Source organism: Argopecten irradians, chromosome 15 (genome assembly GCF_041381155.1).
Source record: "Argopecten irradians isolate NY chromosome 15, Ai_NY, whole genome shotgun sequence".
In the NCBI taxonomy this organism is placed as follows: domain Eukaryota; kingdom Metazoa; phylum Mollusca; class Bivalvia; order Pectinida; family Pectinidae; genus Argopecten; species Argopecten irradians.
The window spans coordinates 2,191,141-2,259,311 of NC_091148.1; the positions used below are offsets into that span (position 1 = coordinate 2,191,141).

General features: G+C 35.9%; 3 protein-coding genes across 3 annotated transcripts; 1 reads left to right on the forward strand and 2 right to left on the reverse strand.

Moving 5' to 3' along the window:
* Positions 1-13,237: 13,237 nt before the first annotated feature.
* LOC138308408 (tubulin epsilon chain-like) lies at positions 13,238-40,518 on the reverse strand. Its single transcript, XM_069249388.1, has 12 exons — positions 40,373-40,518; positions 38,926-38,999; positions 36,860-36,979; positions 30,872-30,987; positions 30,612-30,733; positions 24,652-24,718; positions 22,127-22,247; positions 21,557-21,759; positions 19,766-19,906; positions 17,331-17,471; positions 15,841-16,015; positions 13,238-13,805 (listed from the first exon to the last, which is right to left on the reverse strand). The coding sequence occupies exons 1-12, from the start codon at positions 40,395-40,397 to the stop codon at positions 13,647-13,649; spliced, it is 1,464 nt and encodes a 487-aa protein (XP_069105489.1). The 5' UTR covers positions 40,398-40,518; the 3' UTR covers positions 13,238-13,646.
* Positions 24,980-30,279, forward strand: LOC138308409 (tripartite motif-containing protein 2-like). The gene has a single exon (XM_069249389.1). The coding sequence runs from the start codon at positions 25,197-25,199 to the stop codon at positions 26,580-26,582; it is 1,386 nt and encodes a 461-aa protein (XP_069105490.1). The 5' UTR covers positions 24,980-25,196; the 3' UTR covers positions 26,583-30,279.
* A 502-nt stretch (positions 40,519-41,020) lies between the features above and the next one.
* On the reverse strand, positions 41,021-45,667 carry LOC138309335 (uncharacterized). Its single transcript, XM_069250511.1, has 3 exons — positions 45,165-45,667; positions 43,775-43,936; positions 41,021-41,648 (listed from the first exon to the last, which is right to left on the reverse strand). Exons 1-3 carry the CDS (start codon positions 45,304-45,306, stop codon positions 41,428-41,430), a joined length of 525 nt encoding a protein of 174 aa, XP_069106612.1. The 5' UTR covers positions 45,307-45,667; the 3' UTR covers positions 41,021-41,427.
* Positions 45,668-68,171: the final 22,504 nt, after the last annotated feature.

A 68,171-nucleotide genomic window follows, 5' to 3' on the forward strand; every position in this document is an offset into this window, starting at 1 on the left:
CGTGTAGACAAGTAACTATGTACAAGTTTACGTAGTCACGTGTAGACAAGTAACTATGTACAAGTTTACGTGTAGACAAGTAACTATGTACAAGTTTACGTGTAGACAAGTAACTATGTACTAGAGGTTTACGTGTAGACAAGTTACTATGTACAAGTTTACGTGTAGACAAGTAACTATGTACAAGACATTTACGTGTAGACAAGTACTATGTACAAGTTTACGTGTAGACAAGTAACTATGTTACAAGTTTACGTGTAGACAAAACTTGTACTATGTACAAGTTTACGTGTAGACAATTTACTATGTACAAGTTTACGTGTAGACAAGTAACTATGTACAAGTTTACGTGTAGACAATTAACTATGTACAAGTTTACGTGTAGACAAGTAACTATGTACAAGTTTACGTGTAGACAAGTCACTATGTACAAGTTTACGTGTAGACAAGTAACTATGTAGAGGTTTACGTGTAGACAAGTAACTATGTACAAGTTTACGTGTAGACAAGTAACTATGTACAAGTTTACGTGTAGACAAGTAACTATGTACAAGTTTACGTGTAGACAATTAACTATGTAGAAGTTTACGTGTAGACAAGTAACTATGTACAAGTTTACGTGTAGACAATTTACTATGTACAAGTTTACGTGTAGACAAGTAACTATGTACAAGTTTACGTGTAGACAAGTAACTATGTACAAGTTTACGTGTAGACAGTATAATTTACTATGTACAAGTTTACGTGTAGACAAGTAACTATGTACAAGTTTACGTGTAGACAAGTAACTATGTACAAGTTTACGTGTAGACAAGTAACTATGTACAAGTTTACGTGTAGACAAGTAACTATGTACAAGTTTACGTGTAGACAATTTACTATTACAAGTTTGTGTGTACAAGTTTACGTGTAGACAAGTAACTATGTACAAGTTTACGTGTAGACAAGTCACTATGTACAAGTTTACGTGTAGACAAGTAACTATGTACAAGTTTACGTGTAGACAAGTAACTATGTACAAGTTTACGTGTAGACAATTTACTATGTACAAGTTTACGTGTAGACAAGTAACTATGTACAAGTTTACGTGTAGACAAGTAACTATGTACAAGTTTACGTGTAGACAAGTAACTATGTACAAGTTTACGTGTAGACAAGTAACTATGTACAAGTTTACGTGTAGACAAGTAACTATGTACAAGTTTACGTGTAGACAAGTAACTATGTACAAGTTTACGTGTACTCTTAGCAAACTAATCGCTGTAAAATGAAATTTATATTTTGAATGAATACAACATGAAGAGTATCTGACGGCGATCACGTTACTAGTGACGACAGTGAGAGTCCAACACCACGGGGTCAGAGTTCACCATTACCCCGGGGACACAACAGGTATATATTGTATTTGTATACGTGATGGGGGAAACTTCGGAGTCTATTGTAGTTCTGAAGAAATGACGCAAAAAGAAATAAACAATTATTCTACTTGTATGGTTTCTATATCTGGATGTTTTGCTTCTGTTGACCGATCAGAAAACCGGACAAACAATTTCACATTGTTTGAGATTTATAAAGTGTCCTCCACACCTTGCTATGAACTAACCGTAGATTAGCAGATATTCTCCGCTTAAAATATTTTTTAAGCCGTGATTTTTGAAGGCAATGGAGATCACGAATACATTATTTTCATGCAAACAAGCAAAGGATGCTAAAACTATCAGAATTTAGTATTTGAGGTATTTCAAATGGTCCAAATGAGTATTCGAATTAAGTACAAATGACTGACTTTTGTTCAATTCATTTTTAATAATACCGCTTTTAGTAACAAGAGATCCCAGAGGGATCTTGGCGCCCACCTAAGAATGATCTTTGTTTGACAAAGGAAAGAGGGATCTTTTCTCTGCTTTTCAAGCTTTTACTACATATTTCTACACATGAAATTTGAGAAAGATCCCTTGACTACTTTCTGAGATATATAACAGTAACAAACTTCAATTATCAAAATCCAAGATGGCTACCTGTCTGCCATCTTGTTCACCGATCGGTCCTAAAATGCAATATGCACAACTAGGTCCCTAATTATAAAGGAATCTGTACAATAAATTTCAGAAGAATTCTTTTGGTACTTTTTGAGAAATAGCGGTAACAAACTTTAAACTATCAAAATCCTAGATGGCGGTGTGTCGGCCATCTTGTTCACCGATCGGTCCTAAAATGCAATATGCACAACTAGGGCCCTAAAGGAACCTGTACAATAAATTTTAGAAGAATTCTTTTGGTACTTTTTGAGAAATAGCGGTAACAAACTTTAAACTATCAAAATCCAAGATGGCGGTGTGTCGGCCATCTTGTTAACCGATTGGTCCCAATATGAAATATGCACAACTAGGCCCCTAGGGGAACTTACTTGTGAAATTTGAGAAAGATCCCTTCAGTACATTCTGAGAAATAGCGGAAAAAACTTCAATTGTCAAAATCCAAGATGGCGTCCTGTTGGCTACCTGTCGGCCATCTTGTTCACCGATCGGTCCTAAAATGCAATATGCACAACTAGACCCCTAGAAGAACCTGCACATACAATTTGAGACAGATCCCTTCAGTACATTCTTAGACATAGCGGAAAAAAACTTCAATTGTCAAAATCCAAGATGGCGTCCTGTTGGTAATCTTGTTCACCGATCAGTACCAAAATGCAATTTGCATAACCAGGGACATAGGGGAACCTGCACATGAAATTTGAGACAGATCCCTTCAGTACTTTCTAAGAAATAGTGGTAACAAGCTTCAACTATCAAAATCCAAGATGGCGTCCTGTCGGCCATCTTGTTCACCGATCTGTCCGAAAATGCAATATGCACAACTAGACCCCTAGGGGAACCTGCACATGCAATTTGATACAGATCCCTGGAGTACTTTCTGAGAAATAGTGGTAACAAGCTTTAACTATCAAAATCCAAGATGGCGGCCTGTCGGCCATCTTGTTCATCAATTGGTCCAAATTGCAATATGAACAACGAAAATGCAATATGCACAACTAGACCCCTAGGGGAACCTGCACATGCAATTTGGGACAGATCCCTTCAGTACTTTCTGAGAAATAGCTGTAACAAACTTCAATTGTCAAAATCCAAGATGTCGGCCTGTCGGCCATCTTGTTCATCGATCGGTCCCAAAATGCAATATGCACAACTAGGGCCCTAAGGGAAACTATACAATAAATTTGAGAAGAATTCTTTTGGTACTTTTTGAGAAATAGCGGTAACAAACTTTAAACTATCAAAATCCAAGATGGCGGCCTGTCGGCCATCTTGTTAACCGATTGGTCCCAAAATGTAATATGCACAACTAGGCCCCTAGGGAAACTTACATGTGAAATTTGAGAAAGATCCCTTCTGTACATTCTGAGAAATAGCGGTAACAAACTTTAACTATCAAAATCCAAGATGGCTGCCCGGCGGCCATTTTGTTGACCGATTGGTCCCAAAATACAATATGCACAATAAGGGCCCTAGGGGAACCTACATATGAAATTTGAGAAAGATCCCTTCAGTACTTTCTGAGAAATAGCGGTAACAAGAATTGTTAACGGACGGAAGGACGGACGGAAGGACGGAAGGACGGACCACGGACCACGGACAAAAAGCGATTTGAATAGCCCACTATCTGTTGATGGTGGGCTAAAAATATGGAATTTCCAAAATACAATGTACAGGCAAAACTAAAAAGTACCATTTGAAATTTAGTATCAAGCAAATATTAAAGTGAACAGTCGGGCAAGGATGGCTAAAGTCGGTAAAAATGGTGTGAATGTATCCAGTATAATTTCTTATGAAATGGAAAAATAAAATCTCTTGTAAAATCTGTCTGCGTACGAAGAAATTAATTTAAAGTATGGAAATTCTAAAACGTCCTCCCGGCTCACTATGTCCGTGGTTACATTTCCACGCAGCCTCGCTTTCAATGCTTTCAACTTTTCTTTACTTTAATGGTCAGAACTGGGAAACTAAGCAGAACTTGACCGTCGTATTAATATGTGAGAACTTTTGGAAGGCCAATGAACGCATTTAGACTGGTTTTCTTTGCCCGACTATTCACTTTAATGGACCTATTTACTTTTGAAATGAAATAACGCTATAGATACGTAACTTGTCCTGTGTTGAAACCTTTTCAATCTAGCACAGTACATGGCAAATGACGTAATGTGTTTAGTAGGTAAGCACGGAGTATTGAAAACGTGTTGTAGTGTATACCGTTATCGTGTTGATATGTAACACACGGACTGTGTGTACGTGTCTAAAAAGAAAGAAATTTAATTGAAAACCAGATAAGTTGTTTGGCATGAAAGGCGCCAGACAGTTGTTCCGAAGAGTTCCGAATGCCATCCAGCTTATGATAAGCAATAAGTAATGAAGATACTTTTAGATATAATTTTTTGATAAATAAAAACTTAATACTTAATATCTATTGTCTTTGATAGATTAGCCGTGCGTTCCATTTGCAGATTCGTACCAGTTGTATCGATACGAATCTGCTGTATCTCAAATGGAACGCGCCGTACCAGCAGAACTGTACCGGTAACACTTGGATCCAAGAAGGCGGACACGAGATTTTTCATTTGTGATCGAAATGTTTTCATTGTTGAAAACAAGACAGGGGATATTTACATTCGATAAAATTACATGAATTGTTTATTTCAATGTTTGCCGAAATTATTTAGGTATTACTTTTATATCAATTTCATTGTTAACAACGAAAATACTTGGCTTTTATATTCGAAGCGTATCTTTCATATGGGTGCCGCCATCATGGAAAAATACAAACGCGTTCCATTTGGCTGTGCTGTATCAAGTTAGTACAACTGGTACGAATCCGCAAATGGAACGCACGGTAGGTTATAGATTTACATATCTACACCAACAGGATTGAAACTTCTCATTTCTTTCCGGTATATTTAAGTATCATTGATATTCGCAAATATAGATGTTTGTTTAAACCATGCGGAATACCCCCAGGCCGTTCTTTATTCGAGTGTAATCGTCAAGGTAATACGGAAGGCATCAGATTATGCGACCATATTGTCTACACTTCATACACAATCGATAAAACATTATTTTATAACTATAGAGATAGATAGACAAATCACAGGGATGACAATAGTCTGACAGACATAATCCGTTAAACAGAACTGTATACGGTGTATATGATCCCAAAATGCACAACTAGACCCCTATAGGGGAACCAGCACATGAAATTGGAGACAGATCCCTTCAGTACTTTCAGAGAAGCGGTAACAAAGTCTATCAAAATCCAAGATAGCTGCCTGGCGGCAAGCTTGTTGACCGATTGCCTTGCCCCCCCCCCCTCAAAAAAAAAAAATAAAAAAAATGTCAACGAGATTAACACCCGGCCAGTCTGATGTAAATTAATTGAAATTAAGAAATCGTTATAATGCATACAAAAATGGTTATACCCGGTTCCTATGATATTTGAAAGAGAGGGTATCGTACTGAATACTGTACCTTGCATAGCGAAGTTGAGTACGGCTGTACCAACTAATTAAGAAAAAAGTTTTCTTACGATTCGCGTATTTAAAGTGAATAGTTGGGCAAAGGAATGCTTAAGTCGGTGAAATAGTGTTAATATATCCAGTATATTTTTTATGAAAGAGAAAAGTGAAATTTGCCGTCAAAATCGCTCTGCATGCGAAAAATTTAATTTACATTTTTTAAGAATCCTAAAACGTCCTCTCGACTGGCTATGTCCGTGTTGATACGTAACCTTGCTTTCAAATTCAAAGACTTTGGCGAATTCATTTTTAGAAATATGTTAAATAACATGGGGCTTTTCCATACTTTTCAATGGTCAAAACTGGACAACGTTAGAGAACTTGATTATCTTTTTGTTATGTACGGCCTTTTGGAAAGACAATGAATGCATTTAGACTGGTTTTCTTTGTCCGACTATTCACTGAATCATTTATATATTCTTAATTTGTTAGGGCAAAGGATGTTGATTATTTTGTGTGTGTGTTTTTTTTCTCACAATAGTTTCATTCATATTCGCTATCTCAGTGACATAATCTTACTATAAAATCAACGGATAAAAAGGTGTGTCCGTCTGCACTTAGTAAATATTCATGTCATTTAATGATTGTGCGGTATTTACAAGACAGTTTATTATTCCATTGCATTTCAGTTACCCACATCTGGTGAATCAGTTACCCACTGACGTGATCATGAAATGTACATGTATTCAGTTACCTTCCAAATGGTCATATTTGCATGGCTATTTTCTTCTTTTACAGAGATTTACAGTTGAGCGCCACGCTTCAAAATTTAGTTATTTTATCTTATGCCCCTCTTACATTTAATTGACATGTAAACTGAGGCATGCGAAACCTGACCTTAATCACCGTCACCATTTTTGTAGAGCGTAACTACAGTTACCCACATCCGGTTGGGTACAGTGATAAGTACTCGAGTTGTTGTTTTAGTACTCTTGTATAAATATACCAAATTTTCGTGGCGTAAATAAGTGTTACGAGCTGCTGAGTTTGCTTGTATAAACAATAAATACGTTTAAATCAAGTTCGTGACGGTATCGCCCACTCCGACCCCCGGGACATGTGGGTAGACAATACACCGAACTCTAATTACGTATACGTAATCTCTCCACGTGACATTTCTCGGTCAAGGGTCGCGCTCCATTCACTACTTAATCTACACAATTTTATTGTTGAAACATCTTTTTCACTTTTCTTTTCAAATGTTCTCTCCACAACTGATCAAAAAATGATGTGAGTACGTGTTAATCATGTTAGATGATATATGACAGTGGCGTAGGAAGATGAAACGTAATGGGGGGGGGGAGGCAAAGGTCCTCAATATTTTGTAACCTCCCTCCCCCCCCCGTCCGCCGCACCTACAGGAGGAGATTAATTCAACACACAACCATATATACTTTATATACTTTTTTTCATTTATCATTAATATAATCCTTGTACACATTTATTGACAGTGGGGTCGCTAAAAGGAATTAACGAATACGCAAATGGGCCAAATTAGCGTGTTCGCGCCGAAGGCGCGAGATTTTAGGGTCTGGGGGGTCGACCCCTGGAAAAAATATTACGATTTAGAATGGCTGAGATGAGTTTTACAATGTATTTTGATGATTTTGCGAGCGCCCGAAAGCGCGAGATTTTGGTGTTTGGGGGGTTCGGGGGTCTCCCCCGGGAAAAAATATTACGGTTTAGAATGGCCTAGATGAGTTTTACGATGCATTTTGATGAATTTGCGAGCGCCCGAAGGCGTGAGATTTTGGTGGTTGGGGGGGGGGGGGGGTCCGGGGGTCTCCCCGGGAAAAGAATTACGATTTCAGAATGGCTGAGATGAGTTTTACGATGTATTATTAGGATTTTAAAGCGTTCTTACCATGGTAATATTTCGATTTAAAGTAACCTGCATTTAGAAATGATAATTGTGATAATTGGGTCGTCATATCATTGTGCATCCCTGCTCGATCTGAACATACCGGCTTCACACCATCGGCACATTGTTTTGTAACTCAAAATAATAATGAACAAGGACATAGTCATTCAGATCCCCCGCCAATGGAGATATCAAAGCTGAAGTAAGTTTGATTGTGGAGACTTATGTGTATGAAAAAAAAACAGGAAAAACCTAAAAATAGCAAAAGGCACTACTAGACCATAAAACAATGTGTCTATGAAGTTTCATGGAAATATCTCTGCTAGTTTTAGAGTTGTGCTCCGGAAACGATTCTTACACAAAAATCTACCATTTTCAGCAATGTTTCCATGGTTACAGAAAAAAGTACAAAAAGTGAAAACCTTAAAATAGCAAAAGGCACTACTAGACCATAAGACTAATGTGCCTATGGAGTTCCGTGCATATATCTCAACCGGTTTTCCAGTTATGCTGCGGAAATGAACCTGGTACAAAAATATGAAATTTTCAGCAATGTTTCCATGGTTACGGAAAAAGTGCAAAAAATGAAAACCTAAAAATAGCAAAAGGCACTACTAGACCATAAGAACAATGTGTCTATGAAGTTTCATGGAAATATCTCTGCTGGTTTTAGAGTTGTGCTCCGGAAACGATTCTTACACAAAAATCTGCCATTTTCAGCAATGTTTCCATGGTTACAGAAAAAAGTACAAAAAGTGAAAACCTTAAAATAGCAAAAGGCACTACTAGACCATAAGACCAATGTGTCTATGAAGTTTCGTGGAAATATCTCTTCTGGTTTTAGAGTTATGCTCCGGAAACGAACCTGGTACAAAAATATGATATTTTCAGCAATGTTTCCATGGTTACGGAAAAAATGCAAAAACTGAAAACCTAAAATTAGCAAAAGGCACTACTAGACCATAATACCAATATGTGTATGAAGTTTCGTGGAAATATCTCTACTGGTTTTAGAGTTATGCTCCGGAAACCATTCGTACGGACGGACGGACAGACGGACGGACGGACGGACGGACGGACGGAACCCATTTGTATATCCCCCGCCAACTTCGTTGGGCGGGGGATAATTAATTGTCTTGCTAAGACATTTAAACAAAGTAATCTTTTAAGAGACATTTTTTGAAATACAAATGCAGTACGTAGAATCCCTTCATAGACAGTTTTAGTGCAGTTCATGTGTATTGAAATTCTACTATTAAAGGTTTGAACATTATGTGCTTGAACGTTTTAGGAAATGCGCCGCGCAGCGGAAAATTTTTTAGAATGCAGTACGAAAATTTTGCAGGACCCTTTTTTCATTCAAATATGCATTTTTAGAACATTTCCGTCGGTGAAAATGGGGGAGGGGCAAAAAGACATGTTTACCCCCCCCCGTCCAGGGGAACGGGGGGGGGGCAGTAACTGCCCCCCTTTCCCCTGCTTCCTACGCCCCTGTATGATGTATAGGTATGTATTTATGTATTTATGAACTTTGTATTTAAAGGAGAGAGCCATCTATATGGATCACATTATAAACATTTAAGTATAGAGGTCACCGTATGGAGGTCACAGTATAGGGTCAAAGTATAGAGAGAGGTCAAAGTATAGGGTCAAAGTATAGAGAGAGGTCACAGTATAGGGGTCAAAGTATGGAGGCCATAGTATAGAGGGTTAAGCAAGATCTCGAGAACAGAGAGAGAGAGAGGGGGGAGAGAGAGAGAAGGAGAGGTCACAGTATAGAGGGATAAAAATATCCCAGAGAGAGAGAGAGAGAGAGAGAGAGATAGAGACCACCAGATATAGAGGTCACAGTAGAGAGTGGTAAACAAGATCTTTGAGAGAGAGAGAAAGAGAGAGACAGCACCATGTATAGAGGTCAGAGTATTTAGGTCAAATTATAGAGGTCTCAGTATTGATGTCAAAAGTATAGAGATCACAGTATATAGGTCACAGTATTGTAGGTCAAAGTATAGAGATCACAGTATATAGGTCACAGTATTGTAGGTCAAAGTATAGAGTTCACAGTATTTAGGTCACAGTATTGTAGGTCAAAGTATAGAGATCACAGTATATAGGTCACAGTATTGTAGGTCAAAGTATAGAGTTCACAGTATATAGGTCACAGTATTGTAGGTGCAAGTATAGAGTTCACAGTATTGTAGGTCAAAGTATAGAGGTCACAGTATATATGTCACAGTATTGTAGGTCAAAGTATAGAGTTCACAGTATATAGGTCACAGTATTGTAGGTCAAAGTATAGAGTTCACAGTATATAGGTCACAGTATTGTAGGTCAAAGTATAGAGGTCACAGTATGTAGGTCACAGTATTGTAGGTCAAAGTATAGAGGTCACAGTATATAGGTCACAGTATTGTAGGTCAAAGTATAGAGGTCACAGTATATAGGTCACAGTATTGTAGGTCAAAGTATAGAGTTCACAGTATATAGGTCACAGTATTGTAGGTCAAAGTATAGAGATCACAGTATATAGGTCACAGTATTGTAGGTCAAAGTATAGAGTTCACAGTATATAGGTCACAGTATTGTAGGTCAAAGTATAGAGGTCACAGTATATAGGTCACAGTATTGTAGGTCAAAGTATAGAGGTCACAGTATATAGGTCACAGTATTGTAGGTCAAAGTATAGAGGTCACAGTATATAGGTCACAGTATTGTAGGTCAAAGTATAGAGGTCACAGTATATAGGTCACAGTATTGTAGGTCAAAGTATAGAGGTCACAGTATATAGGTCACAGTATTGTAGGTCAAAGTATAGAGGTCACAGTATTGTAGGTCACAGTATATTGTAGGTCACAGTATAGAGGTCAATGTATAGAGGTCATAAGTCACAGTATAGAGGGGTAAACACAGAGAGAGAGAGCCCACCAACGGAATGCTTCAAATAAACTTTTAAAATTACGATTCTGGGTGACAGTGGTCTGGTAGCTAGTTAGGGCGTCTCAAAATTCTACCACTAACCATTCACCTCTGGGTGACAGTGGTCTGGTAGCTAGTTAGGGCGTCTCCATATTCTACCACTAACCATTCACCTCTGGGTGACAGTGGTCTGGTAGCTAGTTAGGGCGTCTCCATATTCTACCACTAACCATTCACCTCTGGGTGACAGTGGTCTGGTAGCTAGTTAGGGCGTCTCCATATTCTACCACTAACCATTCACCTCTGGGTGACAGTGGTCTGGTAGCTAGTTAGGGCGTCTCCATATTCTACCACTAACTATTCACCTCTGGGTGACAGTGGTCTGGTAGCTAGTTAGGGCGTCTCCATATTCTACCACTAACCATTCACCTCTGGGTGACAGTGGTCCGGTAGTTAGGGTGTCTCCATATTCTACCACTAACCATTCACCTCTGGGTGACAGTGGTCTGGTAGCTAGTTAGGGCGTCTCCATATTCTACCACTAACCATTCACCTCTGGGTGACAGTGGTCTGGTAGCTAGTTAGGGCGTCTCCATATTCTACCACTAACCATTCACCTCTGGGTGACAGTGGTCTGGTAGCTAGTTAGGGCGTCTCCATATTCTACCACTAACCATTCACCTCTGGGTGACAGTGGTCTGGTAGCTAGTTAGGGCGTCTCCATATTCTACCACTAACCATTCACCTCTGGGTGACAGTGGTCTGGTAGCTAGTTAGGGCGTCTCCATATTCTACCACTAACCATTCACCTCTGGGTGACAGTGGTCTGGTAGCTAGTTAGGGCGTCTCCATATTCTACCACTGACCATTCACCTCTGGGTGACAGTGGTCTGGTAGCTAGTTAGGGCGTCTCCATATTCTACCACTAACCATTCACCTCTGGGTGACAGTGGTCTGGTAGCTAGTTAGGGCGTCTCCATATTCTACCACTAACCATTCACCTCTGGGTGACAGTGGTCTGGTAGCTAGTTAGGGCGTCTCCATATTCTACCACTAACTATTCACCTCTGGGTGACAGTGGTCCGGTAGTTAGGGTGTCTCCATATTCTACCACTAACCATTCACCTCTTGGTGACAGTGGTCTGGTAGCTAGTTAGGGCGTCTCCATATTCTACATTTAACCATTCACCTCTGGGTGACAGTGGTCTGGTAGCTAGTTAGGGCGTCTCCATATTCTACCACTAACTATTCACCTCTGGGTGACAGTGGTCTGGTAGCTAGTTAGGGCGTCTCCATATTCTACCACTAACCATTCACCTCTGGGTGACAGTGGTCCGGTAGTTAGGGTGTCTCTATATTCTACCACTAACCATTCACCTCTGGGTGAGTGGTCTGGTAGCTAGTTAGGGCGTCTCCATATTCTACCACTAACCATTCACCTCTGGGTGACAGTGGTCTGGTAGCTAGTTAGGGCGTCTCCATATTCTACCACTGACCATTCACCTCTGGGTGACAGTGGTCTGGTAGCTAGTTAGGGCGTCTCCATATTCTACCACTAACCATTCACCTCTGGGTGACAGTGGTCTGGTAGCTAGTTAGGGCGTCTCCATATTCTACCACTAACCATTCACCTCTGGGTGACAGTGGTCTGGTAGCTAGTTAGGGCGTCTCCATATTCTACCACTAACCATTCACCTCTGGGTGACAGTGGTCTGGTAGCTAGTTAGGGCGTCTCCATATTCTACCACTAACCATTCACCTCTGGGTGACAGTGGTCTGGTAGCTAGTTAGGGCGTCTCCATATTCTACCACTAACTATTCACCTCTGGGTGACAGTGGTCTGGTAGCTAGTTAGGGTGTCTCCATATTCTACCACTAACCATTCACCTCTGGGTGACAGTGGTCCGGTAGTTAGGGTGTCTCCATATTCTACCACTAACCATTCACCTCTTGGTGACAGTGGTCTGGTAGCTAGTTAGGGCGTCTCCATATTCTACCACTAACCATTCACCTCTGGGTGACAGTGGTCTGGTAGCTAGTTAGGGCGTCTCCATATTCTACCACTAACCATTCACCTCTGGGTGACAGTGGTCTGGTAGCTAGTTAGGGCGTCTCCATATTCTACCACTAACCATTCACCTCTGGGTGACAGTGGTCCGGTAGTTAGGGTGTCTCCATATTCTACCACTAACCATTCACCTCTGGGTGACAGTGGTCTGGTAGTTAGGGTGTCTCCATATTCTACCACTAACCATTCACCTCTGGGTGACAGTGGTCCGGTAGTTAGGGTGTCTCCACATTCTACCACTAACCATTCACCTCTGGGTGACAGTGGTCTGGTAGTTAGGGTGTCTCCATATTCTACCACTAACCATTCACCTCTGGATGATAGTGGCTCGGTAGTTAGGGTGTCTCCATATTCTACCACTGACCATTCACCTCTGGGTGACAGTGGTCCGGTAGTTAGGGTGTCTCCATATTCTACCACTAACCATTCACCTCTGGGTGACAGTGGTCCGGTAGTTAGGGTGTCTCCACATTCTATCACTAACCATTTATCCTCTGGGCCCGGTTGTTCAAAGCATTGTTAGCTTAATCACATGATTATTGAACTTTTCATTTCTTATTTCTGCAAAATTTGTAAGCCGGTAAAGAATGAAAATCTTAAGAACCTGAAGTTTTGTCAAATTTGCATTACAAGAAATGATTGTTATCTTGATTTGAAAGTTGTCGTTAAACTGTGACTAACCTAAACTCTTTTTGAACAACTAGGCCCTGGGTGACAATGGTTCTCCTCATAGATCTTATATGTCAATGTGTATATTTAATTGAAATTTGAAAAATGAAAGAAATGATAAATGGACAAAGCAGCTTATTTCAATAAATTGTGTTTAATACATACATTATAAAATCCTTTAGAAACATATAAAAAATATAAAACAAATGTATAACAAATATGAACACTACATAATGAATTGTGTTGAAATTGTCAATAGTATATCATAATGTAAAATCTTTCCCCTTGATATTTGTGTATATTAAAATGTAAAGTCATTTCTGTTTCTGTGTTAAAATCTGTCTGCTAGGGGGGGTGGGGTGGACACAGAAACAGATGATGTTCTGTCTGCTAGGGGGGGTAAAAAAAAACAGACGATGGGGGACACAGAAACAGACGATGTTCTGTCTGCAATGGGGGACACAGAAACACATGTTTAAAGCCCTATAGTCACAATCTTAAGATGATTATTATACTACAAGTTAAAGGTAAGCTAGCTATATAGGTGACCTTTAGCCTTCTGAGCGTCACGTCATGACCTGTAACCTTGGTTCTGTGGGTGGTGGATTTCCCAGTTGTCTTTCTAAGTCTGCGTATTCTGTGATGATAGAGTTGAGACAATCCAGGCTGTCAGTGAAGTCAGATATCTCCATACCGTCCACATGTGTGTAATGGTGTATGTGTGCCTGAAATACATAGAAATATCATACTTTACATGTATGCAATGGTGTATGTGTGTCTGAAATACATAGAAATATCATACTTCACATGTGCGTAATGGTGTACATGTGTCTAAAATACTCCACATGTGTGTAATGGTGTACATGTGTCTAAAATACTCCACATGTGTGTAATGGTGTACATGTGTCTGAAATATTCCACATGTGTGTAATGGTGTATGTGTGTCTGAAATACTCCACATGTGTGTAATGGTATACATGTGTCTGAAATACTCCACATGTGTGTAATTGTGCATGTGTGTCTGTTATACACAGAAACACCATCATACTAATCTTCCACCTAATGCCCTGATGTCAAAATCTGCTGCTGTTTACTACATTTCCCAAATTTTCAAACATAATTTGGGAGAATTTGTAACATGAATTCTCACCAAGTTGTACATTTTTGAAAGACAAAAAAAACAAAAACTTAGACAATGCGTCTTTCTGTATTTCAGCTTAATTACATGTACTTTCTGTTTATAAAGACCACTCAAGGGACAGTGAAACCTGTCTATAAAGACCACCCTAAGACAGTCAAACCTGTCTATAAAGACCACCCAGGGGAGAGCCAAACCTGTCTATAAAGACCACCAAGGGGACAATCAAACCTGTCTATAAAGACCACCCAATGGGACAGTCAAACCTGTCTATAAAGACCGCCCAAGGGGACAGTCAAACCTGTCTATAAAGACCACCCAAGGGGACAGTCAAACCTGTCTATAAAGACCACCCAAGGGGACAGTCAAACCTGTCTATAAAGACCACCCAAGGGACAGTCAAACCTGTCTATAAAGACCACCAAGGGACAGTCAAACCTGTCTATAAAGAACACCCAGGGGAAAGTCAAACCTGTCTATAAAGAACACTCAGGGGACAGTCAAACCTGTCTATAAAGAACACTCAGGGGACAGTCAAACCTGTCTATAAAGACCACCAAGGGACAGTCAAACCTGTCTATAAAGACCACCCAAGGGGACAGTCAAACCTGTCTATAAACACCGCCCAAGGGGACAGTCAAACCTGTCTATAAAGAACACCCAGGAGACAGTCAAACCTATCTATAAACACCACCCAAGGGGACAGTCAAACCTGTCTATAAAGACCACCCAGGAGACAGTCAAACCTATCTATAAACACCACCCTAGGGACAGTCAAACCTATCTATAAAGACCACCCAGGGGACAGTCAAACCTGTCTATAAAGACCACCCAGGGGACAGTCAAACCTATCTATGAAGGCCACCAAGGGGACAGTCAAACCTGTCTATATAGACCACACAAGGGACAGTCAAACCAGCCTATAAAGACCACCAAAGGGGACAGTTAAACCTGTCTATAAAGGCTTCACAAGGGACAGTCCAACCTGTCTCTACAGACCACCCAGGGGACAGTCAAACCTGTCTTTAAAGGCTACACAAGGGGACAGTCAAACCTGTCTATAAAGAACACCCAGGGGACAGTCAAAACTGTCTATAAAGACCACCAAGGGAACAGTCAAACCTGTTTACAAAGACTTCCCAAGGGACAGTAAAACCTGTCTATAAAGGCTACACAAGGGACAGCCAAACCTGTCTATTAAGACCACCCAGGGGACAGTCAAAACCTGTTTATAAAGACCACCAAAGGAACAGTCAAACCTGTCTATAAAGGCTTCTAAAGGGACAGTAAAACCTGTCTATAAAGGCTACACAAGGGACAGCCAAACCTGTCTATACAGACCACCCAAGGGACAGTCAAACCTGTCTATAAAGACCACCGAGGGACAGTCAAGCCTGTCTATAAAGACCACCCAAGGGACAGAAGAAAATGTCTATATAGCCAGGTGGACTTTATACAGAGGTTACATTGTTTTGGTCATTTGGGACCCCAAAAATGGTTGTATTATTAGGAGATGGTCATTATACATAGGTGGTCAATAAGGCAGATTTCACTGTACAAGTTCTTCTAGCTAACTTCATGATACAAAATGCTACATATGCCTGTATAAGTTGAGAACTGACCTTGCGTTTGTAGAGCTTGACAAACCTGTCCTTGAGGTCAGTGAATGTGTGATGGACACAGGTGTTGTTGGCCAAAGTGAGGAGGGAGTAAGGCTGTCCTACAGGCGCAACAGAACACAGACCAGTCTTCCAGCCTTCCTGGTTCCAGTGGATAAACTGGAGATTCGGCTTCAACCTGAAATAACAGAGAGATCAAAGGTCAGGCAACATGTAATTATACTACTGCATTAGCAGCCTGGTCCAGTGCATTTTTTTCATCTCCCCTATTACAAGCAGAGAGGAAGGTGGAGCATTTCAACTTTCTATTGTAGAAGAATATTGTTTACCACAATCTAATGAAACTTCCCACATCTTTAAAACTATAAGTTCATTAAAATCTATTTATGAACCATACAAACATTTACCCTGTACCTAGATGATACAAACATTTACCCCATACCTAGAAGATACAAACATTTACCTCATACCTAGATGATACAAACATTTACCCTGTACCTAGAAGATACAAACATTTACCCCGTACCTAGAAGATACAAACATTTACCCCGTACCTAGAAGATACCAACATTTACCCCGTACCTAGACGATACAAACATTTACCCTGTACCTAGACAATACAAACATTTACCCTGTACCTAGAAGATACACATTACCCTGTACCTAGACTATACAAACATTTACCCCATACCTAGAAGATACAAACATTTACCCCATACCTAGACAATACAAACATTTACCCCGTACCTAGAAGATACAAACATTTACCCTGTACCTAGACAATACAAACATTTACCCCGTACCTAGAAGATACAAACATTTACCCTGTACCTAGACGATACAAACATTTACCCCGTACCTAGAAGATACAAACATTTACCCTGTACCTAGAAGATACAAACATTTATCCCATACCTAGAAGATACAAACATTTACCCCGTACCTAGAAGATACAAACATTTACCCCGTACCTAGAAGATACAAACATTTACCCCATACCTAGACAATACAAACATTTACCCTGTACCTAGAAGATACAAACATTTACCCTGTACCTAGAAGATACAAACATTTACCCCGTACCTAGAAGATACAAACATTTACCCTGTACCTAGACAATACAAACATTTACCCTGTACCTAGACGATACAAACATTTACCCTGTACCTAGACGATACAAACATTTACCCCGTACCTAGAAGATACAAACATTTACCCTGTATCTAGAAGATACAAACATTTACCCTGTACCTAGATACAAACATTTACCCTGTACCTAGACAATACAAACATTTACCCCGTACCTAGAAGATACCAACATTTACCCCGTACCTAGACGATACAAACATTTACCCTGTACCTAGACGATACAAACATTTACCCTGTATCTAGAAGATACAAACATTTACCCTGTACCTAGACGATACAAACATTTACCCTGTACCCAGACAATACAAACATTTACCCTGTACCCAGACAATACAAACATTTACCTGTCAATATTTCTTCTAACATCGGATATCTCCACATTACCACGCACCATTAATGCACAAGCTAAGTACAGGCTATGCTTCGGGTCACTACGCAACAGTTGATGGTCCTTGGAGAAAGCGTCAGAAAACATCTGATCGAGTCTTAAATAGAGAAATTGTCATAAAACATCCGATCAAGTCTTAAATAGAGAAAACGTCATAAAACATATGATCAAGTTTTAAATAGAGAAATCGTCTCTGATCAAGTCTTAGATAGAGAAATCGTCATAAAACATCCCATCAAGTTTTAAACCGAGAAATCGTCAATAAATATCCGATCAAGTCTTAAATAGAGAAATTGTCATAAAATATCCGATCAAATCTTAAATAGAGAAATTGTCATAAAACATCTGATCAAGTCTTAAATAGAGAAATTGTCATAAAACGTCTGATCAAATCTTAAATAGAGAAATTGTCATAAAACATCTGATCAAATCTTAAATAGAGAAATCTTAATAAAACATGCAATCGAGAATTTTAATGTACTCTTAGACTGAGTTGTCCCTTTAATAGAGAGATCGTCCTAAAACATCCGATCAAGTCTTAAATAGAGAAATCGTCATAAAACATCTGATCAAGTCGAATGGAATGATAGAGGAATTCAGGAATATATCAGATATCATTTATAAATTACAATGAACTAGAGCTATAACAGTAATCATAAATTTAAGGGACAATTCAACGACGCTAATTCTGTTACATAACTACGAAGCAAGATACAGTGGAACTTGGTTGATACGAAATCGGATAATTGGAAAACCCGGCTTAATACGAAGTTCTTTGCCGGTCCCGGCCGAATTCGCTCTTTATCTTTGTTGAAACAACTCGGGTAATTCGTATTCGGAAAACTAGAAGAACCCGGATAATACGAAGTAAAGTTTGGATCCGAATGACAAATATCATACATAAAATGTTCTTATAACTCGAAATGACATTTTTTGGACAACGAGATCGCCAAAAATGCCGACTTCTTTTTCATAAATCTGCCTTAGAACGGCATTTCAAAATATATGTCTCCGTTTTATTGTTATAATTTTGCAACAACCATCGGCAATTTTGACATCTCTCTTGTTCACATTGTTTTACGAAATGGAACTAGCCTATATATACCAAGTAAAGAAATCGTCGTAGACATGAAAACTCGCTTAATTCGAACATTCGGATAACTCGAAGTTTTATCTTGGTCCCTTCGAGTTCGTATTAACCGAGTTCCACTGTATGACATAAACATATTGTTCTCTTTTCCTTATGAAACATTTAACAAGAAATATTGACAACTTCCACGACACTGTCAAGTATTTTGATTGATCCTGTTAAAATTCCAAATCGTTGATTAATACGATTAAGCAGGTACATTTGTATGTAACGTATATGCTGTACCCATAACCGAGCCAAAGTCATGTACGTTAATTAAATGTAATCCATAACCACTGAAGTGTTGGTGAAAATATATTTAGACAAGAACATACACCTATTAACGTAAACGCTCTACTGTAAGAGTGATTTGAGTAGTTCTAGACAAAAATTTCTTTACTACACTGGCAAGGGCCAGGGTTCTACATACAAGACGTCCGACCACAATGTGTAATGGTGGACAGCAAGCAAGTTTGAACATTTCACATACATTTCACTACAGTGGGCTTTTCTGGCATATCACAGTAAAACCAACTTATCCAACTTATTTTCATTAGAACTGGTTTGTTTCCGACATACAAGACGTATATGCAAATTTTAATGTACTCTTAGACTGAGTTGTCCCTTTAAAGGTTTAATGGACCTGAATTGCTCATCTGCTATCTGGTAATCGTGGTGCATACTGTAGACATAAGAGAGTCAGTAAAATTTCTATGTATGACCCAGGTAATATCAGGTGTCTAGCTGTCTTGGTTTTTAACATTGTTTGAAGTTGCTTGAATGAAGGTCAAGGTGAATCAGTTAAACAAACTTAGTTATCCTTTCTCCTAGCATGTCACAGGCCCATGGCAATATCAGGTCTCTAGGCCTCTTGGTTATTAATAAGAATTAAGTAACATTTCATGATTTTAGCCAATTTGACTCCTGTGACCTTGAATTAGTCAAACTGGGTTAGAAATATTAGTTTATATAAATCGTATAAGCTAATATTTCTAACCCAGTTTGACTCATATTCTTTAAATATTGACCAAATAATACTCATAAATGTGTTTTTCCTATATAAACTATTGTTAATTTGACCTCCTTCCCAGGGTATATTCTCAGACCCCACGGCCAGGAAATTCAAAACTGTTGTAACGGGCTTACCTTTCAATCTATGAAGATCTCAGTATTTGATTCACTTGACACTTTGTCTTACGTAACAGCTATATCTACAGGATTCAAAACTGCCCATAAATAATTAAACATGTGACAAGACAAACCTTCTAGGAGGTAGCTTTACATCTGCAATGGCGTAGAGCGGTGATTGGCTGGATACCAGGTAGTGTAACCGTGGAAAAGGCACCAAATTCATGGTGATCTCATTCAAATCAACATTTAACGAGCCTTCAAATCTGGCAGAGCTGAAAAATCAAATCAGTTTCACAAACTAGAGAGATATTGAAATATATCATGGTTATTTTTATTTCTGATTATTTTAATGTCACTAGAACAAATCTTTTCTCTATATACATAATCCATAGATAGCTATTCCGAATTTGCATATTACAGAGTTATCTGCACTTGCGGGTAGGTATTGATTGTGACGTCATGTGTTTGCGAGTGTAACGTCATACGTTTCGGGAAAACAATGTGAATTGTGCTCACAAGATAATGACGTAACAATGGATACCTACTTGTAAGGGAGCTAACTCTGTAATATGCAAAGACGGAATATGATGGGAGTATGACAGAACACAATACATGCATTGTAAAGAAAATTACATACTTCAAGTTATGTAGACATTTGAATGTTATTTCATGCTTCAGATTACTTCCTGAATGTTTTGTTCGAAGTTTGGCCATTTATGACGGTGGTTTGTTTTATTTAAGTTCTAATTACATTTTATTATCATCCTTAAATAAAGTTTTATTATTTTTATTATTTACTGTTAATGTTGAGGCATCTGTAGGAGAAATAAAAAGTTTATACAAGGATGCGCTCTATGATTTCTAAAAGAAAAAATTCACAATAATAAGTCAAAAATGATCAAATTTTCACAGTTGCTTAATTTATGTATATTTCGCATGATTATCATAATAACTATAGATGTATATCAGGGAAATACTAAATATGTCAAAATCAACAATTTAATCACTTAATAACCAGTTTTAAAATTTGACGGATTTGGGGGCCAAAAATAACCCAAACCATACATAGTCTAAATCCTTTACCAAAGTTACATCAATTGCAGGTCAAGGTCATTTAGTTTAACAAACCTGAAAGCCTAGCATGGTCAGTTGTTATATGCCAACCACATGAAATGTTCATTATTTCCTCGCTAAACTGGACTAGAAGGTAAAACATACTTCTACCAGGTAATTAAATTAGATTTAATAGATTTGATATTGATGATAAACTTTGATTAGCCTAATTACCATTGGATCAGTTCGGCCACAAAGATCCTCACACGACCCTGTACAAAAGATTTTAGCCTTAATTTGACCTTTGAGACTTTGAAGGAATGTCAAGGTCATTTATATAAACAAACCTGGTAGCCCTTCATCTCAGAATGCTACAGGCCCAATATCTGGCTTATAGGCCTCTTTGTTATGGACAAGATGCTGTTCAAAGATTTTAGCCTATTGAACTCCTGTAACTTTGAATGAAGTTGAAGGTCGATCATTGGAACAAACTGAAAAGCCCCACATCTTACATGTACTACATCGTGTCTCTGGGCTTCTTCGTTTTTGAGAAGAAGTCGTGTAAGGAAAAAGTGAAAAATGGAATGACCATGAAAGTGTAAGGCTTCCAAAATATGATATTGGGATCATTGTTCCTTGTTACCATGACAACAAATATAGCGCGGTCGTTGAGCATGACGTACTGCGTCAGACAACAAAGCAGCGAAACGATTCTCACTATTATCATAGATTACACAGGAAATCTTGTATACGTTTGGTGTTGTAACCTCATCTTAGGCCATCGATCGGTATATATTTTCTGATGTTATTAATGTTTTAAAGAAACCTTAATGTTTTGCTCCGGCAAGGTAGTGGGCCTTTAAATATACCTGGTCATGTTCAGAAGCAGGTTAGCTACAATGTTGTTCATGCTGTCAAACGGCCGTTCGTCTACTTTGGAGGTAACACTCCCCTCCCCTGTTGTTATGGCACTTCCAGCCTTCATGCTCTCAGACAGGCCAGAGAAGGTTTTTTTACCAGTTTTTTGGGACGGCACAGACTTTCCGACTTTGTTAACGATGTCCATGAGGGCCTGAAATCAAACTTATTACAGTCAAACGACTATAGGCGACAAATACTAAAATATGTTAAAAACGACACCTAGAGACAAAACATGTAAGGGTCTTTATGGCAAATAGTCACATTTTCATTGCAGTCTGATTAGGTAACCAGACTAATGGGAAAACGTATTAAGATGATCATCTGTTAGCTACTTTATCACCAAAATCATTACCTGAGTGTAAATCCTGTGTCTTGATCGCGATCAAATCTGGTTCATATTGTACTGTGTTTTGTTTGCGATCAAATCTGGTTCATATTGTACTGTGTTTTGATCGTGATCAAATCTGGTTCATATTGTACTGTGTTTTGATCCTGATCAAATCTAGTTTATATTGTACCTGGTTTTCCACTGGTAAAACACAGTCAGCCTTCTCAGTCAACTCTCTCATCGCCAACACACTGTTGTAAGGGGAGGTAATCACATCGTCTTCTGCTGATGGGTAAACTGCTGTGACAAACCTACAAATAGTAATATATAAGTGTTATAAGGGGAGGTAATCACATCGTCTTCTGCTGACTAAGAACAAAACTCTGTATTGATTAGGAATCTTTAATCCCACATAATGTATGGAAATAAATTAGCATTTTCAAAATGACAGGCGATGGTGATTACACTGTTACAGTGTAGCCAGTTATGTTTATTTTTTCACTCTTCTACAGGAAAATTGTCTCCTCTAAACACAAAGCAGGTCATTTTGATTGGCCACGACAAAAATTACATGATGGAGCCAGTCTGAACCCATCAGTTACAATTTGAATACAAACGTATTTATTCCAATAACAACCATATACATGTACAGAGGACGTACTCCACATAAGCAAATAACGGTTATTTGAATATTTCAGTTATTTGCATAAAATTCTGCGGCCCCCGATTTTTTCCTTCTTTATCTTTGTTTTTCAACTCCCTGTATTTGCAGACTTTTACATGACCTCCGGTTATTTGAATGAAATATTTGGGAAATTCTAAAAATAAAATCAAATTAAAATATTTTTCAATTTTGCAATATATTTTTAGCGAAATTCGCTGATATATGTTTCAAGATACTTCGCTTTTACTAGAAATCATCATGGTGACAGATTAATGTTATTGTATGGCTTGTTATTTTATGCATGAATCCAGAAACATATATACATAGAGATTGGAAACTCCTTCTTTGTCTATGTTGACAGGCAGAGGGACCTCCAGTTTATAGGCATTTTCCCTTGGCTAACTACTTCTAAGTATATTCTTTTAAACATGATATTTTTGCATCAACACAAAGTTTAAACATTATATCATGGCTTGATCTGATCAGTTTTCCCAATTGATGTTATTTAATATGATTTTTGAAAGTATGAAAATGAGCAATTTTACCTGGTTTTTCGAAAATCCGGCATTCAAAACCGGAAGTGCATTTTGTTTTATTAATATATACGTTAAAATATTATTTTTTCTTTCCAAAATCGTACTCACACCATCTGAAAATTACTTAACTTTTATAACATATTAAAGTTATTCTGATGTATTTAACTATTAAAGAGTTTATCTAAAAGCCCCTAGGGACATACAGAGGTACATCTGCCTATCGTAAAAATGGCGAAGTTGCCAATCTCTATGTATATATGTTTCTGATGAATCTGCAAAGGTATTCGACGCTGTTACGATTTACATCAGCAACGGTTGATCATTACTTTAGTATAATCACTATACTCTGTATAGTATATTATGTTTTCACCCAAAGAAAAATTACCGATTTGATTCAGGCACCTCCAGTACTTTGTTATTTTCAATTTTTTAATATCTTTTGTTTAGGCTAGGTCTGGCGTGATCAGACTTAATGATAAGTTCCTAAATTTTAGTATTTAAGAAAATAGAATACAGTAACTCATGTAGTCTGAAATATTCTGTATAGAATTAAGAAATAGGTGATCAGTAGCAGCCAACAAGGAATGAATGGTCCCAATCGTCTCAACAATAAGTGAATTGTGTTTATTTAAGTATCTCATTTACACAAAAATACATATAAAATCATTTATATTGCTTTAGGTGCATGTATAATCGGTACTTAATTCCATATAGGGCATAGCGTAGGATTTTTTTCAGGACACAATTAATCATTTTTTATATATTCTTACCTTGAATAAGAATAGGAAGCTCAAACTTTTCAATTGCAGTAATGGTGTAAATTAAGTACCATATTTGTGTGTGTAGTGCACAGGTATGTTTTTCAGTTTTATTTTGGAAAAATAAATCACATTTTTTTTTTCAATTTTTGCATCTTCATCCAAAATGTTTTGCATATCCTTCAAACACTCTTCAAGAACAAAATCAAACAGCTCCATTGTTTATCAATGCTTAAAACAACCTTCAATCATCAGGTCAATAAAATTAACTGGTGAGATGAGTTTGACACAATGATTGACACTTTATTTACATAGTAACAGGCCTAGTTACACTTGTAAATAGGCGGTGAGACTATCTTTTCAATGATGTTTTTACAATCTAATAGACCTAATTAATCGTAACAGTTGTAACTGCAGAAAAATACTAATCTGTCTCTACTATGTACTTGATATAGCAAAAAAATACTATTCCTCGTTGGTGGAGCACCTTTAAGGGTTGATATCACCATTTAAATTTGTTAAGGTGTATAAAAAAGTTGTTTGCATACTGTGAGTCCATGAATATTGTAGAATTTTTTTTTCCACAAATCCACAAATTCAAAAAACACTTATACAAGACTACTTTACAAAATAAAACATGTAAGTCGGAAACCAATTTTTCACTTTCTTTCTCCTTTCATATATTTTAATCTTTGTTTTCGCTTCAATTTTCTTCTTAAACAAAACAATAAGTATGGAAATGCATACAGTAATATACCTATATATATCTGGGTATTCCTCTTCCAACAGGTTCAAAATGAAAGTACCCACCCCAGAACCAGTACCTGCAAACAAACAAAATAACAATTTCCAGTTTTAAATATCAAATCCAATAATTACGAATACAAAAATAAATATTTCAAATGAAAAGCAATAAAACCACACACATAAATAACACGGCAAGCTTACATTTTAGAAAATAACGTGTCATAAAATTACCCCTGATAGGCCTCTACAGGTGAGTCAAATTCATGCGAACTCTTTAGTCATGTGTGGCTGTTATAAAAACCTCCCCACATATTGCATACACATTAGTGTTTTCTTGATAAAAACGTCGTACTTTCTCATTTTGTTATAAGAATGGCTGCCACGTCAATGAATTTTAATTTCTATGGCGATACTATGGCATCATTTCGATTCAACAATCACTTTTCTTATTTTGAAATGACAACGATCGGTTGGAGGTAATCGTAAAAGTGTCACTTCCTGCTCGGTGATAAACAAACGTTTTGACGCTAGAAAGAGAAATAAGAACTACATACAATGGATAGGCCTAACAGAGCAGTGTCAGCGATGAGTTTGCGTTCTCAGATCAAAGAAAACTATTTAACTTGCGCCATCTGTTTTAATCCGTTTGACAAACCCAAAGCTTTACCGTGTATTCATACGTTTTGTCTGGATTGTTTAAGAGACTTCGTCACAAGTCGAGGATACGAGAGTACCGGTAATTTCCCGTGTCCCGTCTGTCGGGAGGATACATCGCTGCCATCAGAGGGGGTAAAGGGGTTCCCGGACAATTATTACATCACAAGTCTAAAAGACACTGTTGAAAAGCCATCGAGACCCGCCCCTCCCCGCCCAAAGGACGATCCCATGGGGTTTGCTTCCCCTTACAACACTGCCCCTGTGGGCCAAACGATTAGCTCGCCGACCATCGTAGAAGGAAACTGGGGAAAGGTAAACGTTCCCTCTAACTGTCCCGAGGGGCTTTATCCGAGCGTGCCAGAATCTGTGACGGTTCCCGACCCCCAGCCCCCACCCTATGATCAGTCTGGGTTGCCTTGCACTGCAGGCATGCTGCTCAAATTTGGAAAATGGGCTCCAACGATTAATGACTTTCAGAAACCGTACGGGTTAGCAGTTGGCAAAAATGGAGAGTTCATAGTGACAGACAGAGGCACAGAGTTTTCTAATCGTGTGTTAGTCTTCTCTAAATCTGGGGATCTTCTATCCAGGTTTGTGTGTCCAGGGCAACATACAAAAGCTGCCAGCGTTGCTGTCACGCACGGCAATAACATTATGGTTGCTATCAACAACTCGCCAGGAAATGCAATTATGCAAGAATACAACTTTGATGGGAGAATGTTGAAATCTTATGGAGACTTCTATCGCCATGATAAACCTAGTGGTATTGCGATTTCCTCCAAAAATCATGTCGCTGTAACCAATCTTGAAACACATAATGTACTGCTCTTCACAGACCAGCGCAAGTTTTCAACAAAATTTGGCTGGAAGGGCTCAGGTGACAATCATTTCATGTTTCCTCAATTTGTCACTTTTAATAATAAAGACTACATCATTGTGAGTGACTCTGGAAATGACTGCATCAAAGTGTTTGATTCTATTGGAAACTTCAAACGGAAGTTTGGAGAGTCTGGTAGTGCCTCAGGGTGTTTGTCGATGCCGATGGGAATAGCAGTTGATGATAGAAACAACATTATCGTAGCAGACGCAGGGAATTTCCGTGTGGAGATCTTCACGTCTAAAGGGCAGCATATCCGTACACTGGTGAAGGACACCGACCTGATCAGCACAGATGTAAAACCTTTAAATGTGGCTGTTACTAAAGGCAACAATATTGCTGTGTTATACAGTGGACCACAGTTTGCTGAAGTGAGAGTGTACGCCTGGGGCGGTAGTGTTGTGTGAGAGTGTACACCTGGGGCAGTAGTGGTGTTGTATAGAATCTGCTGAAGTTTCTAGTCACATATAATTAGTATGTCATCTCCATTAGTTACCATTATGTTTTTATTCTCTCTGAGTGTTGAATTAATTCAATAAAAACGTGATTGGCAAAGCTTTTAGTATCATATAATTTTTGATGGTCCACAGGGTCTGCAGATGTCGACTTTCTCAGATAAAATGGGGTGCCTTAAAATTATTAGGAAAACTGTCACAGTGGTTCTTTTCATTTTCAATGCTTAAAACTGATATGGATATAAATGCAAACCCTGGTCCCTACTTATCAGCTGCTAGTGCCTTTTTGCCTTAAATGGGACAATTATTCAAGATTTACAGAAAATATTGATTTTTTTTTTCATTCAGTAAGTATAATGTTACCAAGCCAGGTAACTGTGAGATGACACTTGTGTGTTATTTATGTTCCACAGGAAAGTGCTGATTATTGCAAATTCATATACTATAAGCAATTTAATTATTAGTAATTGTGAACATGCTTGCCTGTCCAATATATATATTCAGATGTAAAAGCAATGCATGCATCACAATTGAAATAATTCTAGGATAATTTTGACAATATATTATGTGTTCAATTGTTGTATGTAGGATTACTGACAGTTTAATTTACTGTTGTGTTGTGATGTAGAAATCGCTTAATAAAATAAAATAATGAAATTTCATTCAAAAATGATGCCAATATCCTTTTCTGTACAACCCTAACCAATAGACTTATCTTATTTAGAGCTGTCATCGTTACAAACGATATCGATGTATTGACGATTCTCATCTTCCGATACAATATCGATTCCTATTTTGCGAAATTGATAGACTGACTGAAATTGTAGTTGATGACCTTCCTATGACCTATATCCCCTAGTAACGTTAAAATTTCAAATACCAACGAATTGTGTATTATTTTTTACAGTGTACCAACTGTATATATATTGTAAGGACTTCCGGATCATTTTTTTTAACTCAATGAATTTTTCACAATTACCACAATTTATATATGAAATACTCGGCAATAGTTCTCAAGTGACATGCGTTGTTTTCGTTTATAGAACTGATTATGTAACTTTCACAAAACAACCGTTCCGGATTTCATTTTTTCCATCAACAACACCATTGTTTCGATATATATCGATACATCGTGATATTTTCCTTTCAATATATCAATAATTAACATTTATATCAATGACACCTTTAGATCTATTATAAATCAACAAAATTTAAAACCGTGAATTTGTCTCTGTATGATTTCTGTTGTAAATTAATTAATGGCCTACCAATTGCAACTTGGTGCAATTACTGTGTAAAATTTAAATGTCAGCCCAAAGACCCTATTCAGCATGATCCCTTCAATTTCTAAACCGCTGTGTGCGCTTATTTTGTCGAATACGGTATGCATCATCTTTGCTAGAAATTACAATGGCTTGAAATTTTGTTGCGATAATTATAATATTCTGCTAAATATGTAATAAACATGGTTACAAGAAATCGTGGGAACCTATATATATATAAGCTACAAAAATATAACTGTTATAAATATAATTTGTTGTACACATCTTACAGGAACCTTATAATACAGTTATAACCAATTATATGCTCAATGATTATGATATTGTTGTGTGTTATATGTGAACATAATTTACAGGTCAACTGTCAGGGTTTTTGCCAGCTGTTTTGGGAAAAGGACCCCAAGCAAAAATTGGGAAATTATCATCAGTGTTTTTCAAAAATTGGCAAAATATTATCAGCATTATTTTGCCAAAATTTCATCACTATTTTGTTGAAATAATATCAAAATTGAGAAATTAATTAACAAAGAAGTTTAGCAGTTTCCTTAAAGGATAGTATAATATTCTTCAATATTCATTCTACATTAATTTCATTTTACTGATGTCATGGGTATAATATAAGACACCATATTTGGTGTTAATTTAATTTCACTGCATTTGAGAAAATATTGACTGAATTTTGGAAAATACATTGCTATTTTTCAATTTGGAATGGGTACTTCTACCGGACTCAATGCCGTATTTGCATATTACAAAGTTATCTGCCCTTGCGGGTAGGTATTGATTGTGACGTCATGTGTTTGCGAGCGTAACGTCATACTTTTCGGAGAAAACGGTATAAATTGCGCTCACAAAATAATGAAGTAACAATCGATACCTACCTGCAAGGGCAGACAACTCTGTAATATGCAAATACGGTATAAAGGCCTGGCTAAAACCCTGACTGTCAAACTATTGACCAGTCAATAATCTCCGAGGATTTGTATATTTGTTACAATTTTCAAGTAATTTCCTGTAAAAACAGTTGAAAAAACTTAATGTACATAAAATAAAGTAAGGTAACGATAATTATAATAACTGTTGATTGGCTTTGCTCCGTCCATTAATACATTACCAGTAATGATTTAGTGTTGTGTACCGTTTTGGTAATTGTTTTATGTGTGGACCAGAGTTACTTCCCTTATCCTAATTACTGTATAAAACATATATGTAAGTTTAATCAATGTAAGTTACTTCCCTTATCCTAACTACTGTATAAAACACATATGTAAGTTTAATTAATGTAATCAGATTTCCATACAGCTACAATGAGCTAGTGAGAATCGGATACATTCTAGTCTTAGTTTGTTTAAGTGCCTTATTAGTATGTATAAAATTGTATCAGTTATGTTAATTAAAAGATAAAAACATGTTATCATTTTGTGTTGAAATGATACAAATTTCTATACACTTGAAAATTATGCAGATTTTTACCATTGATATATCTTTATGAGAAATAACACATTTCGTGAATTGCGTTCTTGAAAATGTTTTTTTTCTTTCTTTCACTAGTACTAATTTCAATTTAAAACAAAGCCTATTTTATGCTGTGTTTTTAGCTCACCTGTCCCGAAGGTAGAGGTAAATATTCAAATTCCTTCAGAAAAGAAACAATGAACCTGTATTCAGAACATTATTTGGCATTACAAAGGTGAGCGATACAGGCCCTCTGGGCCTCTTGTTTGGTATCAATATACATAGTATCTGCAATTGACAAAGGTTTATATGACATGACTGAAAATTATCTTATTTACACCAGACTTTTTATCACAGATAACTAGGGGATGTACATCCTTCAGAGTTATCCCCCTTTGTCACACTGTTATAACGGTATAATTATCACAGACAATTTGGGGATGTACATCATTCAGAGTTATTCCCCCTTTGTCACACTGATATAATGGTATAATTTAAATTATCACAGATAACTAGGGGATGTACATCCTTCAGAGTTATCCCCCCTTTGTCACACTGTTATAACTGTATAATAATCACAGACGATTTGGGGATGTACATCCTTCAGAGTTATCCCCCCTTTGTCACACTGTTATAATGGTATAATTATCACAGACAATTTGGGGATGTACATCCTTCAGAGTTATTCCCCCTTTGTCACACTGTTATAACTGTATAATTATCACAGATACCTAGGGGATGTTATCTACCAGGTACATTTTTGTTTCCTTACAATTCTTCTCCAATCAACATTATGTTTTAAATAGGAATTCCACATGAAGCTTTCCACATTTGATGTTTCTATTTCATTTTATTATCTCTTAATTTAAAAAAAAATCCTTGTTTTTGTTGTTAATAAATATTTTTTGATTAAATGTTAAAGTCTTTCATGTTTTTGTTTTTATATGGATTCTTAATTTTAAGGGAAATTCATCCTGGATATTCCAGGGGTTACTATCTAACATATCCAATCGGTATTGGATGGGCATCACACTCTGTAAATTTTCGTGGTAGTCTTTATAGGCCTATCATTGATATAGGTATCTAAGCCATTATAATAACACTAATGACATCAAATGACATCAAATATTACAAAGTCACTAGTGACATCAAATATTACATATGGCATTTCTGTCAATAGAGTTTATACAGAATCTATTGTATAGGGGTATAACAGTGTATTGTACTTGATGTCTGGGACTCTCACCTCCTCCCATTGAATGGAGAACAAAGAAACACTGAAGACAATCACAAAACTCTGCAGCTCGCCTTATGACATCAGTCAGCTTCTCTCGGTACTGGCTACCATACATCTTGTGTCCTACAGCCCTGATAATAAAACGTGTAGAATGGTGTCAATAGAAGTTACTGTTGATGTACATCAGTGTAATAGTTTCTAGGTTTCTGGAGATGTGAATGAATGGACAAGTTCTGAAAATCCATATAATATGTAAAGAAGGATCTTACCAGTTGTTACCTGCCCCTGACACATCTGTGATGAGTTGCTGGAAGTCGAATACCTCTTTAAGTGGACCCTTCATCATCTCATTGACCACACCCTCCTCCATATCCACCAACACAGCCTACAACAGATCTTAGATACAGCCTACAGCAGATCTTAGATACAGCCTTAAAAAGATCTTAGATACAGCGTACAACAAATCTTAGATACAGCCTAAAACAGCATAGATCTTGGATACAGCCTAAAACAGCACAGATCTTAGATACAGCCTACAACAGCACAGATCTTAGATACAGCTTACAACAGCACAGATCTTAGATACAGCCTACAACAGCACAGATCTTAGATACAGCCTACAACAGCACAGATCTTAGATACAGCTTAAAACAGCACAAATCTTAGATACAGCCTAAAACAGCACAGATCTTAGATACAGCCTACAACAGCACAGATCTTAGATACAGCCTAAAACAGCATAGATCTTGGATACAGCCTAAAACAGCACAGATCTTGGATACAGCCTAAAACAGCACAGATCTTAGATACAGCCTAAAACAGCACAGATCTTAGATACAGCCTAAAACAGCACAGATCTTAGATACAGACTAAAACAGCACAGATCTTAGATACAGACTACAACAGCACAGATCTTAAATACAGCCTACAACAGCACAGATCTTAGATACAGACTAAAACAGCACAGATCGTAGATACAGACTAAAACAGCACAGATCTTAGATACAGACTAAAACAGCACAGATCTTAGATACAGACTAAAACAGCACAGGTCTTAGAAACAGACTAAAACAGCACAGGTCTTAGATACAGACTAAAACAGCACAGATCTTAGATACAGTCTAATACAGCAAAGATCTTAGATACAGACTAAAACAGCACAGATCGTAGATACAGACTAAAACAGCACAGATCTTGGATACAGCCTAAAACAGCACAGATCTTAGATACAGAATAAAACAGCACAGATCTTAGATACAGCCTACAACAGCACAGATCTTAAATACAGCCTACAACAGCACAGATCTTAGATACAGAATAAAACAGCACAGATCGTAGATACAGACTAAAACAGCACAGATCTTAGATACAGTCTAAAACAGCACAGATCTTAGATACAGACTAAAACAGCACAGGTCTTAGATACAGACTAAAACAGCACAGGTCTTAGAAACAGACTAAAACAGCACAGGTCTTAGATACAGACTAAAACAGCACAGATCTTAGATACAGTCAAATACAGCACAGATCTTAGATACAGACTAAAACAGCACAGATCGTAGATACAGACTAAAACAGCACAGGTCTTAGATACAGACTAAAACAGCACAGATCTTAGATACAGCCTACAACAGCACAGATCTTAGATACAGAATAAAACAACACAGATCGTAGATACAGACTAAAACAGCACAGATCTTAGATACAGTCTAAAACAGCACAGATCTTAGATACAGACTAAAACAGCAAAGATCTTAGATACAGAATAAAACAGCATAGATCTTGGATACAGCCTACAACAGCACAGATCTTGGATACAGACTAAAACAGCACAGATCTTAGATACAGCCTAAAACAGCACAGATCTTAGATACAGCCTACAACAGCACAGATCTTAGATACAGACTAAAACAGCACAGATCTTAGATACAGACTAAAACAGCACAGATCTTAGATACAGACTAAAACAGCACAGGTCTTAGAAACAGACTAAAACAGCACAGGTCTTAGATACAGACTAAAACAGCACAGATCTTAGATACAGTCTAATACAGCACAGATCTTAGATACAGACTAAAACAGCACAGATCGTAGATACAGACTAAAACAGCACAGGTCTTAGATACAGACTAAAACAGCACAGATCTTAGATACAGCCTACAACAGCACAGATCTTAGATACAGAATAAAACAGCACAGATCGTAGATACAGACTAAAACAGCACAGATCTTAGATACAGTCTAAAACAGCACAGATCTTAGATACAGACTAAAACAGCACAGATCTTAGATACAGTCTAAAACAGCACAGGTCTTAGATACAGACTAAAACAGCACAGATTTTAGATACAGCTTAAAACAGCACAAATCTTAGATACAGACTAAAACAGCACAGATCTTAGATACAGACTAAAACAGCACAGATCTTAGATACAGACTAAAACAGCACAGATCTTAGATACAGCCTAAAACAGCACAGATCTTAGATACAGCTTAAAACAGCACAAATCTTAGATACAGCCTAAAACAGCACAAATCTTAGATACAGCACAGAACATAGATAAACAGCAAAGATCTAAGATACAGCCTATAACAGCAAAGATCTTTGATACAGTCTAAAACAGCACAGATCTTAGATACAGCTTAAAACAGCACAAATCTTAGTTACAGCCTAAAACAGCACAAATCTTAGATACAGCCTAAAACAGCACAGATCTTAGATACAGCACAGAACATAGATAAACAGCAAAGATCTAAGATACAGCCTACAACAGCAAAGATCTTAGATACAGCCTACAACAGATCTTAGATACAGCCTACAACAGATCTTAGATACAGACTAAAACAGCACAGATCTTAGATACAGTCTAAAACAGCACAGATCTTAGATACAGACTAAAACAGCACAGATCTTAGATACAGACTAAAACAGCACAGGTCTTAGAAACAGACTAAAACAGCACAGGTCTTAGATACAGACTAAAACAGCACAGATCTTAGATACAGTCTAATACAGCAAAGATCTTAGATACAGCCTACAACAGCACAGATCTTAAATACAGCCTACAACAGCACAGATCTTAGATACAGAATAAAACAGCACAGATCGTAGATACAGACTAAAACAGCACAGATCTTAGATACAGTCTAAAACAGCACAGATCTTAGATACAGACTAAAACAGCACAGATCTTAGATACAGACTAAAACAGCACATGTCTTAGATACAGACTAAAACAGCACAGATCTTAGATACAGCCTACAACAGCACAGATCTTAGATACAGCCTAAAACAGCACAGATCTTAGATACAGCTTAAAACAGCACAAATCTTAGATACAGCCTAAAACAGCACAGATCTTAGATACAGAATAAAACAGCATAGATCTTGGATACAGCCTACAACAGCACAGATCTTGGATACAGCCTAAAACAGCACAGATCTTAGATACAGCCTAAAACAGCACAGATCTTAGATACAGCCTACAACAGCACAGATCTTAGATACAGACTAAAACAGCACAGATCTTAGACACAGACTAAAACAGCACAGGTCTTAGATACAGACTAAAACAGCACAGGTCTTAGAAACAGACTAAAACAGCACAGGTCTTAGATACAGACTAAAACAGCACAGATCTTAGATACAGTCTAATACAGCACAGATCTTAGATACAGACTAAAACAGCACAGATCGTAGATACAGACTAAAACAGCACAGGTCTTAGATACAGACTAAAACAGCACAGATCTTAGATACAGCCTACAACAGCACAGATCTTAGATACAGAATAAAACAGCACAGATCGTAGATACAGACTAAAACAGCACAGATCTTAGATACAGTCTAAAACAGCACAGATCTTAGATACAGACTAAAACAGCACAGATCTTAGATACAGTCTAAAACAGCACAGGTCTTAGATACAGACTAAAACAGCACAGATTTTAGATACAGCTTAAAACAGCACAAATCTTAGATACAGACTAAAACAGCACAGATCTTAGATACAGACTAAAACAGCACAGATCTTAGATACAGTCTAAAACAGCACAGATCTTAGATACAGCTTAAAACAGCACAAATCTTAGATACAGCCTAAAACAGCACAAATCTTAGATACAGCACAGAACATAGATAAACAGCAAAGATCTAAGATACAGCCTATAACAGCAAAGATCTTTGATACAGTCTAAAACAGCACAGATCTTAGATACAGCTTAAAACAGCACAAATCTTAGATACAGCCTAAAACAGCACAAATCTTAGATACAGCCTAAAACAGCACATATCTTAGATACAGCACAGAACATAGATAAACAGCAAAGATCTAAGATACAGCCTACAACAGCAAAGATCTTTGATACAGCCTACAACAGATCTTAGATACAGCCTACAATAGCACAGATCTTAGATAAAGCCTATAACAGCAAAGATCTTGGATACAGCCTAAAACAGCACAGATCTTAGATACAGCCTACAACAGCACAAATCTTAGATACAGACTAAAAATAAGATCTTAGATACATCTTAACAGCAATTATACATTTGAATAATTGAATTAATTACCATAAGTTATGAAATCATTTAAATTAAAATACTCTGCCTGTGAGTTAATCAATTGTAAGAGTTATTTGCCCTATCTGTGAGTTAATTATAAAAGTTATGTATCCTGCAAGTGAGTCAATTTTAAAAGTTATATATCCTGTCTGTGAGTTAATTGTAAGAGATATGTACCCTGCCTGTGAGTTAATTGTTAGTTATGTATCCTTCCTTTGAGTTAATTGTTAGTTATGCACCCTTCTTTTGAGTTAATTGTTAGTTATGCACCCTTCCTTTGAGTTAATTGTTAGTTATGCACCCTTCCTTTGAGTTAATTGTTAGTTATGTGTCCTGTCTGTGAGTTAATTGTTAGTTATGTATCCTGTCTGTGAGTTAATTGTTAGTTATGTATCCTGTCTGTGAGTTAATTGTTAGTTATGTATCCTGTCTGTGAGTTAATTGTTAGTTATGTATCCTGTCTGTGAGTTAATTGTTAGTTATGCACCCTTCCTTTGAGTTAATTGTTAGTTATGTGTCCTTCCTGAGTTAATTGTTAGTTATGTTCTTTGAGTTAATTGTTAGTTATGTATCCTTCCTTTGAGTTAATTGTTAGTTATGCACCCTTCCTTTGAGTTAATTGTTAGTTATGTGTCCTGTCTGTGAGTTAATTGTTAGTTATGTGTCCTGTCTGTGAGTTAATTGTTAGTTATGTATCCTGTCTGTGAGTTAATTGTTAGTTATGTATCCTGTCTGTGAGTTAATTGTTAGTTATGCACCCTTCTGTTTGAGTTAATTGTTAGTTATGCACCCTTCCTTTGAGTTAATTGTTAGTTATGTGTCCTGTCTGTGAGTTAATTGTTAGTTATGTATCCTGTCTGTGAGTTAAATTGTTAGTTATGCACCCTTCCTTTGAGTTAATTGTTAGTTATGTGTCCTGGCTGTGAGTTAATTGTTAGTTATGTATCCTGTCTGTGAGTTAATTGTTAGTTATGCACCCTTCCTTTGAGTTAATTGTTGTTATGTATCCTTCCTTTGAGTTAATTGTTAGTTATGCACCCTTCCTTTGAGTTAATTGTTAGTTATGCACCCTTCCTTTGAGTTAATTGTTAGTTATGTATCCTTCCTTTGAGTTAATTGTTAGTTATGCACCCTTCTTTTGAGTTAATTGGCTTGAGTTAATTGTTAGTTATGCACCCTTCCTTTGAGTTAATTGTTAGTAATGCACCCTTCCTTTGAGTTAATTGTTAGTTATGCACCCTTCCTTTGAGTTAATTGTTAGTTATGCACCCTTCCTTTGAGTTAATTGTTAGTTATGCACCCTTCCTTTGAGTTAATTGTTAGTTATGCACCCTTCCTTTGAGTTAATTGTTAGTTATGTATCCTTCCTTTGAGTTAATTGTTAGTTATGCACCCTTCCTTTGAGTTAATTGTTAGTTATGTATCCTTCCTTTGAGTTAATTGTTAGTTATGCACCCTTCCTTTGAGTTAATTGTTAGTTATGTATCCTTCCTTTGAGTTAATTGTTAGTTATGTATCCTTCCTTTGAGTTAATTGTTAGTTATGCACCCTTCCTTTGAGTTAATTGTTAGTTATGTACCCTTCATTTAAGTTAATTGTTAGTTATGTATCCTTCCTTTGAGTTAATTGCTAGAGATATGTACCCTGGCTGTGAGTTATATATCCTGCCTTTGAGTTAATCATAAGAGTTATGTACCCTGGCTTTGAGTGACTTGATCTTGCCTCGTCCTGTCCCGAGTGGAATGTCGGCTGGATCATCATAGCGAGAATCCACATTTCTAAAAAAGCTTCCAACAGATTCATCATATACTCCACTCTGAAACAGTAATTACAGGTAAACATAAATTATCTTTACTGCTAAACACCAATTACTATACTGGTAAACATCAATTATGTATATGGGTAAACATCAATTACGTATACGAGTAAACATCAATTACGTATACGAGTAAACATCAATTACTATACTGGTAAACATCAATTACACATACACTTCAGATAAACATTAATTACGTATACATGTACAGGTAAACATCAATTACATATACGGGTAAACATCAATTACGTATACGGGTAAACATCAAATATGTATACAGGTAAAAATCAATTACTTAAAGTGAATAGTCGGGCAAAGAAAACCAGTCTAAATGCGTTCATTGGCCTTCCAAAAGTTCTCACATATTAATACGACGGTCAAGTTCTGCTTAGTTTCCCAGTTCTGACCATTAAAGTAAAGAAAAGTTGAAAGCATCGAAAGCGAGGCTGCGTGGGAATGTAACCACGGACATAGTGAGCCGGGAGGACGTTTTAGAATTTCCATACTTTAAATTAATTTCTTCGTACGCAGACAGATTTTGACGAGAGATTTTATTTTTCCATTTCATAAGAAGTTATACTGGATACATTCACACCATTTTTACCGACTTTAGCCATCCTTGCCCGACTGTTCAATTTAAACAGGTAAACAAAAATTAATATCATAATGGTAAAACTTTGTTTATCAAATAACTGGCCTGTCCACCCAATGGCCATGTCATACGCCATACGGCCATGTCATAAATATCGTAAGACATGTGTGTAATAAAGGCTCTTTGCATATCAAATTATTGAACTTGTTTGATAAATTTTATGTCACATAGCCACTCATGTAAGAAACTCTATGTATATGCTGTCATTAACTCTTTTAAACATGTAATTTCACATTTCAAAACATTATAAAATTGAAGAGTACATTTTTGGCCTTTAACTGTAATATGCAATTTTTCAAAAGATAAAAATTTTGTACTGATATAGATTTTTAATCTCTACTAGAAAGAGTCTTTTTTTTGTATTTATTTTATGTATTTATTTTATTTTTCCAAGTTTTATCAAATAGAGTTATAAAACATATAAACAACATACAACTTTCATTCCTAACACATTTATACATGTATTGGGTTTTACATTGGGAGGTATTCATTTGATATCAATTGTATTGCCAAAAGAGGAGTAGACGGCTATATAGCTTAATTTGTTATGCATTATAATACATAAGTAATTCCCTCCACTAATTAATAGTACATATTTTTTATCGTATAACACCCATATACATTTATAGACTAAGTTATACGCACAGACTCATTACATGACTTGTAAATTACATACATACACTCTCATTTTCATACAACCATACATACTTACACATAGGACACCTGCACGTGACAATAACAAACAAATATAGAAGAAAGAGTTGAAAAAATAGAGAGAAAAAAAAAGTGGGGGGGTGCAGTTTGGAAAATAGGGAATTAGGGAAAGGTGAGTACAAAGAGAGGGGAGAGGGGGTTAAAAAAACGAAAGAGGGGTGAGGGGGTGGGGGTGAGGAGAGGGGGGTCCTAGGAGCGAAAGTTGATGCTGGGCTAGCGAGAGCAATATTTTAAAGATTTTAGGATAATTATTGGTATATATATCTTGATAACTTTAATCAGCTAGCTGTACCAGAGTCATCAATTTTATCCATTCAGATTTAAAAATCTGCAGCTCTTGTTCACCTTGGCTATTAGACATATAGTTTTAAATATTATAGTATTCCTTGATTTCCGTGACTGCTACATATGAATTTTATCTTTTGTGGAGACTTCTTCACTTATATATATAGTACTTATAAAATGAGAATTACAATACGTACGAAAGAGTCAAATGTGTAGGAGAGTAACAGTATATTTTAATACCCCTGAGGCTATATTATATATAAACCTGACAATTAAGATACCAGACATTGTATACCTTGTTGACAGCAGCGTGTTCTCGTAGAGCTAAGTCCCAAAACCTACAGCCTATCTGGTTTCCACACTGCCCAACTACAACAGAAAAACACCGACACTGGAAGGATTTCTTAAAATTCACTAAAAGTGAAGAACAGTTAATCATCAGATGGATGTCAGTGTCTGATTTTTGTCATAAATATTTTCATGTATATACAATTCTCCTTTAACACACATACATATAAGGCTGAGTAAAATAATACTTTTGTGTTTCTGGTAACAGAAGGCACTGCTGGGTAAGAAGGTTTTTTGATTTTTTTTTAATTCTCTTCATCATATTTTTTTCTTGCCAAAAAAACCTAAAATAGCCTTTCAAAGAGTAATACAAACTAACAGACCACGCATTTCATGTCAGTAATACAAATTAACTGACCATGCATTTCATGCCTTTAAGTAAGTAATACAAACCATAGGATTACGACCATCCTCAATACTCCAGGGGTTCCGATCACTTTCGATCTCTACACCCCTGGACTATCTCATAGGGAAATTGAAGGCAGCTCAGCGGAAAACATTTAATCAATCGCAGACTAGCAAAGTTTTCCTTTATACTAAAGTATTGGGGATACCTTGGGTATCTGTGTGCGTTGGATAGGTAGTTGACAAATCTCGCCAGTCTTGAATCCAGCACCAGCCAGTAAACACCCGTATTACGTTATGTACTAGCTACTGTTGTAGCGGAAAAGATATCCCCTTCCGACTGAACTGGTTTTTTTTTTTAAAGTCAGTCAGAAGGTGATATCTTTTCCGCTTAATCAGTAGCTATGACTTTGTATGACTGATGTATGTTTATCGGGCTGGGCACAATTAATATTCCCTGCATATGAGTAATCCATAAGTTACCGGCCCAAATGAGGAATTCTGTGCAAGAAAAATGCATGAAGCTGTTTTAAACTTTTTCATCAATAAAGGGCGTAATACTTTTGACATGGCACCATTACTAACATAACTTAGTACATTATTAATCAAAATGGGACAAACTTCATTGTCTCAGTTTTGGTAAAAGTCACAAACTAAACCACATCCATAGTTTACAATAGTGCTAAAAATAGAACACATGTAAAACTCATTCAACCATTAAATTTGCACTGAATTTCCCTGATGGTGATAGACCTTCACTGTAACTGTTACTCAAATGGGTAATTGTTACCCGAATGCAGGGTTGTGCCCAATCTGTTTATATGCCTGTACTCGCCAAGAGCCACAGTTCCTGTTGAGTATTCTTTCATTATCAGTGACCGTGTAGTTTCATGTGTGCCATTGCATGATGTTTTCAACAATAGTCAAATCTAGCTATATAGCCAAATTTAGCGGTGCTACAGGACCTGACTGTCCAGAAACACGTATCATAATTGATATAAAGCCGCTTTTTTCTCTAGAGCATGCCAATGTATACAGCAATGACTTACCTTGGATAACTATTGACTGTGTCATTCTTTTACGTGTATGTAAACCTTAACACTTAGTATAAATTAACAAACACGGGTGTGTAAACAAATATCTCCATCACTTTGTCGTCCATGATAGTATATCGCCTACGTCAATAAGACGCTTTGATTTACTGCGGAACGAAGTGTCTATGGTAAACGCAAAAAAGAAGACGAAAATATGTGTTGGAGGGGATTTCATGTACGCCGTCCCCGTTCCCGTACCAAATGATTTATAAGTCTCATATACGCCCTTGCCCAATACCCGTAGAAGAAATTGAAGAAATATGGTGGTTTTTTCAACGATTTCTTGATAATTAAACAAGCTACAATAATAATTTTATTACGGTAAGATTTGAAATTAAATTTTAAATCTACTATTTACACATAGTTAAGTAAAGATACGATTCAGAAGTGTGTGAATCTGATATAAATTTACTGGATGAAAATAAAAACAAGTTATTATTCTGTGTGTAAAAGCACTACAACAGATTTACAATTAAAATGTTTCTGACAACATGAATTATTACACATCATCTGCAAATTTGGCATGATTTCAATGTAGATCTAATGTCGATAGGTATACCACCCGAAATATGATAATAATAAAAAAAATCAAAAATAAATAAATAAAATATGTAAATCAAATTTTATTTGAAAGCTTATGATTGAATATTATTTGTCTACAATATTAATGTAGAACTATATGTTTGAAAGAAATCAATTAAGTATGTCTCTGGGGGTGACATTTCCTCGACAGGGGAATGTCTCATAAACGATTCTTGAAATACATGTGTTCTTATCTTTTTTAAGTCTCAATTAGATACCTTTTAACTTGCATTGTCAACTTTTAGATTGATTACTGTTCTCTGTCATGCTTTTCTTCAGTTTTCAGTTGAGCCCGGATGTATTTCGTTGAAAAAATATTGATGCACTTGGATCTTACAAATGTGCAATGCAGTACAGAGGTATGCAGAAATCATCTTGAAGTTAACAATCGAAATCATTGAAGAAAACTACATCTAATTTGTATCTTTTTATAGTGGTCTGTCAGTGCCGTCTGCCATTTTACCGTCCTCCAGATGCTTAACGTTGACGCCCGCTCTAACAAGATAGAGTTTCGTCTGCTGTGTCAGTATCCACAAGATGGCGTTGGAAATGGCAAGAAAGCCAGCTACAACAGCCATCCAGAACGCCCAGCCAACTTTATCCTGGTGTCCCAACCCGTATATGAATAGGGCAGCTACAATCCCCGCACCTGGATATTGAAATAAAAAAATGATTAGTATTTTTGTGGGAACTGTATCGTAGACATTTCTTATTTCCAGGTAAACAGACTATTGACGTTGACTCGTACATGTGAATCGGAGGTCGGGTAAAACATTATTCGCTATGTACATTTAGTATATATTGCCAAAACGTTGAAATAAACTTATATACAAACATGTGAATTTGTAATACAAGGACATTTCCTCTGTTCGCACATTTTGCGAATACGTTGCCCATGAAAATGGTAACTTCCTATAACATTATGGGTGAGAACACATGAAAACAACCGACCTAGTATTTGAAAGGTTGAGAATAATGAGTATTAATAGGTTTAGGCGGCTTGAAGATGGATTTCCTGGATTTCTTCTCACTTTTCCTTCCTGTACATGAAAAGTGGGAATTAAAGAATAAACAAGAAATGGTATTTTAAGAACTAATATCCACTGTCTTGAATGTTGTTCCGAGTTAATTAATCAAATAAACAAAGCAGTTATACCCATCTGAGTAATTAAAACAATACTTCAACAAAATGTCACCTAATCATTGAAATCTGTGATAAATTTATTATCTGAATCCAGTTTTAACATTGTCTCTTGTTAAGATATATATCTGTTTGAATATATGACAAAAATAACACTTTTCAGCCATGAAATGACATACCCATCTGGCATTGTGCGCGATACGACAAAGTATTAAATTATTAATATAAAAAAACGCAATTTTCCTTCACATTTCAGGTACGGTATTAGAATGGTACCTGCTACCCCTATTGCATGAAAATGCGACCAAATTAAAGATATTATCTTTTCTCTCCTTCATAACTGACTTAATTTTTTTTAACGTCTCCCTTGACACCGCCTCACTTTTGGCCTTCTGTTGAGCGATCACCCATGTAAGGTAGGCTTTGGGTTCTGTCCCATGTTCGAGACACATCAAAGTCTATAAACGTGGTAGTTTCTGATCAGAATACCGTGAGTGGGACGACTGGTTCGCCCGTCGTCAGTAAAATGTGACCGGGATGGTGTGGCGTGCACAGCACATTGCATGTATACGCTGCATACCGCATACATGGGAGACCGTTCATGCATTGTCCCGGCTGTTAATATGACGTTAATTAAAAAAATACAAAACAAAGAAAGAGTACGTAGCACGAGTGAAAAATAAAAAAAAATGTTTCTGACTGACGAGATCAAAAATAACTTATTCATCAAGAATCAAGGAATATTTTATTAATTACATTTCTTACGTCTTTGTTTAGGTCTAGGTCTAGACCAGGCCTACTGATACTAGTACATATATCTCGAGGTCTAGACTTGGCCTACTGATACTAGTATATATATCTCAAGGTCTAGAATAGGCCTACTGATACTAGTACATATATCTCGAGGTCTAGACTAGGCCTACTGATACTAGTACATATATCTCAAGGTCTAGACTTGGCCTACTGATACTTGTACATATATCTCGAGGTCTAGACTTGCCCTACTGATACTAGTACATATATCTCGAGGTCTAGACTAGGCATACTGATACTAGTACATATATCTCGAGGTCTAGACTGGGCCTACTGATACTAGTACATATATCTCGAGGTCTAGACTGGGCCTACTGATACTAGTACATATATCTCGAGGTCTAGACTGGGCCTACTGATACTAGTACATATATCTCGAGGTCTAGACTGGGCCTACTGATACTAAAACATATATCTCGAGGTCTAGACTTGGCCTACTGATACTAGTACATATATCTCGAGGTCTAGACTGGGCCTACTGATACTAGTACATATATTACGAGGTCTACACTAGGCCTATTGATACTGGTACCTGTATTCCTAGGTATAGACTAGGCCTACCGTTTTTGCTCAATTAGTATATCATTTCATATAAGCATAGTATCATCGAGTTTTTTCTGGGTGCATTTATTTTAGACACTTTATTCGGAAGTAAAACAAGATGCTCAAACATTTCAATGATGGTAATAGTGCAAATTAAAATACTTGTGTTTCTGAAGAAATCCATTTGTTTCTGTTTTAATAGACAAAGCATCCATTGTTCGGCGATGTACCATCTTTATAAATTATATAAAGTGTGTACTTAAAAATATTGGTAATACCTGAGTTGAAGTGGATTAGAACCTTGAAGAGCTTACATTCCCGTCTTTTATTATTTTCCTCTTTCTTGGGCCAAACAAAAAGTACTACATCAACGACCCCCATCAGAAACTGCGCAATCGTGATCGATACATAGAGTGAAAACACTGCCTTCAGTGAACAATCTGGAAACAAAGTTGGTGCATAAGAAAGATACCGATATCAGATAATGTACAGAAACCATGTCTGTCATATCAAAATATTTAAGAAATATGTTGAACATATTCTAATGTACATGTATCTCAATGATATACAGTATAACCCCTCTAACTCGAACCCGCATTCCCCTATTTGTCGAACTGGTCGCATAGTCCCGACCGTGTCCTTATTTCATGTAACAACACCTCGGATAGCTCGAACAGCATTTCGTCCAATACCCCTTATTACTCAAACAGATATATATCCTCGTTTCATCATATACAAATATAGTATTAAATCATGTATTCCTCGAACAGGTGTTCGGCCCTGGAGAAATTTTTCAACTGCCCATTTTTATGCAATACATATGATTTCAATTTAGTATTGCTCTCAAAACCACTTTGAAATCCACAAAAATTAAAAATACTGAATATCGCGGTAATTAAAATATTATTGATATGCGTTGATTGTCACAGTTTAAGATAAGACATTTTGACTGTTCGATGATCGATCGTGACCAACCTCGGATAAGTCGAATACCCTATATTCGTCGAACTGTTGATCTGGTCACCTGCTGTTCGAGTTACAGGAGTTTTACTTTAACCTTAGTGTATATCAATCATGCACCTTTGTTGAGGTCTATATGGTGTTATATCGCTCTAGGAGAATAAATAGTAGCACCAGGTCAGTATATTAAATTCTACAAGGGCAATTAACACAATATGAACCGACACAAAGGTAATTAATTTTTTATATGAGATATGTCGTTTCTCCCAAAAATGCCAAAAACAATATCTAATATGCATTTAATTATAAGAAAAGTATTGTTCAAAGAATGGCACCCTGAAGAATGCAGCGTTCGTGCAATGAAGTTCACAAAGGAATATTAACTCGGTGTTTCTAAAAATGTTATATATTGTACGTCATGTGGCCATGTATTAACCAATGGAAATAGTTGAAATGTAAAAATATAAGGATAACCACTTAGAACCTCCAAATATATTAATGAACTGATTTCTATGAAATCATTCCGCCGTAGCAAAAATGCTCGTTACAAGCACCGGTTTACGACGCTCAAAAAATATACTAAAAATACTGAATTTATTTCAGTATATAACAGTATTTTTATTTATTTATTTTTTATTTTTTTTTGCGCGTCGTAAATCTGTGTTACAAGCTAGATAAAAACAAACGTTAACTGTATTCACATTCTACCTTTATCACCGTATCTGACGACATCTGGATTATCCACTGCTATCAAGATGTCGGCCACCAGAAGAAATATAACCGTGAGACATGTCATTGCTAGTTCAGATGCCTTCCAGCAGTAAAAAGCATTTCTCCGAGACGTCGACATTACGCTAATGTTTCCTTGTCAAAACGTGTCACACGAATTTACAAGAGGATTGGACCACTGGTATTACATATCAATGTCGAGTTCAGTTCCGCACTGTCAAAGTTAATTTATCACAAAATGTCATGAAAAATCCTGTCTTAAGCTGGAAAAATAATAACGCATTAAACATTAGAGACTGGTCATCTCAAGCTCAGACATCCAGATATGACATGTGTTTATAGTAAGGTTGCTCACGTTGAACTCGGACTTAACCCGTTCATGATCACTATAAACCGTACAAAACATGAACGCAGAGAGTGATTCGAAAAAGTGTAAATAAAACAGAAACATTACACATCAACGGAGAGAATATACACGTACCAATGTGAAACACCCCCTGTGTTTAAATGTTAACGTCTGATTCCGCTATAATATATACACCGTGAAGGAAGATTGCACGGACAATACATCGGAAATGGATCTGAATGATAAACTTGATGACTACTACACACCAGTATCCAGGTAGTATAGACACTGACTCATTGTCAGTCTATGTACTTATTAGGTAATATTATATAACTTTTCTTGGCAGTGTTCATTGCATTGTATGTGGTTTTCTCCTGGTATAAAACCCATAGTAAAGGTCTCGTCTAGGATTGAGAATACCTTTTCCCCATGTAACTCTGCGGTCACATCCTCTTCTAGAACCAATAAACGTACCCAGCCAACTCTACCTTTCCGCCGGGTACGAAATGGTGCCCTACCGCACGTTCCACTTGCGGATTTGTACCAGTTGTACTTAAGTGATACGGCACCGCCAAATGGAACGCTTTTGGATTTTTCCATGATGGCCGCACCCATATCTAAGAGACGCTTAGAATATAAAAGCCAAGTATTTTCTGTGTTAACAATAAAATGGACATGAAATGATAACCAAAATAGTTTCGGCATACATTAAAACAAATTATCCATGTAATTTCATCGGATGTAAATACTTTCTATATTGTTTTCAACAAAGAAAACATTTTGATAGCAAATGAAAAGTTTCGAGTCCGCCATATTGGATCCAAGTGGTACGCTTTTGAAAACGAACCTCTTGTACCGGTACAGATCTGCTGGTACAACGCGTTCCATTTGAGATACAACAGATTCTTATGGAAAATCACTAGGACAAACTTTTCTATACTTTTTTGGGGGTTTTCCAATCATTTCATGTGTATACATGCATTTATATGTTGTTTTTTTTTGTCCAAAACTAACATTAAGACCATTCTAAATATCTACCATTCCGCTTACATGACGTCAAGTTCACAATATGTAGACTTGCTGTAAAATTTTCCTTCTAAAAACGACACCATTATTTGCCAAAAAACTTTTGAGCTTCAATATTGCAGATAATCTTCCACGTGTGACCCATCTTTTTTCAACTATCCTTGGCTGTAACAGACAGCTTCCGCATACTGTCGGCTATTCAACAGGAGTGATGATATCCATTTGTTTGAGCTCTTGCGTGTTTCTTTAACTTTGTCTGTAGAATGAAAGATGCCATGATTGACTATTGATTTGGTGTTGTCTTTTTAAAGCTCATTCGTACAATTTCCGACAAAACAGCCTAGACCTTTGAATACATCAAAGTCCTGTGCCAATGATTCTTTTGTGAGCGGCTTGTCCACGGTGTGTCATGTCTTTCTTTGTTGACGGCATCTCACCTTTGGACTAGCTTGAGGTCTTTGCATGCTCTCAACCCACGTATTGCTAGTGAGGCAAAGTCGTTGACGTAGAATTCAACGTCTGGGCCTCTTCTCCTTTTATTTATAATTCCAAGATAGGCTGTCAAGGTAGTGTGTGTGTTTTGAATTTCCTGCCTTCTGGTAAGTTTGGTATACTGACTTGTAGGAAGCACGTTGGTATCCGCACCAGTGTCTTACTTGAATTATATCCCTTCCTTCTCTCCCCAATAGTCAAGCTTTTATGCGTTTTGATTTTTGTTTATCTGGCCGATTTGAAGTGGTCCTTTCAACAGGCTGTGGTTAGTATCTTCCTCTAGGGAGTGTACTGTTGTCTGTGATCTAACACTGTCACACCTTTTCGCGAAATGGTTATGTTTTACAGTTTCGGCCTGTCTGTCTGTCACGCGGTTTATGACAGGTTCCTATTCGGACATTTGTGATGTTATTTATTTGTTTTGATCTACTCGAACATACTTAATATTCTATGTTTAGAAGTAAAACACAAAGCTTCATTTTGAAAATAATAGCCGTTTCTTTATAGCGATGTATTGCTTTAACGTATTTAACTGTGTTTCTTTTAGCTAATCCTTCTTAGCAGTTCTCAATACCGGTAACGCTTGCGTCAGTTAATTAGCGACTATTGTATATCACGTTTAGACTAAGTGCTGTTTTACATGTTTGTTCCTGTTATTTGTATATTATCATTTTGTATTACTTGTATATTCACTTTAGGCCTAGGTTTGGAAGTGTAGAGTTGGATATTTCTCCGCTCCGCACCCGACTGTAATAAATCAGAATATAGAAAATATCATCTTTGGATTATCCTTTTTCACAGACTACATTAAAGCTATTTCCCCAATACACTAGCTGTAGCGCTGTGAAATGTCCATAAACAGGGCATTCACGGGGACCAAGAGTACGACCACAACTTTTACATAAAACACTCTTGTGATCATAGTGTTTGTTTGGGTATTGCCTGGCACTATATTGACCTCTCTAGCTGCTTGTGTTTGTTTTGGTATTGCCTGGCACTATATTGACCTCTCTGCTTGTGTTTGTTTGGGTATTGCCTGGCACTATATTGACCTCTCTGCTTGTGTTTGTTACGTGGGTAAATGGCATATATAGCCCATACAATGCAGCAACAATCATGAACATCGAACAGCCATGTTTATTTACTATGTTACTCAACACACGCATATCGGTTATACAGTAAGTAGTGCTACTAGTACTTCACACAAGTAAGCGAACCTAACTAATAGATACGTAACAGTGTTTGTTTGGCTATCGCCTGACACTAGATTGAGCTCTCTGCTTGATGACAGTACCTTTATCTGTTGAAGACTAGCTACAACAGATTAGAGGTATCACGTGGTTTGATGACCGTACCTTTATCTGTTGACGGTTAGCTTCCTAGGCCCTACACAGTTTTATCACGTGACTTGATGACCGTACCTTTACCTGTTGAGGGCTAGTTTTCAAGGTCCTACACAGTTTTATCACGTGACTTGATGACAGTACCTTTATCTGTTGAGGGCTAGCTTTCAAGGCCCGACGTGCCCAGAAACGATCACGTGGCGGCACGTAAAACTCTTCTATTCAATTTCAAGGTCCTACACAGTTATATCACGTGACGTGATGACAGTACCTTTATCTGTTGAGGGCTATACCTTCCTATGCCCTACACAGTTCTATCACGTGACTTGATGACAGTACCTTTATCTGTTGAGGGCTAGTTGGTGAATCTCGTAGGAGACGTTCCTTTAGCCAATCATCACGAATTTCAAAGATAATTCTGTCACGAATCACAGAATATCTCTGATTATCAAATACACATACTTTCGCGCTGCTTTCAATGCCGTTCCAAACTGGTCCATGGACTTTCCTTCTTTCTGCGATCGCTACCAGAACGCTTAGCGGTCCATTAACGTATTTTTCTAGGATCGTAATATAACTCATTTCACAATAACAGTGTCATGTTTTGATTTATCACCTTCAGCATTAAATTTGAAACTATAAAAGGTGTATATTCCTTCGTCACCGATTGTGTGTAGGAGAGTGGTTACTCTGGTACCGTCGTCTTTTTCCTCCTTGTCTGACTCTAACAAGTACAATTTATACTTCTGTATCCATCACTTCCATTTTTTGTAATATGTTGCCATCAAATACCAGGTTTTATGGGTGATTAAAATGTTTGTTTTTTACCAATAAACCGTTTCGGTTTGTTTGTTTGTTTGTGTTTCACGGCCCAACGACAACTTTATTGGTCATTTTAGGTCATTAAGAGCCAATCTACACGTCATGTAGTAGGACAGCTAGCAGACGAGTGATGATTGTACCTAAATGATTAGGATAAGACATAGCCAAATAAGAACTAAAAAACACAGAATGTAAAGTTTGATTTTATAAAAAAAAATTGTATGGGATAAAATAATTTTGGTTAAAACACGTGAGAAACTCATGCAATGTTGATGAAACGATGATGTGATGGAAAATGTTCATACTTGTTAAAAAAAATGCCGATCTCTTTGAGATATTTGAAAATACGATTATGTCTCACGACATGGAACAATGTGTACATGTCGGAGACATCGTAATACTTATCTCGTATGTGTTTAAAATCAACACAGTGCACTAAAATATGTTCCACTGTGAGAGGAGAATCACCTGCATGGCATGTAGGAGGATCCTCCCCTATTAATAGATAGGGGAAGCCCTGGAGGGACTTTTTAGTTGTTAGTTATAACTTAATTCCTAATACTTAATACTTATTCATTGATACTTATTACTTATTTCTTATTAGTTATAAAAATGAAACAACGTTTTTAAGGGGTTGTGCAGCCATTTTGAATAACCAAAATAAGAAGATGGATATACTACGAAGTATTCTTTATGCATGTTTTAAACTTTGTTTTTGTGTAACATAGCAGTCGTAATGACTGTTGTTCCTTCAACAAGTATACCAGTGTATGTAAACACCCTTAACAGAGATGATTTAATAAATTTATTTCACCGAAGGACACAAAACTCAAGCATTATGGAGGAGCCTTTGGAAACTGGTCGTGCATTAGTGAATAAATCTTTTTTTAGATATTGTAGATTATTTAATATCGATCACCCTGGAATTCGCACGATATATGCGTCAACAGAAAAAAACTTTTCTGAACTGCCCTCTGGAAAAACAGATGTACGTATTGTTTTTGTGCGAGAATTGATCGAAGGACATAATTTCAAAAGCGATATTGATACTGAAGATTTGAACGACTGCATTGAACTATACCATAAGAAACCAACATACAGTAAAACATTTAAAGACCTTGTTTACGTTGTATCACCAAATGTTATCATCCCCATTCATCCAGACGAAGGTTTACGACTATTTGTTGAACTCAACATCGTTTTAAAAGACTATATATAATAACCTCTGATAGGATACTAAAATGACTGTTGTCAGTTTCAGAATGCTGCAAATAGGTTTTACATAACATATGCTTATGAACGGCGGAATCATCCTATTACAACACTCATAATCCTTTATAAATGTAGGAATCAATGCATGTCTGTTGTTAGAAATGTCAGTATTTCAACACTTGCACCAAAACCTTAACCTGGTAATTTCGGCCCATTTAGGCCTCTTGAAATTCTTAAAATCCAGCATTTTCTTCTTCCTTAAAGTGATTGATGATAATTTATCACAGCACTTATGATCCTATATAGATGTAGAAATCGATCATTGCCAGTTGCTCAGAATAACACTTACACCAAAACGTTAACCAACGCCGACGCCGAAATGATTCTATAAGCCCTCTCTATTCGAGAGATAAGCTACAAATTGATTTTTGCGTATGTAAAAATGACAACAATTTATTATATTTTATATATGTTGAATTATATCTGTGTATATGTTAAAATGCATTTTAACATATACACAAATATTATTCAACAAAATTCAATATTTACGTCAAAAATACATTTTTATATAAATGTATGCTAAAACATTATTTTGGAACCATGCTATCAGAAAACAATAACAAAACAAAAAATACATATCTTTATAGTTTATTTCAAAGATCTAGAATGAAACACAATTGTTTTTTTCTCGTGTCTCAACAAATCTTAATATTCACATTGAAACACCTTTATCCTAAAAAACTTAATGCAATGATCAGTTAAGTTTTCATTGATGCACATTAAATTGAACTTTCATCATTAGAATATGTGGAATTTCTTGTCATTTTGAAAACAATTATATATTTCCTGGAAGAGCAGAGCCTTCATACATGGATATACTCTTCATTTTCATTCCCACTAACATCGGTTGATACCTTTGAACGTTTTAGCGAATCGGGTGTTTCATGTTTTGGTAATTTATTTGCTTCTTTTGTTTTTGATCTCACTTACAAATGGTACATTGATTTGAGATATGTCTGTAATGTACTTCCACAACCTTTTAAGTCTGTGAATGTCTCTATGCACTCGCCAGAAAAACTAGCCAATGATAATTCATATCTTCCAAATCGCCCAACTGATTATGGAAAGAAGTACTTTATGCCTTTTCTGATGATACTTCTCACCGCCTGGACGTCATCTGCTTTATATTCTACTAATCTTGTCACATCTCCTTTTTTGATGGTTACCACTCTATATTTCTCACTAGAATAGTGTTGCCACCCTTTATATAACTTGTTAACACCCCATGTACCACACTGGCTTTTATCTTCTCTCTAAAAGATGAAGTTATTGGATTAAGTATTTCTCATTCATTAAATACTTTTACATGTAGTATAATACTTTGTTGTTACTTATTTGTTTTTACTTATGATTTTTTCATTACGACTTACTTGTTATTATTTATTACCTGTTTATTACCACTTACTTGTTAATATCTTTTTTGTAATTGTTTTATTTTTTCCAACAGTAGCAACATATACAGACAAAACAGTTAAATTGATTATCTTTATCATTCTCACCATGATTTTCATTCATGCTTTAAAGTTTATCCTCATCAATCATAATAAATAAATCCTCATCAACACACTCAAAAGTAAAATCTCATCAGTCATAGCCATTTCATCATCACTTTCACCAATCAAATCATTTCATCGTCATCATCATGGCCACCATCATTCATGCTTTAATTGCTCATCATCATTCTCATCATCTTTATTATCATCTCATCATCATTATCTCATCATCTTTATTATCATCTCATCATCATTATCATTCATCACCATCATCCTTATTGGCTATTATCATAATAAAGCTGTTGGTATTACTAAAGGAATCACACTGCATTCATACCACTTTCACCACACACGCACATTCTCACACACATACATGTAATCACGCATACATATATTCTGTTTTATTTCACATACAAGAATATTTAGAAGTCCTCACTTACATACTCATCTTTACACACATACATACACATTAGAAGAAACAAGAAAAGGAAAAAGAGAAATAAATTAGTAAACAATAGATTGAGAGAGAAAGAAAGAGAACAGAGATAAAAGAGAAAGACAGGGCTAGAAAAAAAAAAAGCAAAAAAACTTTTGATATTTTACCATTAATGTGGTAATTATGTTCGGTGAATATGAATTTTGCTTGTAATTGATAAGATATACGTGTTAAGAATTTTAAGAGTACATAAAATAAAATTAAATGATCAATCAAGCTTATGAATATGCCTGCCCTTGTATAAAATAAACATTCTATTATGTAATGATATGTAATGATAAGTTTATATTCATACAAAAATATATAGGAAATCCATGATCTTATAATTTCATGAGTTTTTCCCATTTCCTCCATTCATTTTTACATTTCTGTTGTGCATTTTCACCATTGCTGTTAGCAATGTGCATTTGAGAAGTATAATGCTCATGGATTAAATTAATAAGTGCATGTGGATTTAAAGCTTTATGTAGACATCTTGTTTTATATATATATAGTTTTATTATGATTAAAATTTCATTGTCTAGTCTATTTGTTGGAGAAGGTCTATCATTAAGACACATACCAAAAAGAAAACTTGGCTTATTATATAGAAATGGGATATACAAAGCATCTAAAAGTGTCTCTATAGTTTGTAAAAATCTCTGAGTTTCCCTGCATTCCCATAGGATGTGAACAATATTCTCACTTTCAAGATTACATAGATTACATATTAGATTATTAACTAATCCTTCTTTATATAAAAAAGAATTTGTTGTTAAAATATTTTGAACTACCCTGTACTGGAACCATTGTAGCTTTGTGTTGTTAGTAACCTTGAAAGGATTGTTATATATTTTGTCCCAATTTAATTCAATTTCATCAAATAGATATTCCCATTTTCTTCTACCAGGTGAAATATAATCACCATTCATAACCATAATATTATAAAAATATTTTGTCCCTTTTGGGCTATTTATAAAACACAGTACATTATTAGGGATAGTTGGATAAAATACTACATGATTTTCAACATTTAGCCTACTTAAAATGTTTTAACAGATGAAATAAGACCTTGAAATTGAAGAAAATTTGTATTGATATTATATCTTTCTGTAAATTCTTGAAAAGTATAGAAGGAACATGTTACATAATCTTTTATCAAATCATTGATTATTGTCACTCCTTTTTCATACCAAGACTTATAAAACACTACTCCCCCTCCAACAGTAATAGATTTGTTATACCAGATTGGCCTTGTCAATACACCTGTTAGATTGTCCACATTTTCTTTACTTCCATTTATATCATTAAAATTTTCCCACGCTTTGAAAACATCTTTCCAGAATTTATTATTACATTTCTTTCGACATTTCTCAATGTATATATTACCACATGTTAACAGCATATTAAAATCTGTGTGTGAGTTAAAAATAATTTGCCACTTGCATGTTTTTTCCAATAAGCGCCTTATCCAACTAAGTTTCAAAGAATCAACAAACAATTTTATATTTATCATTTTCAATCCACCTTTGCTATAGTCTTGTGTTATGATATCCCTCTTTATTTTGTCTACTTTACTGTTCCATAGAAAGTTAAAAAGAATTGAGTTGAGCTGTTGAAAAAAAGTTTCGCTTGGATTTGGTAAAGAGGTAAATAAATGGTTGAATTGAGGTATAAACAAAGACTTAATGAGAGTTATTCTTCCAATAGGAGTAAGTATTCTTCTATTCCATGTCTTTATTAATGCCTTTAATTTTATTAATTTCTTATCAAAATTTAATTTGGGAATCTCATGTAGATTTACACTGAACTCAATTCCTAACAAGTTAAATTTAGTTTTTCCCCACTGTAAATTTAGTTCCGGTAGAAAGGCCTCATTACTGTAAGTTTTGCTCCCAATCCAAATTACCTGTGTTTTATCAACATTAAGTTTTAAACCAGAGATCCTTGCAAAAGTTTTTAATTCATTAATAGATTCTTGAAGCGATAATTCTGAACCATTTAGTATAAGCGTAGTGTCATCAGCATACTGAGAAATTAGGATAGGCAAATTACCTACTTCAATACCTTTAATATTCTTATTGTTTCTTAATCTGATACCTAGTACTTCGACACATAAGATGAAAATGTATGGGGCGATTGGGTCCCCTTGACGGCAGCCCCTTTTAATTTGAAAAAACGATGACAAGTTACCCCCCTGATTTACAGTTGCCGTAATGTTAGTATTAAATAACTTAACCCACTTTTGAATATCTGGACCAAAATTAAAATATTTAAGGACTTCATCTACAAATTTCCAAGACACAGAATCAAAGGCTTTTTCAAAATCTAACATAAGTAACATACCTGGAATATTTTTTTCATCTGCAAACTGCATTATATCATACACTAATCTTGTATTTTCACCGATGTAACGACCCGAAAGAAATCCTGTTTGATCCTCACAAATTAACTTATCTAATACTTTTTTAATTCTATTTGCAATACATCCTGATGCTATTTTATAGACTATGTTTAAGAGAGTGATAGGTCTCCAATTCTTTAAAAATTGTCTAGGCTTCTCTCCCTTGGGGATACAGGTGATTACCCCTTGTCTTTGAGTTATAGATAAGTTATGATTTATATAACCATAATTAATAGATCTGACAACAAATATACCTAACTGCTTCCAAAAACATTTAAAAAATTCAGCTGTGTAACCATCTGTGCCAGGACTTTTATTATTTTTCATTTTTTTTTAGTGTTTTGGCTGCCTCTTCTAAAGTAATTATCCCCTCTAAATCTAAAGACTCAGAGTCATTTAATTTGTTGACATCATATATATCTAAGTACTCTGTTAAATTAAAATCATCTATGTCATAATTATCGTCGTAAAGTTTTTCATAGTAAGAATGAACCTCTTTCAGAATAGAATCTTGATCTGTTAAGATAGCATTGTTATCTTTTTCAATTCGAGGTATTATCTTTGAAACAAAATTCCTATTCTCTAGACTTAAAAAATATTTTGTTGGTTTCTCACCTTCTTCTTGCCATCTTGCTCTAGATCGAATGACACTTCCTTTAATTTTATTTACTCGTAATATTTCTAACTGCTTTTTTTTATCCTCTAATACTTCCACATTTACATGCTCTTGTTCTTCTAGGTTTTGAATCGATTTCTTAAGATTATCCTCATTCAAATTTAGTTGTTTCTTTTTAAAGGATGAGTAAGAGATACTTTTACCCCTTATTTCCATTAGCAGAGTTTCAAGGAAAAGTTGGTCATTAATAACAAATTGAATATCTGTATCAGGAACACTACTAATGTTGTTCCTATCATAAACTGGTAAACAGTACTGACTTTTGGTATCAACAATAATATTCTTAACAATTTTGAGGTATTCTTCATCATATAATAGTGAGGAATTGAATTTCCAGAGCCCCTTGCCTCGTTTAAATTCATTAAACTTTAAATTAATCATGGGAAAAGAATGACGGGAATTTAGCAAAGATCAAAGGATTGTTCAAAATAGCATACAGCATTAACTGGAAGTGCTACCGAAAAATAAAAGACACCAAATTCATCAGAATGACATTCTGCATCGATTTGTAAAAAGAAATTTCGCAAAATCAAAAAAATAAAAATTCGTGAACTTTGACCCCATAGCGAACTTTTTTGTTTGACCTTTGACCTAATTGCTGTAATTAAATAAAAGTTAGTCTTTTATACGACCTACATTAAACATCAAAAATATTTGCTGTATCTTTAACCGTTTTTGAGTTATGGCTGTTTTAAACTTTTTAGGTATGACGTTACTAGATTACTATAGTCTGACGCTAAACCGACCGAGCTAAATATTTTCAAGATTTTTTCAAGATTTTATTTTAAACCTTTAAACTTATCAATATTTGGGTTTGTATAATAATAGCGAGGTATATACTTATTTCTTAGAGTCGATAAAGTAATATCATTGCAAATATTTTGGCGAATAATTAAAATTACATAAACGATTCACTTTTGGGATATTATACCATCTACCCGTTTCTATTGGAAATTTAATATTCGAAGTACGCAGTTTTGTTATTTGTATTCTGGCATGTTCTGACAAATTTAATAGATATTTTCCCATACAAAATTCTGTTTTAAATACAGAATATAATTGTCCATGAGATGAGTTAGCAACAGAAAGTCCGAAAACAGATAATATAATTGGGATTTATATGCGAACAGTACTTGAAATGAAACAAGCGTCTATTACAGTTTTTGATGCAAAAGATTTGTTGTAAACTTGCTAAGGTATACTTACATGTATGTGACTGTAGAATTGATACGGAAAATGATATGAAACAACGAAATGTAGCGTATTTTAAAAAGGAGCATAATCTTGAAATGCATAAACGTATCTGATATTAAAGAGTATTATTTTTTAATTTATATGTACAATGCAATCCTGTTTAATATCCCCCCAAAAAAAATCATTATGCGGACCATTTCCATCATTATGGGTAGAATAAACAATTCAAAGAATGGGGAAGCAAAAATAAGTCGTTAAATACATGTATATATTGTACAATATAGCGACGTTTACAGGTATAATAAAAGTCAGTTTTCGGTAAGATTTTCTTGAGGGTGTCCACCGGATGCGCGGTAGTTGCCTGAGGGTGCGCGGTGATGTCCAGGGGGTCCTAATGGTTACCTGGGTGCATGCTGGTTAGGGTGACGACTTTTCGAAGTTTGACGGAAATTTCGTTGTTTTCGAGGGTGTTCTGGTGGGTAGTAAGGTCTATCGTTCACATATAGTGTATCGTACACTATTTTGGCCCGGCCCCCCTTTCGCCTAAACTCTTTCATAACCGGGTAAAGGGCCGACCGACGGTCACTTATTTCCGTCGGGTACTGCAGCTGGATGGAATATTCCGGTTTGGTGTTATATTACAGTGTTGGTATGTCTGGTGTTATATTACAGTGTTGGTATGTTTGGTGTTATATTACAGTGTTGGTATGTATGGTGTTATATTACAGTGTTGGTATGTTTGGTGTTATATTACAGTGTTGGTATGTCTGGTGTTATATTACAGTGTTGGTATGTCTGGTGTTATATTACAGTGTTGGTGTGTTTGGTGTTATATTACAGTGTTGGTATGTCTGGTGTTATATTACAGTGTTGGTATGTCTGGTGTTATATTACAGTGTTGGTATGTCTGGTGTTATATTACAGTGTTGTGTGTGGTGTGTGTGTTGATGTTGGTGTTATATTACAGTGTTGTTGTTGGGTTAATACAGTTGTGTGTATGGTGTTATATACAGTGTTGGTGTGTCTGGTGTCTGGTGTTATATTACAGTGTTTGGTATGTTTGGTGTTATATTACAGTGTTGGTGTGTATGGTGTTATATTACAGTGTTGGTATGTTTGGTGTTATATTACAGTGTATGGTGTTATATTACAGTGTTGGTATGTTTGGTGTTATATTACAGAGGTGGTATATGTATGCTGTTATGAATCTTTAACATTGCAAATATATGGTGTAAATTTTCAAGTTTTGTGCAATATTTATGTCTGGTCAGTGGTGTCATTAATCAATGTTATATATAACCTAAGTCTGATTGGGTAAATATCTAGTGCTATTTTTTCAGTTTATTCTGTTAAATATAGATTTGTAAAACAAAATAGTTTCTCCACTTCACTACCTGATATCAGAAATACATATGTCGAGCTTCCTTTATATTCTTTTCTTTTTCCTAATTCTTTTCTCTATCTTTAGACCTTTCTGTTCTTGTCCTTTCTATGTAAGACATAACTCTGGCTGGTTTGGCGTTGGTTTGACAATATTTAAAACTTTGCTAGATACAACTGATGGCTACTCTGTCATTTATGTAATCTTTGATGACCATGGGTAATGATTTAGCTCAATACAGAGTAGCTATCGGTTGTTTCTACCAACGTACACACGGTATATCCACTACTTTATATTTTCCCATTTTTATATCTATAGGTAAACTGTATACAAGATGCAGGTCTAATTTGTTGTGTATAATCAATTCATTATTATTAGCCATCCATATAACTCTGTCTACTCTTATTAACAACTCTTGCTTCCTACTCATATTACAACTCCTCATCTTATCTAGTAACGACATCCACCCTAAACCCGGCCCTAACCAAACAACCGACGTCTCTATTTTCCATTTAAACATTCGTAGTCTGAAAAACAAGTTATCATTTCTGGAAAATGCAGCGTCAGATTATGATATTGTCTGTGTCACCGAGACTCACCTTGATTCTTCGACTGTTGACGCTGATATACTCCTTAGTGGTTATGATATATACCGTAGAGATCGTGGAACACCGGGAGGGGGTATAGTTGTTTACACTTCCAGTCTCCTGTGCACCCGTCGTAGAGCTGATTTGGAATTTCGGGAGGGTGAAATTATTTGGACAGAACTCCAGTTTCCAGACCAGAAATATCTTCTCTGTACTGTGTATAGACCCCCAAACTGTCCTCGTTCTTTTTGGAATTACTTCCGACACTCAGTTGAAAATGCTTTTAATGAAACTTCACATGTAATAATTGTTGGCGACATCAATGTTGATCTCATAACTATTGGTAGAAACCATGTTCTTGTTGACATTCTGGACTCCTTTCATCTATCGAATATAATTCATAGACCGACACGTGTAACACGACATAGTTCGACCTTACTTGACTTAATCATTCTGTCGGACACGTGCACTTTTAGCTACGCTGATGTAATAGACATAGACGGTGACATTTCTGACCATAAAGCGACAATGTTTGAATTGACTGTTGGGACAAATTTTAGAAGTACATATGAAAGAAAAAATAAGATGTTATAACGACGCAAATTATGACCTATTCATTAATAAATTAGACGATACGGACTGGGTAGACTTATTTTCAACTGCCAATTCTCCTGACGACATGTGCGAACTTTTTACAAAACGATACTTAGAGATAGCTGGGGAATGTATACCGACTCGGACTGTGACAATTAGACCTAAAGACAAACCCTGGTTTGACTCAAACTTACGACGAGAAATACGCAAACGAAATAGACTATTGAAATTGTATAAATCTAACCGAACTGACAGAAATTTATTTAACTTCCGGAAACAACGTAACCATGTAAATAATGTTAAGAAAAGAACAAAAGAATTTTTTATGCTGATATTAATGGAATTTTAGATCGATACTCAAATTCAAATCCTCGAAATTTTTGGAAAATAGTCCGTAAATTAATAAAAACATCTGATGCTTCTAGCACTATACCTCCTATTAGAAATGTACATGGCAATATTGAAATGACTGATGGTGGTAAAGCTAATATTCTCAATGATTACTTTGTTTCCATTTCTACTATTGACGACAATAATACTGAAGTACCGACAATAGAACTACGGACAGACTCTACTATTTCTGACATACACTTCGAATTGAATGACGTAATTGACATACTGAAATCATTAAATATAAACAAAGCTGTTGGTATTGATACTATTAGTCATAATATGTTAAAAAATACAGCAATATCAGTAGCTTTCCCATTATCTCTAATATTCAGATCTTCTCTGGAAACTGGAGTTTTTCCTAAACTATGGAAGCATGCACTAGTAACACCATTATTCAAAAAAGGGGACAAACACAATTTCACTAACTATAGACCAATCTCATTACTAAGTACTGTTGGGAAAGTTTTTGAAAGATTAGTTGTAAAATATCTAAATAACTATTTGATAAATAATTCATTAATATACAAATTCCAATCTGGTTTTCAGCCTGGTCATTCGACAGTTCATCAACTCATTGAAATTTATCACACTTTATGTGAAAACCTAGAAAAAATGCATCCTACATGTTTAGTTTTTTGTGATATATCGAAAGCGTTCGATCGTGTGTGGCACAGGGGACTGGAGGTGAAATTAGCAAACTATGGCATAACTGGTAATCTATTAAATTGGCTAGTAAATTATATAAGTGATAGAAAACAACAAGTTTGTGTTGGGGACTCTAAATCATCTATTAAGAGTATTAATGCCGGTGTTCCACAAGGTTCTGTATTAGGCCCTTTATTATTCATCTTATACATAAATGATATATCTGATAATCTTCAGAGCCTTTCAAAATTATTTGCAGATGATACATCGTTGATATATTCAAATCCATCCCCTTTAATTGTCGAAACTGTAATTAACAATGATTTGGTACATATTCAACGATGGGCGGAAAGATGGTTAGTAAAGTTCAATCCTTCTAAAACTGAAGCATTACTTATCCATAACTCTGAATTAGATTATGCGATAGATATTATATTTGATAATGTTAGTGTAAACTTTGTAGAAAATCATAAGCACTTGGGAGTTATATTAGACGGACAATGCAAATGGACAAGCCACATTGAAGATATTTGTAAAAAAGTTTCTAAACAGATAAGTATTTTACGTAAGTTGAAATTTATGTTAAATCGACAAACTTTATATAGAATATATAATTCCTATATTGTACCACTACTTGAATATTGCTGTGAGGTATGGGATGGGTGTACTCTCGGTGATGCAGACAAATTAGAAAAAACTCCAATTAGAAGCTGCTCGTGTAATTACGGGATTACCGTCTTACACGAGCAGAGATTCTTTTGTACTCTGAAACTGGACTGGAACCACTCGCAAATAGAAGATCCAGAAGAAAACTACAGCTTTTTTACAAAATAAAAAACAATCTAGCACCAAATTACCTAACAGCTCTTCTTCCATCTTTAGTCTCAGAAAATTCTCAATATAACCTTCGTAATGCCAATAATTTCTCTATACCAAATTATCGTTTACAATTAACAAATTCATCCTTTTTCCCCTCTACAATCCAACTTTGGAACCAGTTAGACCTAGGAATTCGACAAAGTGTATCATATTCGGCATTTCAACATTCTCTTCGTAGTTTTAGAGATACTCAAATACCCATTTACTTTCTCATTGGTGATAGAAAACATAACATTTTGCATGCCAGATTAAGAAACAAATCCAGCACTCTAAATAATGACTTATTTCAAGCTAATTTAATTAATTACAAACACTGTCAATGCGGACATCCTATCGAAGATGCACATCATTTCTTTTTCGTATGCAACAATTATACTAATCAACGCCTAAAATTATTTCATGAGCTAAATTATTTCATCCCGTTAGACCTGCACCTACTTCTATTCGGTAATTCTATTTTATCCGAGCAAGAAAACGAAACTATTTGCCAATCCACCCAGCAGTTTATTAAAGATACTAATAGATTTAATTAGAATATTGCTTTGTTTGTTTTAATATATTACATCATTCTGGTCTTTCCCGGCTCGGGTGACAATATGTTTGTGATAAGATTTTATAGAAGGATCAGCGAACGATAAGGAGAAAGACATCGAAGGCACGGTATGTGATAGACATTAGATAGTTTGAATGGCATGAACAGTGGAATAGTTAACACCGGTGATTGTCACCTGAGCCGCGATGGACCATCTACTTTATTAAATATATATATGTTACGATATATGTTACGATATATGTTATATATGCTAATAAGTCTCTCTCTCTCTCTCTCTCTCTCTCTCTCTCTCTCTCTCTCTCTCTCTCTCTCTCTCTCTCTCTCTCTCTCTCTGTATATATATTTGTATATAGTTAAGGTCATCCGTTTGTTGTTGTATATAATATATAATAATTGGAGCGGGCTTAATATAAGTTTGTGAACTTGTGCCCAATCCTTTTTGTGTATGAATTTACAAATAAACTATGTTTAAATCAAAAATTGTTACGAAGTTTTTTCGGGAGCAGCCTTTAACACGCGGTCAAGGTCGTGGTGGTTTACAAATTTGGCCAATAATGTTGCACGGTTTTCCATCACGACGCGGACGTAGACGGTGCACATTTTGGCACGCTGTGTCTCTAGCACTTACTACCTCCGGCTGCTGATCGATGAAGGTTTTGAGAACCTCCTCTGTGTTCTCCTCGTCAACATTGCCTTCACCTGCGATTCCCGAAAATATTAAATCATATTTCATGGAGTGGGTTTGGAGTCGCAGAAATTGCTCTCTGAGCTCGTAGTTCTCCCGTTCGAGATCACTATTCATCGATTCAATGTATGAAACACGATCATCCATTTCATGGTGATGGGCCTCTTCCTTCGCTAGAATGTCGTTATGTCGCTTTACTTTAGAGGCAATGTTTGCGAGTTCATTCTTCAATAAACACATACTGGTATCAAGGGTTTCGAACTGGATATTTATATAATCAAGAATATCGCGCTTAGTAAGCTTACTTTTCAATTTTGTCCAGTCTATCGTTCATCAAGTTTATATTTGTGAATATCATTTGCATTGTCACGATTGATGTTGATGACGGCGGCTGGGTGGAGGAGGGCTGAGTAGGAGGCGGCCGAGAAGGAGGAGGCAGTATGGGTGTAGACGTCGATGTGATAAAGTGGGGAAATGGTGGCGGGGGCCTGTTAGCTATAGGCTGGCCATTCACTATGGAGTGCACATTAGGTTGAAAGTAAGGTGTACTGTGCGCTACATGTACATGTTCAAGGCACTGGCATCGAGTTTGATAACTGTTGACTGTTTGGAAAATGTTCATTAAAGGTTTCATATCCGGATGGGAGAGAATTATCAATCATTTAAGGACCAAACAATGACCTGTGGGCATCGGACAAAATTTGAGAAGTCTGTAGGTTACCAGTTGGTATACAGGAACCCGACACACCTGACTTGGCTATCTTGCTGCGGGGTCACACCTGAGATAGAGTGTTTACTTCTGTGGCATTTTTTCGACGATTTCCCCATGAACGAGATGACACTATACACCTCATATATATATCATTCATAATATCACAGGAAAAGGTTAGAAAAATGTCAATATGAATTGCCAGCTCTGTGAATACCGACCTGTCCACTCTGTCATGCGACAGCGGCTTCACTAAAAGGAAATTAATTAATACGCAAATTGCCCTGCGAGCGCCGAAGGCGCGAGATTTTGGTGTCTGGGGTCTCCCTCGGGAAAAATATTACGGTTTAGATTGACTGTGTTGAGTTTTAGCATGCATTTTGATGAATTTGCGAGAGCCGAAGGCGCGAGAAATTGGTGTTTGAGGGGTCCGGGGGTCTCCCTCGGGAAAATATATTACGATTTAGAATGGCGGAGATGAGTTTTACAATGTATTTTAATGATTTAAAAGCGCTCATAATATGGTAATTTTTTAGCTAAAGTTACCTGCACATATTTATGATAATTGTGAATGTCGTCATCATTATGCAACTCTGCTCGATCTGATCAGGCCAAAAAAAGTTTGTTTAGGGTTACATTTTTTTTTTTTTTTTAGTGTTTTTCACTCTAAAATGATGGCCGGAACCGGAGTCTGAGTACAAAATTCCGACTTTTATTTTTTTTTTCGTAGAAAAGTGGAAAAAAAATTAGGGTCGGGGTAAAAAATTAGGGTCGGTCGGGTAGGCTAAACCAGGGATTTATAAGTGAGAAGGATTCGTGACTCTCTCTTTACATTACTAAACAACACGCGAGACGCCTATGAACCGGGAGTAAACGTTTTTCTCAACAAATACTTGTCTTATCGAGTCAAACGAAACACCATTGTAAAGTTTATTAAATTTCACGACGTATATTACTTGCTTTAAAGACGGAATATTTAGAGGATATGTCTTAAATTTTCGTTGAAAATAATCGACAGCTCATGAAATGACGGCCCCGCTTCAGAGAGTAAGACGGTAACCCTCGCACCCGCAAGCTACATCAGAAAATCAGAAATGTTTCATTACCGATAGATTTACAGTTAAAACTATTTGATGCACTTGTGATGCCAATTTTATTATATGCATGTGAAATCTGGGGTTTCGAAAATATTAAGAATATAGAAAAATTACACTTACAATTTTGTAAACGGATTTTAAATGTCCGTATTAGTACACCAAATTATATGGTATACGGTGAATTGGGCAGGTTCCCTTTAGAAATTGAAATAAAAACAAAAATGATTATGTTCTGGCATAAACTCGTAACGGGGGAAACGAAATTATCTACTACAATGTATAAATTATTGTATAAGTTGCATCAGGACTCCGTATTCAGTTCTAGGTGGTTATTATATATTAGAGATATATTGAATAATACTGGTTTTAATGATATTTGGTCACTTCAACTATCTTGTACAGTTAATAGAAATTATCTTAAAACAATTATGAAACAAAGACTACAAGATCAATTTATTCAAAAATGGTATCATGAAATTGACAGTTCCTCGCGAGGACAAATGTATTCTTTTTTTAAGTCTCAATTCAATTTTGAACCATACCTTTTGAAACTGAATCATAACCAACGTAAATATCTGTGTAAATTTAGAACTTCTAATTTAAAATTCCCTATAGAGACAGGCAGATGGAACAACATCCCTCGCGAGGAAAGGTTATGTCCTCTCTGTACAAATTGTGTTGGAGATGAGTACCACTATCTATATGTATGTAATCATGAATCTGTTGTAGCATTACGAGAAATTTATATGCCAAGATACTACTTTACTAATCATAATTATCGCAAAATGAAAGGAATGTTTACTATATGCAATACATCTCTATTAAGTAAAGTAAGTAGTTTTATTCAGAGAGTAATTAAGCTTCTTTAAACTATATAAGGAAAAATAGAATTGTTAGTTTCAATGTATTTAAATTTGCCTATTGCTGACTGTGTCCATCTATTATTTCCTTCTTTATTTTCATTTTTATAATTATTATTTTTTGTTCCTTTTGACCTCTTGTTGCATATGTACATATATCATGAGTGAATAAAAAATCTTGAAATCTTGAGGCTGCGCCGGCGAATATCAAAGGAAAATCAGTCGTCGCCCAACGTCACGGTCAGTGCACAAACACAAAAGCGCTTGCCTTGGACTTCCCCAAAACCCAGTGTGACTTATCCTTCTCATGTACGTCCTTGGCTAAACAGACATTTTTTTGCCTCATAAATGAAAATCGGCTTCACACCATCGGCACATTGTTGTGTAACTCAAAAACTTGAAATAATGAATTGATTGTCTTGCTAAGACATATAAACAATAGTATAATCCCTTAATCAATTGATAGACATTTGTAGTCTAGTTCATGTGCACGCGTATAGAATTTTTACTGTTAAATGATTGAACATCATGTGCATTCATGAACGTTTTCTAAAAATGAAGTTCGAAAAATGTGTAGGAGGACCCTTTTTTGTTTCAAATGTGCATTTTTAGAACATTTCAATCGGCGAAAATGGGGGGGGGGGGGGGGGCAAAAAGACATGTTGACAAAAATTAAATATCCCCTATATTTAAAGGCCCACTACCTTTCCGGAGCAAAATTTAAAGGTGTCTAAAAACATTAATTACAAAAGAATTATATATATCGATGGTCTAAGATGAGGTTACAACATGAAGTTTATGCAAGATGTCCTGTGTAATATACCTGATAACAGTTGGGTTTCATTTCGGTGTTTTGCCTTCTGGCGCAGTGATGATCAACTACCGCGCGGTATTTAGGACGACGGCGGGAAACATAAGACGACCCGCGTTATGAAAATTAACATTTTATCTATCTAAATTGAATTCTTATTGTTCAGAAGGTAATGATAAGTGTAGCATTACCGGTAAGTTGATAACTTTTGCGACTTTTTAAAACTATCAATCTCGTTTTACATTTCCATTTTAAAAATTAAAAGCCGTTTCGGAAAGGTAGTGGGCCTTTAATTCATGCTCCCAGATCCAGTTGGTTTTAACGGTTAAGGATGTATTAAGCTGAGGGGTCAAAAATTTCTTGTAAATACAGTTTTTTTTCTTATGACTTTTTTGAAAGAGGGGTTATTGACAAACAAAAAAATGCAATAAAAATATATGTTGGTGTGCTTCTTTTTTTCTCTATAGCTTCATGAAAATGCCTACTTATTTACACTTTTTTCATCAATTTTCCATGAAAAATTCAATTATGAACAATAATTATTAAAATAAACAAAATATAAGTATCAGGTTAATTTTCTTCTTCTTCAAATTGATTCATGACTATGTCATTTACAAAGTTTGAGCAAAAAAGTGTACATGAAAACACATGTGTTGCCATTTGTTTCTTATTTTCATCCAGGTATGATAGATTATGTGTGGCATGATTTAAATACATTATTTTAGCTTTTAAACTAAAATTTATCCAAATTGTTGTAAATACATCTTCTCCAATTTTTTTCATATGATAAAAGAGACCTAAATGAACAAATATTTGAAAAAAAAATAATAGGTTAGTGTTGAAACTTTTGAAATAATGATGAAAAAAGAGAAAACCAAAAAATTACAGAGTTATCTCCCCTGGCCCGATTTACCAAATACATTGCTATTCATTTGGGGTGCATCCAAATTAATACAAACATTGCAACAAACATTTCTTATTCTTCCAAAATAGCAATAGTATATAGTTAATTAATTTTTTTTCAAAATTTATATTGTTTTTCAGATACAAATAAAGGACATCGAGAATCATATATAATATTAAATTTTGCCACTTTTTAACATTGACTGACAGAACCACAAAGTTCAGGTCTTAGTTATAATATTCATATTTATTTTACATACCTACAATTATGTAAGTATGTTGAAATAAATGAATTTAATAAAAAAAAATGTCTTTTTATAGTTTTTTTTTTTTTAATTTCACCTATATATATTTAACATTTTATTGTTTTCACAAGAAGAATGAATGGTGTAATGCCATAACTATTTACATGTCGGAAAAGAAATATCCATTTTAAATATGATGTGAATAAATCATTAGAATTCCATTTCACATCTGCAACAGACTTCTGTATCCAATTCATTATTATACAAAAATAAGTAATCAATGCATGTTTAATTTACTCTGCCTTACAGCTAACAAGTATATACCAGGTATATATAAAGAGCCATCAATCATGACACAACAAAAGTGCTAGAAAGAAATTTTGTTGTTGTTATTTTTTTTAAAGATATATATATAATATATATATTTATATATGTACATTGTATGTGAAAGGTACTACATGTATATATCAGTGATTTTGCACCAGAAATTGACTTCATTGGCAGGAATAAGAAATTTAATCTAGACTATTCCTATACATGTGTAATGGTTCTGAATCAGTATTAGGTACAGTAGTTTATCTGTAAATTTGAGATCCAAGATTGGAACCCTTGTCTTGTCATGTATTTGTCTGCTCCTCTTATATTACACATGTATAGTTCATGTCTATATAAACAACATGAAAGAAGCTAACACAATACTGCATTATTGATTTATTTATTTTCACATAATAGAATTTCACCTGATAACATATCACCAGGTATATATGCCTCTTTCACATTATGTGTATGACACATTTCCAAGAAAAATTTTTACACTATTATGATAAATTAATTGTTAGAGTACCAAAAAACTGAAAATGTTTTTGATCACAGAATTTTCATTTCCTCTTGTACACACATGTTGAACACAAATTTGCTCCTGGAGTGGTTCCTAGTCGAATAATACTGTGATGTGCCTGCAGCCATTCTGTAAAAAAATGGATGAGAACATACATGTACAGATGTATATCATGTAGGCCTTTCATGTGCCAAAGAAATATTTGTTACTTTCATAAATTTTACAACAATATCAGTTCAGAAAAAAACAAGAGATGAACAAGT

Excerpts from the sequence above, each read along its gene's own strand:
- LOC138308409 (XM_069249389.1), top strand. The coding sequence starts at position 25,197 with ATGGATAGGCCTAACAGAGCAGTGTCAGCGATGAGTTTGCGTTCTCAG.
- LOC138308408 (XM_069249388.1), bottom strand. The coding sequence starts at position 40,397 with ATGACACAGTCAATAGTTATCCAAG. Across the intron at positions 36,980-38,925 it reads AACACGCTGCTGTCAACAAG|AGTGGAGTATATGATGAATC; the intron begins GTATACAATGTC and ends TTACTGTTTCAG. Across the intron at positions 19,907-21,556 it reads CTGCTTCTGAACATGACCAG|CTCTGCCAGATTTGAAGGCT; the intron begins GTATATTTAAAG and ends TTGATTTTTCAG.
- LOC138309335 (XM_069250511.1), bottom strand. The coding sequence starts at position 45,306 with ATGTCGACGTCTCGGAGAAATGCTTTTTACTGCTGGAAGGCATCTGAA. Across the intron at positions 43,937-45,164 it reads CGTCAGATACGGTGATAAAG|ATTGTTCACTGAAGGCAGTG; the intron begins GTAGAATGTGAA and ends CTTTGTTTCCAG. Across the intron at positions 41,649-43,774 it reads TCTAATCCACTTCAACTCAG|GTGCGGGGATTGTAGCTGCC; the intron begins GTATTACCAATA and ends TTCAATATCCAG.